Genomic DNA, 72,089 nt, shown 5'->3' with positions numbered 1-72,089 from the left:
GTTTCTATTTAATGGGGTTGTGTCATTCTTTTCCCCTCTGGAAACACCTACACCAAACTAATACTTGTAGCTGCTTTTTAAGCTTAGAAATTATTTCATTATTGTCTTTTTATAATAAATTACATATTATTTTTATTATCATGAAAAACACATTTCCAAAGTTTATCCAGTGCAAAATAAAATGACTTAGAAGTTAAGATCTAGAGTTTTAAGGTCAGAGCAATAGTACGGCAGTGTGGGCACTTGCCTTGCACACAGTCAAATCTGACCTGGTTCAATCCCTAACACCACATAGGGACTGCTGAGTCCCACCAGGAGTGACCCGTGAGTACAGAGTCAGGAGTAAACACTGAGCACCACTAGGTGCTCAAAAAACGAAACAAAATAGAAATCTAGAATTTGTATTTCATCATTTAGGAAAATTCTAAATGAATACCTTTCCAATAAGTATCTAGTAATGGATTGTGCATCATACTCCTGGCACCCAAACAAAAATTCTTGCCCAGAAAATCTGAATTTTATTAGCATGCTTCACAAGACATCCTGCAATAAGTTATTTATACACAATACACATCTTTTTAAATAAATACATGGCTACACCATCAAATGTAACTATAAGGGAGTGGGGAGAGGCCACAAAAGATTAGAGTACATGCCTGGCCCTGAGTTCAAATCTCCAAATCTTCATGGTCCCTGAGCACCACTAGGTGTAGCTCTGATGACCCAAGCACCATTGCAAGAAGATCCCACCCTACCTACCCCCACACCCCCCCCCAAAAAACCTTGTGTTCAAAATCTCATTTCATAGAAGCTTAGCTCTATTCTGTTCATTTTTTCCATTTGCATTTCATCACTTCTAAGAGACACATTGATCACTTTTCAATAACTCTGAAATTGGATGGGAACTTCCCAGAAATGTGACTTTTCAAAGTATTGTTTCATAGGCAGTCAGCATCATTTTAATCTCTTACAGGGGTAAATAAAATAATGGTGTGTCCAACATTGACAACATCTTAGTTTGACTAAAATAAACAACAGAAATTCCATTTTTAAATATTTTATAAAGTACTTCTGAATATTTACACATTTCCCCAAATTTCAGGTGAAAAACGTTGTTATGAGGTCTTCCAATACAATCAATACTCAAACTTTCAGTGATCAAATGAATGCAGAACTGTTAATAAATGAATGTTAAAACCAACAGCTGAGGGGGGCAGAATATGATTCAGAGCACATGCTTGGCAGATATAAGACTCTGCGTTTGCTTCTAGCACTGCACCTCACCTCCTCCCCAGGACTACCAAGCTTGGCCCAGATGAGCCCTAACACTTCCAGGTCCAAGAACTGCAGAATCAGGCCCAAGCTCAGAACCATCAGGTTCCCAGCTCCAAGCCAAAGATCCAGGGGAGTGCCCAGGGATAAAGTATGGTACGGTATTTCTGGGTAGGAATTTTTTTACAGTGGTTAGGAGGACTGGTCAATGGTAGAAACTAACCACAAAAGTGTATGTGGGGCTGAGGGTAGGTAAGATAGAGAAGAGACCAGTATGATAAAAATAGCTGGGAATTATCATGCTGGGCAAGATCTGAGGGTTAAAAGTAGGTAAGGGATATTTCTGATAACCTTTCAGTATCAATATTGCAAATTGCAAACCACAATGCCAGAGAGAGAGAGAGAGAGAGAGAGAGGGCTGGAAGTGGGAGGTGGGGGGGGTGGGAGGTAACCTAGGGGTACTGGTGCTGGGAAATGTACACTGGTGGAGGGATGGGTGTTGGAATACTTTATGACTGAAATCCAAACATGAATGGCTTTGTAATGCTCTAAAAAAATAAATTTAAAAAAAACTTTGCAATTGAAAAGTCTGACAAAAAAAATAAGTAAAATTTTTTTACCTTTTGAGTTTTTATTTTTTAATTTTTTCAAATAACCATTGAATATTAACCTTGTACCTCAGATTTAATACAAGGCATGAATATACATACATATATACATACATATACATACATATATACATATTATATACATTATATAAAACATGTGCATTTCTAAGAATTGTGTACTTAAAATATTTTTATATTTTAATATTTGAAGTCAATCAAAGATTTAAACATTCTAAGAAATTTAAAAATGAAGCTAGAAAATCTAAACTAGATAGGAGCTCTGAGAAGTTACAGGACAAACTCTGATAAAACCTCATGTGAGAGACAAAATTATCTATGAGATGAAAATGAAATGTTATAACAAAGACAGGCAAAGAGCACTATAGGGGTGGAATGATAAACAAAAGGAATAATACATCACTGGACTAATAAAAATGTGACACCCCAGGAAGCATAACCTATACTAACTGCATAATAAGTGGATCACTTTGAGCACTACAAAGTAAAATATAGGGTATCTGTTAAAGACCTCAAGTAAAATCAACAATTTTTTACTAATAACTACTGATACCCATGAGTCCTGTGAACATTATACTTATCCATTAGCTTTGTCATGTAGACCTTTTGCCATTTTCTTGCTCTTATCTATCTCCATATTGACTCATCAAGAAGTTAGAGCTAACATGGAGGCTGAGAGAAGGAAGAAGAAGGAACCGGGGGCGGGGGGGTGGGGGGGTATATGTCCCTTTAATTAATTGGCAACTAGTCTGGATCAATAAAACAGTGGTTAAGGCACTTGGCTTGCATGTAGCCAACCTTAGTTTGATTCACAGCAGTACATGTGTCCTGAGCACCACCAGAACTGAGCCCTGAGCACGAAGCCAGGAGTAAGCCCTGAGCATATCCAAGTGTGGCCCAGACACTACCTCATCCCCTAAAAAGTCAGTTCACTGATGTCTGCTTACATTTCCTCCCCCTTCCAACCTGGTATCCTGGCCTCCCAGATGACTTCACTGCAAAATTTTTGGGGTAGCCGCAGGGGTTACCTGATCTTCTTCCCACCACCTCACACTTTCTTATCTGTAGTCAGAAACCTCAAAATACTTGTACACTCTGTCCTCCCATCTGGGAACTCTTACTTTCTGTTTCTGCCTGCCCAAACCTCCAGCTCCCCTCCCCACTGACTCTAACTATCCCCCAATTCTTTGGCCTGTCAGAGAGAGAAGTATAATTTTATTTTTCTGATTTGTACTTTAGGAAGTGATTATAAAACTTGACAAGTTTCTATCACTATAAAATTAAAAGAAGTTCAGTTAAAACTATAGCGCACACTGAACCTAGAAGAGAAATTCTTGACTTTTATAATCAAATCTCTATATATCAAAACCTAAAAGAAAGGAAAAGGTAATGACAAAGAGGGGATATGTCTTTGCAATTATGCATTTATTGTTGATTATAATTATGCTGTTATTAACCATAACAATTTTTATGGACTTCCTGGTTCTGACTTTTTTTAAGCTTTCAAATATTACAATTTTATGAACTTTGTGGGGGAAGAGTTGAAAAGGACAAGATGAAAGGTGGATCAAATTTATTTAGATGACAGCAATACCACTTCTGGGAATTATACCTTGGGGCCGCAAAAACACATAGCAGAAATGCTATCTGCACTTTTATGTTCATTGCAGCACTATACACAATAGCCAGAATCTGGAAACTATCTGAGTTCCTGGTTAAAGAAATTATGGCACATCTACACAATGGAATGCTATGCAGCTCTTAGAGAAAATGCAATCATGAAATTTGTTATATATGGATGGACATATATAACATATAAAATTTGTTATATATGGAGAGTATCATGCTGAGTGAAATGAGTCAGAAGGAGAGGAACAGACATAGAATGATTGCACTCATGTGTGGAAGATAAAAACCATAGTATAGAGCCAGAGTGACAGTACAGTGGGTAGGGCATTTGCCTTGTACATGGTCAACCCGGGTTTGATTCCCGGCATCCCATATGGTCCCCCAAAATCCACCAGGAGTAATTCCTGAGTGTATGAACTGGGAGTAACCCCTGAGCATTGCTATAAAAGCAAAAAAAAAAAAGCAACAACAATAAAAAAATTGTATGACCCAAAAAGCAAAAAAAAAAAAAAAAATAGTATGAAACTAATACCCAAGAACAGTGAGTGATGGACCAGGATTGGTCCATGGTTGTAAGTTGCCTCAGGTGCTGGGGAGAAGACAGTTTGGATAGAGAAGGAACCACCATGGCAATAATAGTCGGAAGTGATCACTTTGGATAATAACTGCATGCTGAAAGTGGTAAAGGAATAAACATAATAGAGAGAGAGACAGAGAGAGAGGAGGGAGGAAGGAAGGAAGGAAGGAAGGAAGGAAGGAAGGAAGGAAGGAAGGAAGGAAGGAAGGAAGGAAAGAAGGAAGGAAGGAGTTGCAAAATGTCTCCCCAACCTGTACCATGCTGATTTCACCGGGTTACCTCAGAGGGGGGCAGGTATATCCCCCAAATGAACACCGGCAGCCACAAACCTCCAGAAGCCAATCGTCACCATGCTCATGGCCGACCTTCACAGGCTTGTCCCAAGCCCCCACGCATGAGAATGAATCATCTGAAAGACCCAAGCAACAGGCATCTACCATAAAAAGATACAAAGGAAAGCAACAGAGAAGGCTATGTGCTCTCCAACAGAAGGCCTCAGTAGACAGTCAGAAAGCAAGAAGTTGGGCCAGCCAACCAACCCCAAGAGGGCAACCCAATTTGACAGCAGCAAAACTCATTTCAATTTGCTCAGATAGATTGCCTCCAGACACTTCCTATGCCTCTCAGCCTCAGCCTACACTTGGACAATGAAGGATCCTTGAGCTCAATGAACCTTTGACAAGATCCAAATGTGAACAGATGCCAGGAGTCAAGAATCCATAGGAAAAAGAGATGGAAGTCTTTTGCACTTTGTAACTTCATTTTGTCTATTGACTTTCCACTAAAACATACTTCTATCAAAAATATATTTTTCTCAATTTGAAAAAAAGAAAGGAAGGATGAGGAAGGAAGGATGAGGAAGGAAGGAAGGAAGGAAGGAAGGAAGGAAGGAAGGAAGGAAGGAAGGAAGGAAGGAAGGAAGGGAGGGAGGGAGGGAGGGAGGGAGGGAGGGAGGATGGGAGGAAGGGAGGGAGGGAAGGAGGGAAGGAGGGAGGGAGGGAGAAAGAGTGAAAAAGAGAAAGAAAGAAAGAAAGAAAGAGAGAGAGAGAAAGAAAGAAAGAAAGAAAGAAAGAAAGAAAGAAAGAAAGAAAGAAAGAAAGAAAGAAAGAAAGAAAGAAAGAGAGAGATAGAGGCAGGCTGGGAGTGGGGGGGTTGGCAGGATGGAAACTGGGAACTGGGGTCATTGGTGGTAGGCAATGTACACTGGTAGAGAGACAGGTGTTGGAACATTGCATGACTGAATCCTGATCATGAACAGTTTTATAACTGTGTATTGCACGATGATGCAATTTTTAAAAATGCATTTAAATAAGTGTAATACTGACATTTGTGTGATCAGAAAAAGTATTTTTAAGAGGACACTGGTCAACTGTGCATTGGTACAGATTGCTTTTTTATACAAAGAATCTTCAAGAAAGTCTTCTGAAAATGCTTGTGACACAGGGGGTACAAGAAAGGATTGATAAGCGAATTAAACCACTGAAGCCAAAATGTTACTTCATACTCTACTGTTTTAGAGTGCTGATCTGAGTGGTAAATTGAACGAATAAATGTGAACAAAGAATAAGGAGCCCAGCATACAACAAAAACACCTAAGAGGATGGCCAGAGACCTGGCTAATTTCCGGGCTCTGAGAAGCTCAAGATGTTCCCTTTGGTGAAGAACTACAGAACATGAATGGCAGAGGGAACCCATTTTGGAGGTGACAGCACTGTTATTCATCTGAGTTCTTAAAGAAAAGAAGAAACTGCTCTTTCTTCCCTGCTTTTCGAGACAAAAGGATGGCACTGCTTCCTTCGGTCCAGAAGAAGCTGCTCTTATAAACCTACATGAGTGTCCACAGTTACTAGATGAGACAGACGAGAATCTGGTGTGACTTTGCCTCGCACTGAGATGACCACGCTTCAAGATGCTCAAGTAAATATACATGTTGAAATAAGCCACTGAGAAGACTGGAACCAGGAATTCCAAGAAGGATGTGATGACAAGAATATACCATTCTGAAAGAAATCCAGGTTCACAGTATGTTTTCCCATTCTTCCAAGACTCTGAAACAAGAATCACTGGCCCATGCACTAAGAAAGCCAGCACCCAGATGCCCATCATCATAACCACGGTCCTCAAGATTTTGGTGTGTTGGGCTCTGTAGGAGACCTAAAAGAGACCAAATAAATTAGTATTCAAGGTAAGAAGCACTTTGATTGTATATTGCATACTACAGGCCATGGGAGTTTTAGGATTGACCAAGAGATGGGGTCATTAACTAGACCTAAGTAACATGATGTAGGCCTGGGTATAAGCATTCAACTTCAGCAGAACATGGCTGCTGATGTAGAATTTCGTAGTGGTGTTTGTTCAAAGGGCAAGAATGTGAGGCCAGTCAGACATTACAGTGGGTAAGGCACCTGCCTTGCACATAGCTGACCTTGGTTCAATCCTTGGGGACTATATGGTCCCCAAGGAACTCCAGAAGTGATCCCCGAGCACAAAACCAGGAGTAAACCCTAAACACTGCTGGGTGGGGCCAAAAAAAAGCAAAGAAACCAAGGGTAGTCTCTAACCCTTGAAGCTGTACCTGTCATGACTTACAACACAGTGTCAATATCTAGAACAAGAAAGCAGTTTTCCCTAGTCCACAGATACTAATCTGTGCTGTTCAACTGTATCTAGATGAACCTTTTCACAGTGTTTAGCAATTAGAAGGTAGAGTCACAGTGAACATTCTCTCTCCTCTCTCTCCTCTCTCTCTCCTCCTCTTTCCTCTCTCCTCTCTCCTCTATCCTCTTTCTCTCCTCTCTCTCACCCTCTCTCTCCTCTCTCTCTCTCTTTTCTCTCTCCCTCTCTCTCATGAAACAGAACAGTCTGTGTTAGAATATGCACAGTATAAAAGTATAAATTGGTTAGCTAAATTTCTGCTTTGGGAATACAGATATACATAGAGTGATGGTAAATAAAGTGCATCTCTCACCAGAATCACAGTCAAAAGTAAATCTGAAAGTCACTAACTTTTTTGATTCTAACATACAGGAAGAACTTGCTCTGAACTTTAAGTGGAGACTTCTAGTGACAAGTGAAAGAGTAAGCACTCCTATATCCACTCTCAAGGAAATGAACAAAAAGAAAGAAGTCTATGTCTGTGGTTGGAAAACACTGCACAGTTACTGAGTATAGCTAAATTATTTCTTTCTCTAAGTGTTTGCCCTAATAAAAAACACCTCAACATGTCTCTGGCCACCTTGAGAGACAGGGCCATCAGGTGGTCACCATCTTCTCTAAGATGAAACTGTTCTAAGCCCATTCTAAGCCCAAATATTCAGGAGAAGTTTTATAAGGGAAATGAGGTTAAATGAAGAAGGACTGCTCTCAGATCACAGAACCCAGGTATTTGAGATATCTGAAATCTTCAAAAATATCTTCTAGGAGCTGGAGCAATAGCACAGCAGGTAGGGCGTTTGCCTTGCACGCAGCTGACCCAGGTTCGATTCCCAGCATCCCATATGGTTCTCTGAGCACCACCAGGAATAATTCCTGAGTGCAGAGCCAGAAGTAACCCCTGTGCAACACCAGGTGTGACCCAAAAAGCAAAAAAAAAAAAAACTTCTATAAGAAATACAGATATCCAAGGTCAATTACTCTCTAGCAGCAACATATTTTTTAGGGGGCCTGAAACAACTTCCAAGAATCTCTTTTACATCAGTAATCTTCCTTATAGTTCCAATGTTCATATTGCACTAATTTCCTTACTTCTGGAGATAGTAAATAATCTGAGACTAGAGAAGTAATTCAACCAGCTAGACCACATGCTTTGCTTGCAAGAGCCATAGGTTCAATCCCAGGAACACCATGGTCCCCCAAGCATGCCAGGAACCAACCTCAAGCAAAGAGATGGGAGTAGTTCTTCAACACTACTGAGCTTGCCCAAACAAAACAACAAAAATTATCAGTCATGGCCTCTTAGTTCCTGTATTGCAAACCATAACACCCAAGAAGAGAGAGAGAGAGAGAGTAAGAGGGAATGTACCTGCCACAGAGGCAGAGGTTGGGAAGGAGTGAGGGTGGTGGGAGGGACACCAGGAATATTGGTGGTGGAGAATGGGCATTAGTGGAGGGATGGGTGCTTGATCATTGTGTGACTGAAACGTAATCATGAAAATTTATAAGCCTGTAACTGTGTCACAGTGATTCAATTAAATAAATAAATAAATAAAATTAGCAGTCATAAAATGTTCCCTTCCATCATCATGTACTATTTTCTCTCTGGGTTTTTAGTCTTATTTTACAGGATTTTCTCTTTTTTATTAAAAAGATGCAACAATGTTACCTAAAACTGTCTTTCTTTGATGGATTATACATGTTTAAAAGTACCCATCAATTGGCTGAAAGAAAGAGAAAACTAGACTTAATTTTCTTCGAAAGCTGTTATTTTTAAAAAGCGCAGAAAAGTGGGTTTTTCAAATTGCTGGTATTTCTGAGGCTAAGCTAAAATGCATATGGTGCTGACCACAAACTCCCATATACAATATGCTTTTCGCCCTCTGCTTCTCATGCCACTAATTAATACATCTCTTGCACTAAATATAATGATTATGAATATAGTAACAATACCCAGATGGTCATAAAACTGCATTTAGTTTCTTAATTGCTCTGTTCAGACTTTACCATGATAAGATGCAATATGCTGGAAAGTGATCTCTTTTCTATTATGCATAAGGTCAAATGGGATAATGGACATCCAAGGGAATTGAGAGGATGCTACTTATCTCCTCATCTCTAGGTAACATTCTCCGTAGCTAGATAGCACAATCATTCTTGCTTTCAGAAGGCCTGGGTTGGAGTGGGGCCGGGAGTCTCCCTGAAATCAATCAGTAGCCCAGCACTCACTTAGAATATGCCCATTATTTAGGAGATTGTCTCTTTTCCTGCTTTCTTCCATACCCCAATAAGGTATCTAAACAATCTGTCAGTCCAATTTCTTTTGTGAAATAGAGATATACCCTAGACTACTTCTTTATAATGAGGTGGAATCACAGAGGCCTTTCTACAAGCTTGCCATGTCTTGAACTGTGTTCTCCCACGACAGGTATGTTTTGATATATACCTATCCATGGGTGAGCCTTAGCCCAATGTGGCAGCTGTCTTTAGAAGAAAAGACAGAGACATCCTAGAGAATACCACATGGAAATGGAGGCAAAGGTTAGAGTGGTGCATGTATTAGCTAAGAAACACCACGGTATGCAAAATATGGTCCAGGATGCCAGAAAATGTCCTGGGACAGACTCCCTGCAAAGGCCATAGAGAGAGAAGGACACTGGTTTCAGTTGTGTAATCTCTGAACTATAAGAGGATAAGATTCTGTAATTTTTATCCACTATCTTAGCCATCACAAAGCATTTATTATGATGCTTTGTGGCAGCAATCTAGGACTAGCCAGGCCTCTGGCAACAGTATTTTTCATTGTAGCACTGTAGCACTATCCTCCCGTTGTTCATCGATTTGTTCAAATGGGCCCAGTAACGTCTCCATTGTGAGATTTGTTGTTACTGTGTTTGGCATATCAAATACATCACGGGTAGCTTTCCAGGCTCTGCTGTGGGGGCGAGATACTCTCAGTAGCTTGCCAGGGGCGAAGGAATCAGACCCGGCTCGGCTGGGCCAGCTGTGAGTAAGGCAAATGCCCTACCACTGTGCTATAATTTTTCAGTACCTTCATTTAACTGTCGAGCTCCTTTCTTCATCTGAAAGTAGAGCAATATTTTCATCTTACTTTCTTCCTTCTGTCTCTATTTTAATTCCCATTGCCTCCAACTACTCTCTTTTACTCTCTCTTCCCCCCCCCCCCCCCAGAAATTAGATACCACTGTCAGATTGCTATTGCCAAGTCAGCACTCTGCTCTGCCCTGTTACACTGTCCCCTCTATTTTCAGGCACAATAAGAGCCCAGCTTCCCTTATAACCCATCTTAAAAGCTCCCATGGTCTTTGAAACTGTCTTCTGGTTCACAAAACTCATGGAAACTCAGTCAAGAGGGGCTGGAGCGATAGCACAGTGGGTAGGGCATTTGCCTTGCATGTGGCCAACCTGGGTTCAATTCCCAGCATCCCACATGGTCCCCCAAGCATCGCCAGGAGTGATTCCTGAGTGCAGAACCTGGAGTAACCCCTGAGCATTGCCGGTGTGACCCCACCCCACCAAAAAAGGCAAAAAAAAAAAAAAAGAAAGTTAAGAGAGGCATTGTCTTGGTGTGCTATGAAAGCTGACGTGCTCATAGGTGGAGCACTCTTTACCCTCATGGCACACACAGCCCTCACCAAGTTCACAACCTGCATTTCTAGCCAAGGAATTCTTCATGGAAAGACAAAGACAGAACCCACTCACTTCCCTCTGAGTATCACCCCTAATCTCTCTGTAACTTCTCAGCACTTCTTCCTACTGGGCAAGCTATCTACCATCTCACAAATTTGAAGTAAAACAAGAGCCTTCACATATGGTGAAAGAAGTTCTAGAAGCATCCAACAAAGATAAAAGATTAACTCGGAAATAAGGAATTATCAGCTTCAAGTGTTACATATTATGAAGTACAATTGTTCCAGCATTTTGACTATGATCTAAAGTAAGAAATATATTTTATATTATAAGCTAAAATATTTATAAAACAAGACTTGCCCTTATTACATACAAGAAACTGATATTTTATGCTATTTTGGTTCTAATTTTGGTTCTATGTTCTTCCTTTTGCATGGTTTTTTTTTTTTAATTAAAAAACAAGTGACTGGGATCCATAGTGGTGGAAAATGGGCACTGGTGGAGGGATGGGTATTTGATCATTGTATAATTGAAACCCAAGCACAAAAAATTGTAAGTCTACAACTATACCTCATGGTATTTCACTAATAAAAATTAATTAAAAAAAGTGATTGGTCACAACCCACTGAATTGATTTTGTGAATCATTAATGGAGCACATTCTGCAGCATGATAAACATGAGATTGTAGACATTTGAACTCTTAATACAAACTAATCTCCCTACAGTTTGTCCATGTCTGTGAAGTACTCAACAACAAGTGGTAGAGATACAAGTTATGCACCACATCTATTGTTTATAGGCTTCATGATGACTCATCTAGAGCCAGCATTTCCCAGCTTCCCTTTCAGCAAACTGGGAACACATGACTACGGTTTACCTGTAAGATGTGAGTGGAACATGCCTTTCTTGCACAAGGACTGAGCCCAAACCCAGCACATGTTCCCCTCTGGCACCATTGAATCAATACCACCTTTAAGTATTATTGGACTCAAGCTTTGCCACATGGCTCGATCTGAGCACTAAATTGTCCATTTCAGTTGGCCAGTCATCATGACTCTGACCCCTGAAATGGTTGAGCACTGCTTGTAACACACCAAAAAAATGTGTCTGGGAAATCCCAAATTTACAAGTCCATAGACTTGGCTTTTTGTTATTGTTTTTTGTTTGGGGCCACACCCAGTAGTGGTCAGGAATGACTCCTGCAGGCACTCCAGGGAACATATGTAATGCAAGGATTTGAATTGGGATCAGTCACAAGCACCACAAGTGCCTTAACCCCTGTATTATCTCCCCAGCCTTCTTTATGTTCTTTTTAAGGAAGACAGGTGATATTTTTACTTACAGCATTTGAGACTGACTGATATCTATCATAGCTGATGAGCACAATGTTATACACAGATGTTGTACACAGAAGATAGTCAATGATGAGCCAAAATGTACAGATTTTACTCCCAAAGTTCCAATTGAACATTATGTGAGGAATATACAAAGGAATAGAGATCATACCTGTAAAAGATAAAAATAAAGAGTGAAAACTACTTTATTTGGTACAAGGTACATAGGTAACACTGATTTTGAATTGGACAAAAAGGACCTCCACCAGCAAAATTATGATTCCCTGAAAGTTCAGATGATGATTCAAATTTTTAGCAATTACATATCTTTAACTTAAAATATGTACGTGGATTTTTTTCTACAAACTCTATTATTATTCAAAAGGCTCAAGCTCAGTTGGGTCCCACACCACCAAATATAAGTGCTCAGTGTCATCTGAAAGTTGTACAGTTCTATGAAGTATACACAAAGCAAAATATTCTCAAAGTTTACATAAACATATTTGTATATTTGTACATGTTTTGTGACCAAAAAAACTGGTCTCATTCACCTGACCCTGAAGGCTTCACCGACATGGCAGCACTGAGAAGGATGAGAAAGGAGAGGTCGACAAAATCTCAAGGCCGAACTAGGCTGCCACAACGAAGAAAGACAAAAATGATCATCTGTACTTTCAATGCACATACGCTAGCATCAGATGCATCCATCGAGGACCTGATGGTACAAGCGCGAATGATCAAGTACGACATCATTGGTCTGACCGAGACAAGAAGGCACAAATCTCACCATGCCGTTTTCGACACTGGAGAAGAATTGTTCCTCGGAACATGCGATAAAAGAGGTGTCGGAGGCATCCGTGTCCTTGTCAACAGAAACTTGGCCATGAGCATTGATTCATTTGAATGCCTAACAACCCGAATCGGACGTTTACATTTGAATAGATGTGGCTCACTGCCTGCAGTTTCTATCTTCGTTGTCTATGCACCAACATCTCATTATGATGAAAGAGAAATCGAGAAGTTCTACATGGAGCTGGAGAAGTTCTATAAAGAAGACCACACCTTCTACAAGATCATCGTGGGTGATTTTAATGCCAAGATAGGACCAAGAAGATCAGCTGAAGAACTTCACATCGGGACCCATGGCTTAGAATGGAACGGACAGGGAGAGAGACTGTCTGAGTTCATCATGTCGACCAGGACCATCCATGGTAACTCACAGTTCCAGAAGGCAGAATCTAAACATTGGACATGGGAGTCTCCCGGTGTTCGATTCCACAACGAAAAAGACCACATCATATTCAATCTACAGTTTTGCCTGACCGATGTCGCTGTTGTCCCAAAATTTCGAACAGGATCGGACCACCGTCTCCTTCGTGCAAAATTCTAATTCACAGAGCGGGGAGAAAGGGCTGCAAAGTTCAAAAAGAGAACTCCCAGAACGACCACCAACTGGGAACTCTTTGGTACTATTGCGGCAACATGGGAAGATGCCATTGTTGACAACATTGACGAGGAATACAATCGACTGGTTCAGCACCTCCATGAATGTGCGAGGAACGCCAAGAGAGAGATAGCCACAAAAAATCGCCTATCTTCAAAAACTCTTGAGCTAATTCGCCAGCGTGGTTTGGCGCATGCCTCAGGCAACCGCAACCTAAGTCCGAGCTCGCAAAGTAGTGCAGAGATGCGATCAAGGAAGACCTCAAAGAGAGAAGAGCAGAAGTACTGGTAGATGCGGCAGAAGCCGGGAAAAGTATTCGTAACGCCCACCTGTCCTTTGCCAACTATAAGACCAAGATGACTGCCCTCCGACGTCCTGATGGATCCATCACATCCTCCAGAACGGCAATGGAGAAGATTATCCATGACTTCTACTCAAATCTCTTCAATAGCCATGTCCACTTGCCGACATACCAAATTCCACAGGATGGATATGTCGTTCCCAACGTTCTCCCTTCCGAAATCTGACACGCCATTTCGTTGGTAAAGAAACAAACAGCACCCGGCCCAGACAAGGTCAGACCTGAACACCTGAAGAACCTACTGTCAGTACTCATCAATACACTGGCTCGGCTCTTCACTCGCTACCTGTCTGAATGCTAGGTTCCGTCCCAATGGAAAACCAGCAGGACCGTACTACTGTTCAAGAAGGGAGACATCCATGACATTGGCAACTATCGCCCGATCTGCCTATTGTCTGTCATCTACAAGTTGTTCACTTGAGTCATCCTAAATAGGATTGGCAGAACACTAGATGAAGGACAACCATGCGAGCAAGCCGGGTTCCGCAAAGGATTCAACACTATCGACCATATCCACATGATAACCAAGCTCATTGAGGTTTCTCGGGAGTTCAAGATGCCGCTCTGTTTAACGTTCATTTATTTAAAGAAGGCCTTTGATTCTGTTGAGACGGAAGCGGTCATTGAAGCCCTAGCCAATCAGGGCATTCAAGCCCAATTAATCAAGATCCTCCGTGAGCTGTATTGCGGATTCACTACCAGGATCTCACCATTCTACAAAGAAGTGATCGTTGATGTCAAGAGAGGGGTTCGGCAGGGTGATACCATTTCACCGAAACTCTTCAGTGCCACCCTCGAGAACATCATGCGACGACTAGAATGGGAAGGAATGGGAGTGAAGATAGATGGTCGGCAACTACACCACCTCCGCTTTGCTGATGACATTGTTTTAATAACACCAAACATCAGCCAAGCGGCACAAATGCTGGCCGACTTTGACCGTGAGTGTGGAAAGGTAGGACTACAGCTGAATCTTACGAAGACAATGTTTATGAGAAACAGCCTCGTTCCTGATGCCCCATTCGCTCTCAACAGAACGACCATCTCCGAATGCAACAGCTATATGTACCTAGGTCGAGAAGTCAACATGACAAATGACCTGGCACCCGAGCTGCGCAGGAGGAAGAGAGCGGCTTGGAACGCCTTCAAGAACGTTGAAGAAATAGCTAAGAGGACGAAGAACCTCTGGCTCTGGGCACATCCCTTTGATTCCACTGTTCTTCCTGCATTAACATATGCCTCAGAGACCTGGGCCCTATGCAAACAGGATGAGAATGCTATTCAGGTCTCCCAAAGAAGAATAGAAAGAGCTATGCTTGGAATATCACGTTTCACTCAAATGAGAGAAAGAATCCAGAGTTCCGACATCTGTCTACGATCAAGAATCAGGGACGCTGTCTCATTTGCCAAGGTGTCAAAAATCAGATGGGCTGGTCACGTAATGAGATTTAAAGATGACCGATGGACTAGAGCTGTTACTGACTGGATTCCACGGGATGTCAAAAGACCGCATGGCTGCCCACCTACCAGATGGTCAGACTTCTTCGTCAAGATCATGAACGATCGGTTTGAGGCTCTTCATGTTCCCAGAGCGAACAGATGCCATTGGGCTACACTAGCACGCGACAGGGAGAAATGGAGACGTTACTGGCGCCCGCTCGAGCAAATCGACGACTAACGGGAAGTTAAGTGATTAAGTACATGTTTTGTAAGCATAGGGACAATATAGAAGAAATAACATCAAGTAGTTGGTTTCTTGCAGAAGTAGAACTGAGGGGAGAAATGGGAAGATGCTGCATTTTTTAATACTTTTACATTGATTTGCAACCTTTCTCTGAAGCCCTGATGTGTTCATGTCATGACTCTTAAATCAACCTTCCAGCTAACCATTTCCCCCAGAATTTTTAATAATATGGCCTTGGAAGCCTAAGCTGCCCTCCCCAACTGCTCTCTGATTCTATTAAAAGTGCCACTTTCCATGTCCCCAGTACTAAATCTTTAATCATCTCCTGCGCCACTTTCAAAGCTCGGCCTCTGAATTTCCTTTCCACCAGCCCCAGGCTTAGAACCCTCCCCCAGGACTTCTTCCGAGATGCCCACAGGATCATCTATAAAACCAAGTCGCCTCTGTTTCTGCTTCACCCATCTCCTTCAACTCTTTCAACCACTTCATCACTCAGTGCTGTAAACATCTATAAATCTCCACTTTGCCTGCTGAATAAACTCTCATCCAAAGTCAGACCTGTATCCAGGTCTTTACTGATGTATCCAGGGCTTTCCTATAGACTCTGACTCCCTCCAACTTCATCCTCTTCTCCCAAGCAGTGATTTGCACACAAGTCAGTCTGGAGTTCACAATGGGGTGGGGGACACATAATGATTTTTAAACCATTATATCTTTGCTGATTCTTGTAATATACCTTGTCATTCCATCTCTTCTCTGGAAATTCTATCTAATCTTTGAAGCTTTTTTCCAATGCCACTATCCGTCAACCAAGGCTGCTTTCTCTGTCCTCTTAGTCTTGTTAGCACTAGGTGGATCTTCATAGTTTCTATTTACTTGATATTGTTATTGTCATGGGTCAACTCTCTTATTCAGTCTACTATATTGAAGCACAGGTGATAAAATTAGTTTGTTTAATTTTCTCTAGCTATCCTCAGTATCTAATCATAAGCACCTAAAATACTTACACCTCTCAGATATTCTACTAAAATGTATGGCATTGTTTTGAGTTGGTACGTATCTGCAGTGACATCAAAAGAAAAGGAGACTAGCATTTGTTGAGTAACCACTGTGTTACAAGCGATATGTATTCTTATCTTTGTTCCATTTTAACATAGTTATCAGTGTATTTTGCAGCAATAGAGAATATCAAATTATGCTAAACATGTTTATAAATCAGCATTATTAGCTGACATTTCTGTACACTTGCTTATTATTGTAAGCATAGTTTTAAATAATAATCTTTGGGGAGTAAAAATTATTTTTCCAAAACTTTACTTGTGTGATCTCTTACAGTTATGTAACACTGTGATACCATATTATATGCAATGTATTTTAGTGTTGGGTGTATTTTACAATATCTCATACCATATCATAAAACAATACTATTTGCCACACTATTTAATCATTCGGAATATCTCATTTTTTAAATATGCTAGCTGCCAGTATATACATTATTTCCTATGATTACATAACTGTCACACCTCGTGATAGTAAGAAAATCAAGAATACGTAAAGAATACACATACTTAAATACAGAAGCACTATATCTTCAGAAACATAATTTTTTAACCAAAAAAACTACTTTAGAACTGTTTTAGATTTATTTTCAGTCTATGAAAAGAAACGGCTTTCAAATGAAAAATCCCCCTAAAAAGCCCATTTAGCACATATAAACCATCATTTTAGTTGCTACTTAGCTTACCCTGAATGTCAATCATTAAATTTTTTTTGTTTTTAACCATCCCAGTTTTGTTATAAACAAAAGCTTATGTTAAGGTTTTATAAATAAATTATAAAATATTTTTAAATTATCTCAAATATATGTGTATATAAAACTTACCCACTAAGAAGTCAGAAATGGCCAAGTTGAGGAAAAAATAATTACTTCGATGTCTAAGGTTTTTATCCACCACGAAAGCTATGATGACCACAGCATTTCCTAGCATTATAGAAAATGCTAATAAACTCATTAAAAATGTTAGAACAATGCGATTGTTCGGTGAAAAAGTAGTTGTGTTATTATCTGACATCACATCAAGTAAAGGAAAAACTCAATACAACAAATTATTAATCCAGTAAGACAATTCTGACAAGTGTATTTTCCAAAGAACTATCTAAAATACATAATCTTCTACTGAAAACATCTTTTTAAAATCTAATACTGATCTCAGAACACTTCCTGACTCCTGATAAAACTAACTTGTGGTAACAGTTTCCCTTTAACTGACACTGACAAAGTATTTCCAGTGTCACTAAAACTGGGGATTTAAACATTCTAATGTTATGACCCATCTCCCTTAAATAAGCTAGTATTATATAACAGTAAATATCAAATTAATACTTTGTGATGGTAAGAAACTGGACTCAAATAAGATTCACTTAGAGGGGTGGGATGGTAGACACCACATCCAGCACTCTTTCAAGGCTACTCTTGGGTCCCAACTCAGGACTCACTCTTGGTGGTGCTCAGGAGAATTTGTGTGTTACTGGGAATCAAACTGGGGTTGATCAAATGAAAGTAAATCACCTTAACCCCTATACTATTTCTCTGGTCTCAAATGAGATTTATTTTAAAATGAACTTAGATCCATTCAAATATTCTCTTCTGACCTTGAGGAATGAAAACGGCTGAATCCACCATGGTATCTAAAACAAGTCAAAACCTGGACAAAATATTTGAGACAAGAGTTTTCTAAAGAACTGGATACCAGGACCAGAGCGATAGTACAGCTAGTAGGGCTTTTGCCTGGGTTCAATCCCCGGTTTCCCATATGGTCCCCCAAGCACTGCCAGGACTAATTCCTGCATACAGAGGCAAGAGTAACCTCTGAGCATCACTGGGTGTGACCCAAAAAGCAAAAAAAAGAAACTGGATACCAGGAAGTAAAGATTTTAGCTTCTAAAAGAAGAGCTTAAACTGAGTGAAATTTATAATTTCCCCCATGACTGAGATTTCCCCGACAGATAGCAAAGAGCGAACTTCCTGACAAAGCAGAATTTCCTTGAGAAGGGGAGGTGGAGCTGAGTAGCACCAGTAGCACACAAGACTCTGAGAGGCAGAGCTGCACCCAAAGAGAAACTGAGGGAGAGATTGAGAGAGACCTGCCAAAGAGCTCAAGAATTCATCAGAGTGTTGATTAGCATTGGTATGTTGGCAAGCAATTTTAGGCAGAGAAAAGGAGTACTTGGCAAGGTGAGTTGGAACAGCACTCACACAGGAGCGAGTATAGTGTTTATTCCCATCAGCCAGACTGACAAAAGTCAACATTCATGAGTCATTGGGTCGTTTGCTCAAGAGGGTCTTATCTCAAAAATAGGAAATAGTTTACCCTTTACTAAATACCACCTGGCTACTGTCTAACAAGTCTTAGAAGCAGTACCTGAAAAGACCAAACTGTTTCCAAGAAATTTAACTGCCGTCCAATAATATGTATAGAACATTAAAATACCCAATGTTCAACGAAAAAACATTTGCAGTGTCAAGAGCCCAATTAAAAATTATCAAGCATGCCAGGGATCAAGGAAGAAAACCCAATAAAATGAAACCACTCATCATGGACACAGATAATAGACAAGGCAAGAACATTAAGGGAATTATTATAGCTGTAGCCCATATTTTCAAAAGATGTGGAACGATAATAATATTTTTCAAAGTCTTACATCAAGTTTCTTGAAATGAAAAATAGAATATCTGAACTGAAAATACTAAGAAAGGAATTACTGACATATCAAGTAGTTCAGAAGAGTGAAACTTAAGCATATAAGAACATAAACTACCCCATGTGAAATAGATAAAAGGGAATTTTTTTAATTAATAGAATGTTACTCTGATTTAGGATAACTTCAGGTGACTTAATATATGTCTGAGAGAGTTTCTGAAAGAAAGGAGATAAAAGGATACAGAGATCAAATATTTGAAGAAAAAGACTTTTAAAATCTGAGAAAAACTATAAACCAAGAATCTCGATGAGCCCCAAATATAAGAAACTTGCAAGGTACATCAAATCAAACAGCTCGATACTTCTTTTTTAAAACAATCTAAGATGTTAAGAATAGCCAGAAAGGGGGGGAATTATATTAGAAAATAAGAAAGAAATTTTAGCAGCAGGTTTCTCATCAGAAGCAAAGTGAGCAGGATGGTAGTGAGCCACCATCTTTGAACACTGTTGACCTCAAATTTTTCCATACTTAATAAAAATATCTCTCACAAATGGCAAACTCTAGACATTGTAGAGTTATAAAAGAGAAAGAATTCATCACCAGCAAACTTCTATATGATAAATATTAATGAACAGTGGTTCAAACTCCAAATGGAAATACAAATAGGTAAAGGTAAAGGTAAAGGCCTTCCCGTTGATCGTCGATTTGCTCGAGCGGGCCCAGTAACGTCTCCATTGGAGACTTTGTTGTTACTGTGTCTGGCATATCGAATACTCTCGGTAGCTTGCCGGGCTCTCCGAGAGGGGCGGAGGAATCGAACTCGGGTCGGCCATGTTGGCCGCTTGTAAGGCGAATGCCCTACCCGCTGTGCTATCGCTCCAGCCCTAGGAAATACAAATACAAATTTAAAAATATAGAACTTTTTCTGCTTTTCTCTCCTAATAGATGGCAATCTTTAAATTTTTATTTCATTTTAAGTATGAGGCCCTTAGGCCCTCCTGTTGATCATGATTTGCTCGAGCGGGCCCAGTAACGTCTCCATTGGAGACTTTGTTGTTACTGTGTTTGGCATATTGAATACATCACGGGGGGCTTGCCAGGCTCTGCCGTGCAGGCTAGATACTCTCAGTAGCTTGCCGGGCTCTCCGAGAGGGGCAGAGGAATCGAACTCGGGTCGGCCATGTTGTCTGCGTGCAAGGCAAACGCCCTACCGCTATGCTAAGTATGAGACATAAAAGTTAAAATTTTATAAATGTATAATTACTTTTTTATTTTCAGGCCACACTCAGGGCTTACTCTTGGCTATGCACCCAGCTATCACTCCTGGCAGAGCTCAAGAGACCACATGAGGTGCCAGGAATAGAACAACGGTTGGCCACATGCAAGGCAAAATGCCCTGCCTGTTGCACTATCACTCCAGCCCATAACTGACTAATTCTTACAAATGTGTTTTAACTAACACACAATTTAAGCAATAATCACTTCAACCATTCTTTTACAGCACAACACATGCCTCAAATGCATGAGGCCTCGGTTCAATATCTAGCACCCAAAAAAAGTTCATTTTTTGGGGTGCAAACACCCATGAGTAAGCACTATCCAACATTTAGAATCATAGATTAACTGCCTATTATAGTATTTTATAAATAAAATTATATATTCAAAATTTATATCAAATTTCTCTATATGTTGGCAAATTGTTGTTTTAAAGAAAATCCTATGAAGTTTTTATATTCTAGTCTACTATAATTTACTAATTTTATTTGCAATTTTTTCAACAGATAAAATAGAAGCAAAGCATCAATTATTTACTATATAATCTGAGCTTGGAATTCCTTCTTGAATGATCCTAATTAACATGTATTCATTCGTTATCTACTTTAAAAAGCAAGAGTAAGATCTGGGTAAAAAGGCAAGGGGTGTGTGTGTGTGTGTGTGTGTGTGTGTGTGTGTGTGTATGTGTGTGTGTGTGTGTGTATGTGTGAAAACATTCCTAAGGGATTCATAAAATTCTCTTTTCTTTTCGCCTTGTCAAGTTGGAGTTGACTATGCTTATGTTGTCACCTTGTAGAAAGAACAACAATGTTTTTCTATATTGATCCATTTTGACCCCCTATGATAAGGAATGAGCTAAGGGGATCCCCAGATACCACATCTTGCCATTGCTCATATAGACTTGCCTAGTAATTTAATCAGAGAGACCTACTTTACACAGAAGTGTTTGTATTTAAATAAATGATTAATGAAAGAAAGGTGAATTGTTGCTAGCTAATAAATGGGAGGGTTGCTAGTTAATAAAGGGTGTCACAGGAGGAAAAATCTAATATAATTTGTGTGCCTTGGGAGAAATGTAGAACAAGAGAATAATATTATCTTTAATCTTAAATTCATACACCCCTTAGGGTAAAAAAATCCCATTTTCCAAAATCTTTTTTGAATAACCAAGAAGTAGGACAATAAACATGCAATGAATATACATGTACTTCCAAGAGTGGTCTACAGTGTGAAAGATCACAAGTATTTTTGTTTGTTCGTGTTTATTTGGGCTTGGTTTTGGGTCACAACTGGCAGCACTCAGGGATTTCTCAGCTCTACATCCAGGAATTACTCCCAGAGGTGCTCAGATGACCATATGGGATTGAACCTGGTCGGACATGTGCAAATCTACTTGATGTACTATCTCTCCGGCCCTTAGGTCCCAAAAGGTATGGAAGTACATTGATTAATTCTAACTTAAGAGCATGTATGAATATGCTTGAGTGGGGGAAGAGAGGCTAAAGACTAAACTCAATCTCCTGCATGCAAAGCATATACTCAGTCACTGAGCCTATATCACCCCTGTATTAGTTTATTTTTTAAGCGATCTTATTAAAGACCTAAGATAGAAATTAAAACATGGGGAAGCATGACAAATTGAATCTAAAGAATGTCTATTAATATTTACCTGAATAAACACTGCGTGGATGGAGGCTTAAAGAAGTATTGAGATATGATTGTAGAAATTTATCTTCTGAACCTCTCATGTGAAATATTTTTATTTATTTATTTATTTATTTGGAGTTTTGGGGGGTCACAACCGGCGATACTCAGGGGTTACTCCTGACTCTGCACTCAGAAATTACTCCTGGCGGTGCTCAGGGGACCATATGGGATACTGGGAATCGAACTCGGGTTGGCCGCGTGCAAGGCAAACGCCCTACCTGCTGTGCTATTGCTCCAGCCCCCAAATATTTTTTTCCCTTTATTTTATTTTATTTTTTTACAGTTGTAGATTTACAATTTTTTGTGCTTTGGTTTCAATTATACAATGGTCAGATACCCATCCCTCCACCAGTGCCCATTTTCCACCACCATGGATAATATCCCTCCCACCCCCATCCCCCCATACCCCCTGTCTCTGTGGCAGGGCAATCCCCTGTGTTCTCTCTCTCCTTTTGGGTGTTGTGGTCTGCAAAAGAGGCATTGAGTGGCAAACATGTTCAGTCCATAGTCTACTTTCAACCTGCATCTCCCCTCCTGGGAGGATCCTCCAAACACCCTTTATTTGGTGCTCCCTTCTCTATCTGAACTGCCCTTTCCTCTAGGATACCCGGCTGGCCTCTAAGTTATGGAGTAATCCTCCTGGTGCTGATCTCAGCTATTCTTGGGTATTAATCTCATACTTTGTTACTTTATATCCCCCAGATGAATCCAATCTTTCTATGTCTATCCCTCTCTTTCTGACTCATTTCGCTTAGCATGATACTTTCCATATTGTACCACTTGTATGTAAATTTCATGACTTCATCTTTTCTAAGAGCTACATAGTACTCCATTGTGTAGATGTACCAAAGTTTCTTTAACCAGTCATCTGTTCTTGGGCATTCAGGTTTCTTCCAGTTTCTCAGCCCCCAAATATTTTTATGTAAAAATAGTTTTTTGCTTTTTTTATTGTGAATGGAAAGCCATATAGAGATAGAGAAGTATTTGGAACATTGAAAACGGAAAATAACTTAGTCTGAGGGGGCCCATATTTCTGATTACAAAAAAACAAAAAATTTTATGGGCTTACCCAAACCAGGCTCCATCTGGCAGTAGTGGCTACTCTTAGGACCTCAGTTTAAGGGAATCCCCAAGTTTTTTTCTATTCCCAGGAAGTTAGTACTTGACATCAACAACAGATCTGGTATATGACACAGTTTTTAGTCTGCTTGAAATAAGAGCCTTAGAAAAATTACAAACAGGATGAGAAGTAATTGGTGAGGAGAAAGTCACTTTTACTAAGGAAAGGTATTTTGAAGAAAGCAGAGAGAGACTTCTGGTCCAAAAGAGAAGCCTCCAGGGAACACAACCATGGGAGAAAAGACTAGAATAATAACTGGGGTGGCAACATAGCCCTGGGGGAAAGGATCTTGGGATTAGAACCAGACACAAAACAAACAGACAAGACATACAAACAAATCTCAGACCCAAGCAACTTGCTGCAGAGATGGCTCTGGACTTTGCAAGAGGCCACTTTCCCTGGGACATTCCAGTTGGGGGAAGGTGCCGTCCCTCCGCCTGCGCCCTAGGAATCCCCGCAGCCACCATCTTCTAGAACTCAATGAAAGCTCTGGGAAGGGGTGGCGGTGGCGGTAAATGCCAGACCTCACAAGACAGGGGAGGAGTGGGCCCTTCTCCTTCCCCCCACCTGGATGGGACTCTGAGATGACATACACATACGGCCACGTCTACTTAAGCTCCCACATGGCCATGATCCAGAGACACACAAATGAATCTCAGACCCCAGCAACCTTGCTGCAGCTATCTCTCCAGACCCTAATTATTAAAATTTTAGAATTCCTAGGGCGGCTGTGTGACATTATATTTTATCCATAACAAGCAATACAAAACAAATTGTCTAACACTGCCTTTTTTGCAGGTATGAGTGATGGTGGGATTGGTCTCGAAATATTGAAGGTAACCAAAGTAGGGAGAGAGTATTGTGCAAATTGTCTGCCACACAGTCAGGGGAAGGTGAGGAATGGGGGGTTGGGCGGGGGAATACTGGGGGTTTTGGTGGTGAAAAAGGTGCACTGGTGAAGGGATGAGTGTTTGATGATTGTATGATCAAAGCTCAGACATGAAAGCTTTGTAACTGTACCTCATGGTGAATCAATAAAAAGGGAAAAATAAAAAAAAAAAAGACAAACAAAATGATGGAAACAAGTTTGCTGTTAATAGTGCTGATTTCTGACTACCAGAGAAATTTAAGACTGACCTCAGAGAGACACCCATAGTTGAATTATGCCAGGAAGGCCCACAGCTGAATTACTGCAGGAAGGCCCACCACGTGGCCAAGATCTCTGGATCCTAGGTAGAATGGGGGCAGATAGAATCCCTGCCCTGCAAAAGGCCCAGCGCTCCCCCCGCAGGCCCAGCTTTAGGACTGATCTCAGAGCCAGAGAGACATCTGCAGTTGATCTTCCCAACTCCAAAGCCCCTGAAGTGGCTGCACAACATCTTCAAACAGACTTAAGAGAAACAAGAAAATTATATGGGAAAGACTATACTTTCATGGAACATTTCTATACTTCATTACAGTTTCTCTGATCGTGTAGAAGCTAAGTGCAATGAGTGAAAACAATAATAGAGAAGGTCCAACTCACACAACTAACAGTTCAGTAAATCCTCAGTCCATGACTTTAACAACATCATTATGAGATGTATATTGTGATAAGCAATAAAAATTAATTAGTGCCTGCTAAGGTAGCAGGCATTAGGGTGGGTGGGAAACTAGGGATATTGGTGGAGGTAAGGCACGTTGGTGGTGGGACTGATAGGTTGGAATATTGAATATCTGAAACAATTGTTTGTATTATGAACAACTTTGTAAATCATGTATTTAAATAAAGTTAAAAATAATGCTTATTTCTTAGGTATCTGAATTCAAATGGAATATGCTCTGGGCCCAATGGCCAGGGACTTCTGTTGGACTTCTGTGCTACACAATCTATGGAAATTTGTAATTGGACAATAGGCAATCCTTCAACAACTTTAGCGCTGTGCTATAGTGTTAACTATTGCTTTCCTATCACATAACTTCTGGATACTGGAGGAACTTTAAACAGAACTTGAGGGTTCCTCATGTAAAACAGATAGATGTAGTTGAACGTTATGTCCAATGGGAACTTTGTTTAGAAATTGGCTCTAACCAAACAAAAAGGAATCTTGTGTGTATATACAAAAGATCTGGAATCCTGATATAGCAGACAAATTGTTTCTAACCTACATGCCTATGTGAAAAAGTAGGTAAATTGCTGAAGAAATTATTGGTATATAATTGTGTCTAATTTTGGTACCATGTTTCCATGATACTTTTGTTGTGCAATTACAAAAATAATATGCAGATTTAACATTGTAGAAGTTAACAAAATGTTTGATATTTTGCTAAAGGTAAAGGTAAAGGCCCTCCCGTTGATCGTCGATTTGCTCGAGCGGGCCCAGTAACGTCTCCATTGGAGACTTTGTTGTTACTGTGTCTGGCATATAGAATACTCTCGGTAGCTTGCCGGGCTCTCCGAGAGGGGCGGAGGAATCGAACTCGGGTCGGCCATGTTGGCCGCTTGTAAGGCGAACGCCCTACCCGCTGTGCTATCGCTCCAGCCCAAGGGAAGAAAAATGTATTGTGAGGCTGAATTACAATCTCCTGTGATATTATCCCTATGAAGAATTTTCCTTGCTGAATAAAATCAGTATTCCCATTCATTTAATAGATCTATACTTTAAAGAGCAGATAACTTAAGTCAAAGAGCACAGAATTATAAAGTTAGTCCAAACTATGAAAAAGTTAATGTTATTCTGTGCTTAATGTTATTGGATCATTCAGCTGTGTTTAAACTTATATCAACTCTTTACTGATAATGACATACATTTGAAGTTTGATGCATTTTAATCATTTATGTAATTTATGATGCTTTGTTGTAATAATTAAACAAAGGGTTATCATTAAGTCTGTAAAAAAGTACTGATCACAGATCAGAGAGCTAGACTTTCCTTTGAAGGGAAAATTCCAGAAAATCTGGAACTGACCTGAGTTGATTTGCTTAAAGTACCTGGAAAATAGTGATTTGGTTAAGACATGAAATGTGGTAGTTAAGTGTTGCTTTGTAATAGTGGATGTAAAGTGTTTCGGGCTAGTTTGTTCCAGCCTTTAGCATAGATTATTACTAATAGTTAGATTTAATGATTTGCACCTGATCACAAGTTTTCAAGGGCTGTGCTGTTGGGACCAATTATGTTGCAAATATAAACCTATGTAAATAGCAAAGTGGAAGAAACTCCGATCTTGGCTCTCTGGTTTCAGAGTGTTCATGTATCTTGTCAGTGGGTCCTGATTATAAAGAGAAAGCACAAGTGACCCTTAAGAAGACAGTGCAGGCCTGGCTTCTCCCGGGCCCCTGTTACAGAGCAGTGTTGGACTGTGATACATGTCTTATCTATAATGCTGATGTTACACTGAATCCTTTTCCTAAAGTCAATTTACAGATTTGTAAGCACCATCATTTTGGTTCCTGTGAGTCTTTCTTAGCAATAAAATGCTGTTTAATGTCCACCATTAGTACCATTCGCTTCCAGATACATTAGAAAAACAGTAGATTCCAGATACTTTATAAAAACGTTTTTTTAATCCCATCTCTTCTTAACCACACACACACACACACACGCACACGCGCACACACACACATGTGGGCGCATCCCACATACACACTGGTTTATTGCTTTTTGTTTTGGGACTACACCTAGCTATGTTCAGGGACTACTTCAAACTCTGGGCTTGAGGGTTCTTTTCTGAGTCTTGTTGCACACATCATTGACCTTAACTAATCTCTAGTACCTCCATATGTGAAATTGGTACCATATGGCACCAGAATGCAATCATGGATCACTCTTTAGTACAGCTTAGCTATCTGGCCATTGCTCTGCTCCACATAAACAAATAAACTTCAAGAGACAGACAACCCACAAGTTTAGAGGCTGCTATCCACAAGCTAGTCCACGACCAAATATTTCATTGAAAGATGGAGGGATTGGTTGATCTTCTGGTTAGTCCTTTACTATACAATTACCTTTGGTCATTCTTCAGAAATGGTTGGACAACAGCAGGGGACAAACTGCAGGAGTCAGCGTGAGGACAACACAGGCATTCAGGAGCAGCAGTAGTTGAAAGATGCGCAGTGGAAACTGTAACCAAAGGACATTATACTTCCAGGATAAAACAAAACTGCAAACAATAGTTGAAGTTGGGGGAGGGGCAGAGCGACAGCACAGCAGGGAGGGCATTTGCAGTGCACACAGCCAACCTGGATTCGATCCCTGGCATCCCATATGGTCCCCTGAGCACCACCAGCAGTCATTCCTGAGTGCAGAGCCAAAAGTAACCCCTGAGCAACCCCGGGTGTGACTCCTCCCCCCAAAAAGCCCCCCAAAATAGTTAAAGCTGTTGGTTAAATATCTAAAGAAAAAGATATTTTCAACCTGCTACTATAAAAGTCAAAGACAAAGTTCTTCAACCAGACGCCAGGGAGATTAAAGTGGTACAGCACATGCCCAGCATGTAAAAAGATCTTGAGTTGAGTTGATTCTTAACACCATATAGACCCATGAGCACTATTGGTGTGGGCTGAACTCTGCCAAGAAAAATTCATCTGAAGGAACCAACATAGTTCTACAAATAAGAACTATTTCTTACATAGAGATGGTGACAAATCTTGCATACTGAAACAAATCATTATTGATATGACACCAAGTGGATGGAACTGACATTCCACTGAAATTTGAAAATGTTCCATCATGTAAATAATTTCCATATATTTCTCTTACAAAACAAAAAGCGTTATCCAAACTAATGATATATGGTGTTGTACTATACTGATATGAACATTTTCAGATAAAAGTACAAAAATGACTAAGAAAAATAAAGAATTGGATTAAATTTTCTGTCTTTAGCAGACTAGTGTGACCAGGGACCCCAAACCTAATTGCATTGTTTAGGCTGTTATCAATACTTTTTTGTGCGGTACCTGGCATGGAATCCAGAACTTTACACATGCATAACATGCGCTCTACCACTAAAATCTACCCACAACCAAGAATAAGCACACCACATTTGATGGGGTGTAAAGTAGAAAGCAACCAATCTCGATTTATATTAGCACACAAAACTCAACCTGTAACAACATGTTAGTAATCTCTTATACAAGGGATAATGGCTCCAGGGTGGATACAGTAATCTTCAAACATTTTCCTCTAAGGAAACTTTTTTGCAAGAAATACACAATAAATTATTTAAGATCTACTTTCGGGGCAGACTTGGGTGATGGTGGGAAAATTAAAAATAATGGTGGTGGGAAGGAGTAATGGTGGTGAGATTGGTGTTGGAATATTGATTGTGATAAATTATTGTGAACAACTTTATAAAAAATAAATTTATTTAAAAAAATAAAAACATGTACCTGTTGAAATCAGGATGTAGACTTTATCACCTTCTGAGAGAGATTAAGGTGTCTCTGAATATTCATTTGATCACTTGATCACTTGATATCCCATTACTCATTGATTTGCTTGAGCGGGCACCAGTAACATCTCCATTTCGTGTGCAAGTGTAGCCCAATGGTGTTCTGCTCATTCTAGGAACACGAAGAGCCTCAAACCAATCGTTCAGGGTCTTGATGAAGAAGTCTGACCATCTCGTAGGTGGGCAGCCACTCGATCTTTTGACGTCCCGTGGAATCCAGTCAGTAATGGCTCTAGTCCAGCAGTCATCTCCAAATCTCATTACGTGTCCAGCCCAGCTGATTTTCGACACCTTGGCAAATGAGACAGCATCCCTGATTCTTGACTGTCAACAGAGGTCAGAACTCTGAATTCTTTCATTTGAGTGAAGCGTGATACTCCAAGCATAGCTCTTTAGATTCTTCTTTGCGAGACCCGAACAGCGTTCTCATCCTGTTTTCATAGGGCCCAGGTCTCTGAGGCATATGTTAATTCAGGGAGAATGGTAGAGTCAAAGAGATGTGCCTGGAGCCGGAGGTTCTTCGTCCTCTTAGCTATTTCTTTGACGCTCTTGAAGACATTCCATGCCGCTCTCTTCCTCCTGCGCAACTCAGGTGCCAGGTCATTCATCATGTTGACTTCTCGACCTAGGCACACGTAACTGTTAAGTTCAGAGATGTTCATTCTGTTGAGAGCGAATGGAACATCAATAACGAGACCATTTTTCATAAACATTATCTTTGTGAGATTCAGCTGTAGTCCAACCTTTCCACACTCATGGTCGAAGTTGGCCAGAATTTGTGCCAGTTGGCTAATGTTTGGTGTTATTAGAAAGATGTCATCAGCGAAGCAGAGGTGGTGTAGTTGCCCACTGTCTATTTTCACTCCCATTCCTTCCCATTCCAGTCATCGTGTGATGTTCTCAAGGGTGGCACTGAAGAGTTTTGGTGAAATGGTATCACCCTGCCAAACCCCTCTCTTGACATAGATGATCACTTCCTTTAGAATGGTGAGATCCTGGTAGTGAATCCTTAATACAGCTCACGGAGAAGCTGTATTACGGATATCTCTGGATATTAGCAAGAGAATTTTTAACTCAGTGTTCTTGCATGTCGTTTTTTACAATGACTGGATGAGGTAAGTTCCTGTACTCCAACACTGTCCAATACTGTCCTCCCGTTGTTCATCGATTTGCTCGAGCGGGCCCAGTAACGTCTCCATTTTGAGACTTGTTGTTACTGTGTTTGGCATGTTGAATACATCACACGTAGCTTGTCAGGCTTTGCCGTGCAGGCCAGATACACTTGGTAGCTTGCCGGGCTCTCTGAGAGGGGTGGAGGAATCGAACCTGGCTTGACCAGGCTGGCTGTGCACAAGGCAAATGCCCTACGGCTGTGCTGTCGCTCCAGCCCCAAGGTTCCTATACATACCTATGTAAGTATAATTAATGAATTAATTATGACATGGATGATCTAGGCTAGGAGTGTAGCTTAATGGTCAAGCACTCGTTTTGCATGTGTAAAGATCTGGATTCTATCCCACTCACCACCCTCCCCCCAAAAAGTATCGATAATAAGCTAAAAAATGCAGCTAGGTTTGGGGTCATAATCTGCTAAAGGCAAGTATTTTAATTAGTTATTACTAGTCAATTAATAAATGGTGAAGAAGAACCTCTAAATGTTTTGCAATCTCTATTAAAAGGAATTAATCAGGATTTGGGGGCGGGGGAATAGGACTTAGTTTGGAGGTTCACCCAGTGGATCTGGGGACCAGCAAGACTCTATACCCAGTAGTGCTTGTGAAATCACCTGTTTCTGGGGACCTATGCAACTCAGGTAGCACTCCAGTCCAGGGATCCATCTCCCGAACACTTCCTCAGGATCATCTTGAACATTAAAGCCCATAGTGATAAAACAGCCCCTGTGAATAGTTGTGTTATTCAGCAAGCTCACCTATGAAGATTACTCATAACAGACAATTGATGAGACATAGATTTTTATTCCCAAAATTTGTATTTTAAAGTATCATGAAAATTTTTAAAAAGTAAGAAATATATCAGGTGTGATAGAAAAGGAAGAAGCTTGCCTCCAAGCTCAAGGAGCACCTAGCAAGAAATTCAGACCTCTGCACCTAAGCGATCCTATCTTCTTACAGAGAAAATGAAAGGCAACCTGACCTGATTCTCTGTTACCTCTTTTCCTGAATGTCATCTACCTCACCACGCACAAAGACCACAGACAAGACCCCCGGCTCTCAGGAACTTTCTCTCTGCACAGGAAATTATTAAATAAAGTGCAAATTAGCACACAGAAGGTTCTGTTTGCCTTCTGGACGAACCCACTCGGTGCCCTGTCAGGATCTATGCTGCTTACCATCATGCTTTGTACTTTTGTACCCTAACTTATACTACCAAGTGGGCAACGTATTCATCATTAGCTTTGGTTCATTTCCCCTTCAACACAAATGCTCTCCAGAGTCTCCAGTTTAGAAACTGGAATTAAGAAACTACATAAACAAGTACTGCATTGTTTTTTGAATAGCAAGGCTGTGAAATGTGACTGAGCAAAAATATTGACTATTTTTGAAAGAGGCGTTGTAATTAAGGACAAATGTAACAGTTCTCAGTAACTCTTATTAGTAGTTTAATAATAAATGAGTGCAAAGAAGAATAAAGACTGAAGAACATCAAAAGTAGGAGGAAATCATTATGAATTTTTTAAAAAACCATTAGCATTAATAATAAGATCATGCCAAGAATGGGAAAAGAATTAAACCCATTCTAAGTTAAGTCATATCTGTGATACAATTTGACAGTAGAGCCATAACATCCTCTCATATTGTAAACTGGTCTGTATCTTTACTCCCCTGCAATAATTTATAAATGTGCATGCTTTTTGTTTTCAAAACACATGGGAATAATTCTCAGAGTAATTTTTTTTTCACTAGTGTGTGTGTGGGGGGGGGAGGGGGCTCTCAAGCAGTGCTCAAGGTCTCCAAGGCAGTGCCAAGCAGTGCTCAAGGAGGTCCCAGGATATCAGGCATCAAGCTGGAGTCATGAGCCCCTGAGCCCCGTGCTATCTCTACAGCCCCTAAGAATCACTGTCACTGTCCTCCCGTTGTTCATCAATTTTCTCGAGCGGGCCCAGTAACGTCTCCATTGTGAGACTTTGTTGTTACTATGTTGGGCATATCGAATAAGTCACGGGTAGCTTGCCACGCTTTGCCAGGCGGGCAAGATGCTCTCGGTAGCTTGCCGGGCTCTCCGAGAGAGGTGGAGGAATCGAACTCGTGTCGGCCATGTTGGCTGCGTGCAAGGCAAATGCCCTACCCGCTGTGCTATCGCTCCAGCCCAAGAATATTTAGAAAAATTAATTCTTGGGAGGCTGGAGCAATAGTAGGGCAGTAGGGAACTTGCCTTGCATGCAGCGAACCCGGGTTTGGTCGCTGGCATCCCATGTGGTCCCCCGAGCCCATTAGGAGTGATCCCTGATCATAGAACCAGAAAGCCTAAACATTGCCCCATTTATGGCCCCAAAATAAGTAAATAAATTCTTGAGCTCAGGGAGACAGCTCAAAGGGGTGAAGTGTATGTTTAATCTCTGGCACCTGTAGCTCCAAAGTACCACCGGGTGGGGCCCTGGTGGCCGCTCAGACCCAGCCACTGTCTGAGCACCAAATCACCCAGCCCATACAGGAGTAGCACTGTAACCCAAGCAACCAGGTGCCCCTACTTAAAATTGGAAAGCCCTATTTGAAAACCTTTTCTTTTTGTTTTGGGGCCACACCTGGTGGTGCACAGGGTTTACTACTGCCTGAGTTACAGAAACACTCCTAGCAGGGCTCAGGGGACAATATGGGATGTCAGAGATTGAACCCAGGTCACTGCGTGTAAGGCAAGTACCCTTTACTATCACTCCAGCCTCCTAAGAATATTTTTTATAAAATTTTATTGTGATGTAAATTTAGTCATTTTCCCTCATTTATGAAATTATAAAATATAACCTAAATGTTGAATCATTTGAAAAACTTTTAGAAATTAAAATCTCAAATGTATATAATTAACATTCTTTAATATGTTCTGGTTATTGGTTTCTTATTTAATTGAAAACATATTTTAGAGACTATGGTCTACAGATAACTATTTGGAACCTATAACACCAGAAATTCCTATTTATGCTCTATAAGACTCCAGTCCATAATGGTGACAATCACACAAATGTCTTTAAACTTTTGGTAAAGATATCATTCAAATACCATGAAATTCACTCTTTTGTAGAGTATGTTTCAGTGACTTTGTAGTATATTCACCAAGTTATATAATTGAATTCCTGAATATTTCACTCCCCCAAAATAATCCATATTCATTAGCAGCTACCCCACATTTCCTCACACCAATCCCCTTCTCTTATCTCCAGGTAACCACAAATTTGCTGTCTCTGGTGGAGTTTTGTCAATTCTGGACATTTTATACAAGTACACTAATTTAGTGTGTTGTCTTATGAACGGGTTCTTCTGTGGCAGGACTCTTTCACAGACAATCAAGGCCAGGGCCAGCAGTTTTCAGAATGCACCTGCACTTCATCCCCTTTGAGAACTAAATTATATTCTGCTACATGGCTGTACCATATTTGTTTATCCATTCATTTAGTGAGGGGCATTTGGACTGATTCCCATTTGAGGCTATTACAAATAATATTGCTGTAATATCTACAAATGTTTTGAGGTTAAAAAAATTCTCAAGTATATACCTAAAAGTAGAATTGCTAAATTATATAGTATTGACTTTATACCTGACTTTTGGAAGAAAGGTCACACTGTTTTCCACAGTAACTTCACCATCAACAATGTATAAGGATTTTCATTTCCCCATTTTCTTCCCAATATCAGTAATTTTCCATTAAAATAAAAAATATATTCTCATCCTAGGGGGTTTAAGTGATTCTTTACTATAGTTTTTACATTTCCCTAATAAATGGTTGTGTAGCATAGATATTCATGCAATTCTTGGTTATTTGCATATTTTCTTTGGGAAAAAAATGTCTATTTAATTAAGTTCTTCGCCTACTCTTCTATTTTGGTTGAATAGTATTGTTTGTTTAGACATCTTCCAGAGGCAGTTACTCCGTGTTTTCCTAGACACTAGGCAGTAACTGTTCCTAAGTTGCAGCAGGCAGCTTCTAAACAAGTCTAAACTGACAGCTTCAACTTTGACACGCAGGATCTTTTGAAGTCAGTCTCCAGAAGGCCTCTGTCCTCTGAACAGTAATTCTCTAAAGCACACAGGCAGCTTCGCTGGAGGGACACTAGGAGGCGAACCATTTTCACTTAGACTCCAGGTGGTACCCAGTTCAGCAGTCCCTTTGTTCTCTTGTTCCATGAAACATGACAGAAAATTCCATTTCTAAAAGGTTTGGGTTGGTTTTTCAGGCTTTTTGTTGTTATTGGTCATTCAACAAGAAAAAGAAATTTGACACACATGGGAGAATTTATAGTCAGCAGCCTCATCAGTCACCGTTAGATCCCGCAGCTAGAGCTCAGTATTATTCACCGGAAAGGTAGCGCGGCATTAGACTCTCAGTGAAGCCAAAAAAGGAACGAAAGGCATTTACACAGGGCCAAGATCCCCGAACCGGCTCTCAGCAGAATTTCCACACTTCCTCCAACTGCATGGCCTCCTTCCAGCCCTGGTTCCTTCCTGTGGCCCTATAGGACCAGTTGGCCCTCATCTCCTGCTGTGGCCCCCACTTATGCTATTTTTACCTGTGGTCCTTTAGAATATCATGAGGGCTACTTCCAGATCTTAGCTATTGTGAGTAGTGCTGAAATAAACATAGGAGCATAAATTGTTCTGGGTTGGTTTTTTTTTTTTTTTGGAATAAGCAAATGTCTTTTTTAAATTGTGCTTTGGGGTCCTCGGGTTAGATGCCAAGAAAAGGGATTGCTGATCATACCGAGGTTCAGTTCTTAGTATTTTAAGAAGACTCCATACTATTTCCATGGAATTCAAGGTTGAACCAGTCAAGTCCCACAGCAGTGGATAAGGATTCTATCCTTTCCCCCACATCCACCCCAGTACTGGATGTTTGTTCTTTTGTGTATGCCAATCTCACTATTATGACTTACATTATCTTTATGAGTGATGGGAGCATTTTTCATATACCATATTGGTCACCTGAGTGTCTTCTTAAAGGAAGTGTATCTTCTTCCTCCATTTCTTGAGGGGCTTTTTTTTTTGGTTATGTGTGTTTTGCATATCTTGGATAGTAACCCCCTGTCAGATGAATGGTGAGCAAATATTTTCTCCCAGTCTCTTTTCACCATCAAAACCATGTAACATCCCAGACAAGGAGGGATCACAATCTATTTTTACAAATTAGGAAAGGAAAAGAAAAAAAATGAAGCCCAATTGATATGGGGGGACGGAGGGGCGGGGTAGAACAAGACTCAAGTGAAATTTACTGACTCGATGCTCCTATATGCACAATTTTTAACGTATTTTACTATATCTCAGCAAACTTGTTAATATTTCCAGTCCTGGAAAAGGGGAATGGGTGTCATGTGACAAGATCATAAAATTACATCATAAAATGCAGTTATAAAATGCAGCAACCAAGTGCTGATTTGATTAGTCATCAGGGAAATGCAAACCAAAGGTGCATCACTATACATCTCCAGGCATGATTAAAATAAGAGGAGGGGTATACCAAGCGTAGATGTGCAACTGCATCAACTCTCACTGACTACACGTAGGAGTGTAAGCTGGTTTGACCATTATTGGAAAACTACTTGGTAGTGATGGAGCTCACAAGAAACAATTGTTCAATTTTCAGGAATTTTATAAGGCAGATGGTTTCACATTGGTAGCCTGAAATTGGACAGAATTGGAGTAGAAACATTACAGGAGCTGGCAAACATTATAAAAATATGTTTTGACATAGTAAGAGACTAAGAGGACGGTAAAAACCAGGACCAGGAGGAATGGTCCATGGTTGGAAGCTTGTCACAAGTGGTGGTGAGGGGAGGGCAGCTAAGACAGAGAAAGGACAACTATGACAAACATAGTTGGAAAAGATAGTTCTTCTCTGGACAAGAACTGAGTGCTAAAGTAGGTAAAAGAAAAAACATGATAACTTTTCAGTACCTGTATGCCCAAAAGGAGAGAGAGAGAGAGAGAGAGAGAGAGAGAGAGAGAGAGAGAGAGAGAGAGAGGAGAGAGAGGAGAGAAGAGAGAAGGAAAGTGCCTAGTGCCTGCCACAGAGGCATGAGAGGGTATGGGAGGGAAACTGGGGACATTGATGGTGGGAAATGTACACTAGTGAAGGAACTGATGATGCAACATTGTGTGACTGAACAACTCTGTAACTGTGTATCTCATGGTGATTCAATTTAAAAAATATGACTTTCATTTATTTTTTTGTAATTAAAATTAGTTCCCACAAAAAAGCAAGTTGTGTGGAGTTCATGTCCAATTCAATCAGCCTAATCAGTGGCTGAATAAACAGCAGTACTACTACATAAAAAAATAATGCAAGTTGCAGGGGGCTAGAGTGATAATACAGCAGATATGGTGTTTGCCTTGCAAGTGACAATCAGGTTAAACCCTTGGCATAGACACATGGCCCCCCTGAGCACTGCCAGGAGTAATTTCTGAGTGCAGAGCCAGGAGTAACCCCAGAGCATCACCAGGTGTGATACCTCCACCCCATAAAAAATTAAAAAAGCAAGTTGTTAAAAAATATATGACCATATCACTGGGCAGTAAACACTAAAGTTCCACATATATGTATGCAGTGGCCCAGCTAATACATTTCCAGATAAATATACTTTAGAGACTATAAAATCCAGATCCCGGACGAGAACAGTGCAGTCTTCTGCCCCCGTGCCTGGGTGTTCCTTCCCGGAGCCCCTTGGAGGGGAGCGGGTTGAGCTTTCCTCCCCGCCCCGACCAGGGCTACGGCAGCCGAAGACCTCCAGGACCAGCCACCACCATGCTGAGACCACTCTCCGCACACATGAAGGTACTGGCAGAGGGACAAAGCCACGCGGGTTCCGGGGCCGAGACCTCCAAGCCTACTCGAATTGGAGTCGAGCATCTTCCACCCAGATCCTCCAAATTCCAGTAGGCGGGGGTCACACCCACCACCTGGCCCCCTGGCGCCGTGTAATCCCATCAGCGGCCAAGACTCAGAGACTATAAAATCCAGATCCCGGAACCGCGACATCTTATCAGAACTTTTTTTTTTTTAATGACATCTTATTGTCTCTTTCCTACTTTGGACAAACTTGCAGGTTATCGAATGTAGCCTGCCCACAGGGCAGAGTCTGGCAAACTCCCCGTGGCGTACCAAATATGCCAAATACCAGTAACAATGATGGGTCTCATTCTCCTAAATAGCCTTGAATATAATCTCAGGGCTACGATGAAAGAGACGTTACTGGGGCCTGCTCGAGGCAATCGACGAATAACAGAAATATATACATATGTTCATCAAATGCTATGAACAAGAATGTTCATAGCAGCACTAAATGTAAAAGTGTCAAATTGGAAACCCAAATATCCATACATAAATCTATTATCTATAGATTTTTTTGTAAATATATTATTTCAAAACAATAGTGTTTTACCTATCAGATTAGCTACTTTTCTGTGTACTTTGACCAATACTCTGAATATATACTATATAACACAGTGTTAAGAGGCACAGAACCAATAATATTTTCTTAGAGAGCAAAAAGGCTAAACCAAACTATTAGGCTTCAATCTGAGAAAGAATGGTTTTTAGAACTATGTAAAAAAAAACTTATGATAATGTAGTTTTCACAGCTGTTTTGTCTAAAAAAATGGGAAAACTTAAAAATTGAAAATAAGTCAGGATTGGTTGTTGTAACACACCCAGAAGACAAATTATGAGTTAGTCATAAGAAATGAAGTCATAGAAGAATATTTATTGACATGGGAAAAGGTTAACAATATACTTCTATATGAAATATGCAGATACAAAACAGTATATACAGTTTAATACCATTTTTTATGGAAAGAAAAATAGCCATATATACAAAGTCATGCATAGGAAAAAAATAGAAGAATGTACATAGCAAATGTTAATAATGACTACCTCTACATAATAGAATTTGAGGCAATTATACCATTTTCCAATAAATTTTATCTGTCTTCCAGTCAGTAATTGCTTCATATTTTTCTTTATTGGCTATGATTACTTTGATACAATTCTCTTCAAAAAGTTTATGTTTCATGATATAAACCTTCAGATCAAACAGCCATTTTAAAAGTAGATGCTACTTGTTCTTACATCTGGCACGTGGGGAATATTTTTAATACAATAGACTATAAAATACGCCACAAAATACATCTGGCTATAGAAAAGTATTATTTGGACAATTTTAAAATCCTCTAAACAAGAGAAATATTCAAAAGAAAAGGGGGTACTATCATTATTGAGGGAGGTCCTTAATGGTAAAGTGTGAAGTAATTCCAGAATTAGAGAATTTTGGACCTTTCCCTCTTATAAAGGTGATTAGGTTTTCTGGTGAGAAAACGGAGTAATTTTGCAGAAAGAAGAATAGTTAAGAATTTTTTTAATAACGGAAAATGAGATCACAGAAGGTGTTTTTGTTTTCTGTGATGACCCAAATAAATGTTCAGGTAGAACAGCAAGGAATTCAAATTTGGTGCTGAAGAAAAATAAAAATCCTTCATTTTTCTATAGCATCAAATTCTTACTGTTTATGTGTTCTTTCAATGGCTTGACATGCCAAAATGTGGAAATATTTGAAAGGTGTTAATTTTTCTAACTTTATCCATCACTCATTAACTTGTTTTTGGCTTGAGGGCCCACCTGGCTGTGTTCTACCACTTTCAGATGGTTGCTCAGAAGAGCATGCGGTGCTAGAAACTGAACCTGGGGCACCGGCATGCAGTGAATGCACTTGAGCCTTCTCAACTTCCACCCAGTCCCTGTACAGTTTTTTAAACAATTACTACACAGGACATATTTAACTTTCCATGGAATCTGAAAGAAGTATTCTAAATACATACCAGTCATCCTATGATGACTCTTGACAACATTTAAACACACACCAAATACAGGTTTAGCTCTCAGAATCCATCCTAATCCATAGCTATTTGCTACATGCTTATTAAAAACACTGAGCTAAACATGTGGGATCTTTTCAAAGTAAAACACTAGAGAACAGAATAAAGTAATTTTCTGCGCCCACCTTTTTAGATACTTTTTCCATGATCCAGTACCAGCCCAAACTGCCCCACTTAGAAGGCAATACGTTCCTTCCCCCTAAAAGGTGATCTCAGGTCAATTTATAATCAGTTAGTTGGGGCAATTGTCCTCAATCATATTTTAAAGGGAATGATTAAGACTCATTGTTAGATATCTCAAAGGTAAATTTATTAACTAGATGTCTAATAGGAAATTGATGAAAGGAATAATACAAAATACCAATAAAAAGGAAGATTTAATAAGAATGAGGGGGAAAAAAGGGATTTTTCTTGTTTTTCAATTCAATTCCTTCTCTTGTTCCTTCTCTTCACAAAGTCATAAAATTGAGAAAGAGAGCCAAGTGCAGGTGAAAATGTGTGTCACATATGTACAGCACACTCTTAACCTACCCCAGTGCTGCTCTGCCCTCTTCATCCCATTCTATAACTGTTCCGGTAGCCATAACAAAGCTTCTAATTGGTTATACTTCCTCAGTGAGAATCACAAGCCAGGTACTTATCAGCTGTTAAAAGAAACCCAAATGTTATTATGTAAACATATTTTGTTCTGTTTGGGGTCACACCTGACAATGCTCAATGGTTACTCCTGGCTCTGCAATTAGAAGTTTCTCCTGGCTGTGCTTAGAGAACTTCATGACATGCTGGGGATCGACCCCGGGTCAGCCTTGGGCAAACAAGTGCCTTTCCCATTGTACTATCTCTCCGCCCGACACCAATACATTTTAGGAAGGAAAGCTTTACAGAGTCTCCATTACTGATTACATTACAAGAACAAATCATAACAGTAGAAACAAGAAAATCATTTTATGAAATTTCACAATCACCAATTTACAACAGAAACTGAGTCATAATGCTAACAAATATATTGCACAAGTTATCACCTCAGCACATAACTGCAGATGAATATACCTGGATTTTCACTTAATTCATTACTCGGTGACTTTTATAAAATAAAAGGTGACATAGTTATGAACTAAAATCACAAGAACTCTCCAAGATCTATCCTCAATAAGCTCCTATTCCATTAATCCATAAAGAGCAGTAAAAGGCAAGATTCATTTAACAAATGAGAGCTCCACGATGAGAAATCAGGGATTTCTAATCCTCTAGAGACATTTCTTCCCCCACATAACAAAGGCACTTGACATGTAGTGAAATGGACAGTTAATTCAGATACTGTCCTCAGCAACTATTACCTTCCTAAAATTAGATGAAGTGGTGACTAGTTCAAATTAATTCTTCTGAATCAACCTGAAACACGAATCAATATTTCCTAAGTTTTCTACTTTTAGCAGATGATCTAACTCAAGAAGAAAAGATAATGTTGGTGTCCACAATGAACTGGCTGACTAAGCAGTCATGGACCCTTTCTCAGCACAATGAATTTCTTGATGACTATGGAACTGCATGTAATTAGAGAAAAATTAATCTTTCATATAGTTTTAATGTTCACTCCTCTTCTTATCTTTTTTTACTTTTTTGTTCTTTCCCAAAGCCTTAGATGATTCCTCCTGAAAAAGAAACAAATCAATGTAATAAAGATACTGGCTTAGATATTTAAATGTAATCATATATTGTGAAAGTATATGTACTTTGTTTTAGTTTTATAGGATTATTTTCACTTATCTATTTTACTATTTCCACCAAGATATTCAAGTATAATAATAAAAATATTAATCAATAGAGTAGGTTATGCGGTTAATAATTCCCATATGATTTAATCTAGTGTCTTCTTTCCGAAGTAGGATATAAGAGTTTACATAAGGGGCTGGAGCAATAGCACAGCAGGTAGGGCGCTTGCCTTGCCTTGCCGGATTCAATTCCCAGCATCCCATATGGTCCCCTCAGTACTACCAGGAGTAATTCCTGAATGCAGAGCCAGGAGTAACCCCTGTGTATCGCCAGATGTGACCAAAAAGAAAAGAAAAAAAATTCACATAAAATAGATATGAACATACTGAGAAAAATAAATAAATCTCAACATACATAAATAGGTATTCATATTTACCTATGAGAAAGGAGGATGCTTTGACACTAAGAGAATGCTAGAACTTGAATTAAAGAACATCCTAAAAAACAAAAGGTGTGGAGGCCAGGGGGGGAAAGAAAGAAAAGCAAGAATAGAAAGGGGAGGGGAGGGGAGGGGAGGGGAGTGGAGGGGAAGGGAGGGGAAGGAGGGAGGGAGGGAGGGAGGGAGGAAGGAAGGGAGGGAGGGAGGGAGGGAGGGAGGGAGGGAGGAAGGAAGGAAGGAAGGAAGGAAGGAAGGAAGGAAGGAAGGAAGGAAGGAAGGAAGGAAGGAAGGACATCCAGTCCAATATACATCTAACTTTTCTAAGCTTCAGGTTTTACAAAGCGAAAAATATGGGCCAGAGCGATAGCTCCACAGGTCATGTGAATACTTTGGATGCAAGGCTCCTGGGTCTCACACCAAAATATCACAAAACATAAAGCCTATGCAGTTCCTGATCACCCTCAAGAGTGGAATCTCCTGCCCCGCAAAAAAAAAGAAAAAGTGGAAATTAAGTGATCTTCAAAGATTCTGTCAATTATAAAAGTATGAATCTATCAAATTTAGGCTCTAAGATATAAAATAGTCTTATCCAGCCAAGGTTACATAACCGGCATACTACATTGCTATGATGAGAACTAAGGCTCAAATATCCTAGTCCAAGGATTTTTCTACTTCACCATGTATAGTCTGCTTCACTCAATTCTTTTTTGAGGGTTTATGTGTTGGGGCTATACCCATAGGTGAACAGGGCTAACCCCTGGCTCTCTGCTCAGGGATCACTGTCAACAGGGTTCAGGGGATCATCTGCAGTGCTGAGGATCAAACTGGGGTCAATCACATACAAGGCAAGTACTTTAAACACTGGCACCTCCTAATTTTTTTGTCTTTTGTATTTTATTTTGGGCTGGAGCGATAGCACAGCTGTAGGGTGTTTGCCTTACAAGCGGCCAACATGGCCGATTCGAGTTCGATTCCTCCGCCCCTCTCGGAGAGCCTGGCAAGCTACAGAGAGTATCTTGCCCGCACGGCAGAGCCTGGCAAGCTACCCGTGATGTATTCAATATGCCAAACACAGTAACAACAAGTCTCATGATAAAGACGTTACTGGGCCTGTTCGAGCAAATCGATGAACAATGGGAGGACCATGACCGTGACCGTATTTTATTTCATGGGCAGCAATTTCTCACAGGTTAGAAACTAGATATAATATCGATAGACACTTACTGGAGAACTTGTGTAGTTCTTTTCTACTAGTATGTTTCTGGCACAGTTGTTGATATGCTTAAAGCGATCTGGCCCCAGAAGAATCCCACCGTACCAGCGTGAGACCACCACCATGACATTCCTCACGTTCAAAATCTGTAATTTTCAGAAGCATAAGTAGATACACAGAGGCATGTTAAAATCTGAGTTTTAAAAGAGAACAAAGTAACCCATATATAAAAATGCACATAAAATTTCCCCGTGAATTAATGACAGAACTACAAGAATAAGCAGTAAGATTACTAGCAATTTAGGGGTTGGAATGTTAGAACCAGAAGAGAATTTGGAAAACAAGCACTGTGCTTCACAGTGTCCTTGAATTCCAAACTTTGGGGCAACCAAGCAGAGTGAAGGGGTGATCATGCAGACAGGGTTCCAGTTCTTGGTGATTCCAAACCAAAATAACTTAGCCTGTCACCTCTAGATCAAACAACACAAAACCTGCTTCTGACAAACTACGACATAAAACCAGGGCTGCATGAGTAATTGCTAGTGCCTACCAGGATGGTCTTCCTCGGTTTGACATTTGTCAAATGCTGCCCTTACGATGAAGCCCATCAGTCTACAGGCCTGACCCACATACAGAGTTCCTAGCAAGGGAATGGCCTGGTTAGAAAACAAAACCTCCAATATAAAAAACAAAGAAACTATAGCAGCTACCTTAAAAAAAAAACAATCCATTCTTAAAATTAATGGACAATCAATGATCACCAGACAGATGAAAATCCAGCAGCATGAAAGAGAAAGGACAAGATAAACAAACTAAAATGGATCAGGAGATATTTAAGGGAGAGAATATCTTAAAAAGGAAAACTAATAAGTATACTCAGAGAAATTTTAGAAGATATTATATCCATAAAATCAAAACAGTACACTATGAAAAGGAAAAGCAGAGAACCACACAGTAGAGAACTCCTGAAAATTAACTTCTAATTGGCTCCTAATTTATCTTTAATAGAAATTTTGGGATGCAAGAAAGTACTTCAGAACATAACACAATGAGATGGACAACTTAATTTAAGAAGAAAACATTCTGGATCTATAAGAAGATCTAATATCTAATTAATATAAATTAGAAAGAAAATAGAATAAAACTGCCCACCACGCCCCCCCAAAAAAAATAAGTAGTTTTTCCAGATTTGGATAAAGGTCTCTGGTTAATGCTTGAAAGGGCTGGAGAGTGCAGTCACTGTGGTTACTACAGTGCTTCCTGCCCCACATCCAGTGGTGACAATTTTCCCTCGGTGTTTAAATGAACTACTAATTAAGCCAACATATCCTATGTTAACACAGCTTAACTGGTTGATTGATTCGTCAGAGGAGCTCTGCTCTGGTGAGAACCTTTAGGGCCCCTAGAACAGGATGCAGAGGGTCTAAGCAACACTTACCTCCATGAGATGGAGAAGGCGCCCACCCGCTGCTGTCTCTCCGTCATCCTCGCAGTCCTGGAGGAAGGTCTGCTTATCCTCACAATATATCCTGGAAATGCACAGAACGGTGTGAACCAAAATGAAGTAAAGGTTATTCTTTCATACCTGTTAGTGATCTACTTGGTTATTTCCAAAGTCAGCACATATGTTTTTTAAGAATCCCTTCTTGAAGTATGTATTTAGGTATGCTTTCCCTAATGACTTGCTTAATAATAGGCATCACTTTTAATATTTTATAAAGTTAAGAGTTACAGTACCTACTTGAAATCAGAATTCTATTATGGAATGGTGGGAAATATATCAGACATTTTCCCCATCTCACTTAACCTTGACCTATAAGGATATAGAATATTCACTAAAAAATATTTTTGAAGAATATACTATAGAAATATATTATGTATATTCTAGTACAGAAGTATATTATGTATTTTCTGTTATGTGTATTCTTATATTATTATGTATATAAGAATACACATAATAGAAACTCTGAAATGATATAATTATCCCTGAAATCAAAGACCCTAGTATCTAGTTAAACAAATAAATGTTATACTAAAAAATAAAGGTAATACCAGAATATTAATGTCTTAATATTATTATTTATATTAATTATTAAATAAGTTATGCTTTCTTCATATATACTCTAGCCAGCAAGCATTTCTATATCTTTCCCATTCTGGGTAAGAATTATAGATTTTTTTTTCTCTGTAATTTTCTCACAAATAGTTACCAACAGTGATAAGTCATGGCCTTTTTACCCATTTAAATTATCTAGAAAGATAACATTTGGAATAATGATATATGGGTACACTGTGGCAGAATAAGCTAGCAAGAATAAGGGAAATATCTCAGAGAGCAAGAAGCATATATGGAAATATGGGGGGAAACCTGTATGAGTGAAAGCATGCCCATCAGCAGATATCTTGGGCCTCTACACAGGGGACCATCTGTAAAAATGATATTTTTCAGCTGAGGTTATGAAAAGCCAAATAGCAATTTATCTATATGGCAAAATAATTGTCTATATGGCAAAATAATTTATCTATATGGCAAAATAATATATCTATATGGCAAAATAATTGTCACATTGGAGCAATCATAGTTCATTCATCCTTACATCCCCTCAACAAATGTTTACTGCCACCTCCTAGAGCCAGGCCGTATTGTTATTCAGAGTTAACCTTGATGAGGAAACTTAGTACTGTGAAAAAAAAATTCTGTATAGCAAATTTTAGGCAAAAAGGAATCAGGGATTGTTTTATATTAGGCGCTTAATTATAACACCATAATCGTAAGACAATCTGACCACATGATTCATTACTGTGAGATTCTTTTAAGCAATGAAACCAAACAGTTTCACTACCTTTTCTCACAGACCAGAAAGATAAGATAAAGCATCCAATCATTGTGTGTATAGGTAGCCTGGAGTGAGGCATCACCCCCAACCCCACCCCACCTCAATTCCAAAGTGAGGACACTGCCCGAGAATCTGGGAAGTAGACTTAAAATGATGCTAAGCATTCAAAATACACAACACTAAGTCCATGCAAGCACAAAAATTTGTAAGTCTACAACTGTACTCATGGTGTTTCACTAATAAAAATTAAAAAATGAAAAAAAATTTCAGAAAAAGACCATGTATCAAATAAAGGTCATTTATTTCACTCCAAATGGGGTTCTTCAATCCTTCACTTTGTGCTTTTCTATTTTCAACTGACATATTTCTGACAAAGTTAATCAGTTATTTGTGAGAAATGATACCTACTAATAATCTGAACCACAAAAATACTCACATGAATTTTAAAAATAAAAATTCTGAATTCTAAAACAGACTGTTTAACTTATTGCTTGACTTTCTGAAAACTGAAGACCAACATTATATTGAGGGGTTAATGAAGGTGTATTCATAGTCATAAAGGAATAAACATGTAAGAGAAATTAGATCAAATTTAGCAATTATGTGATTTTTTTTTACCATGACATAACTGGAAAACAATTAACTTTTATAAAGTGTCAGCACAGAGTAGGCACTCAATAAGCGTGGGGTAGATGAATGGTACCTATTAATCTTTTATGGCATAAGCTAATCACTGGGAGGAAACACAGTCCCATCCCTCATTTTCATATTTATAATCCTGGGTCCATTAAGAAAACATCAAAATTCTGTCCAGTAATAGTCTAGATGGCAGAAAATTATATTACAAATAGTCTTTTGTAGTTTTGACACAAAGGGATATGATTTAGCAGCACAAAAAAAAATCCACCTATCCAAAGTGATGGAGTTGGTGTTTTATTTTTCATTTTGAGTTTCAGATTGCCTAGATTATGTATTCTCAACCACTTTTTGAAGTGTACCAAATTTCAGCCTGCATCTTGATCTCAGTACTAAGCTACATTCTTTTCAGTCTCTAATTTGAGCAACAGCACAGAGGTAGAGAGTTTGCACAATTCTTCTGCCCCTGTCGGAGAGCCCAGCAAGCTACCAAGAGTATCTCGTCAGCATGGCAAAGCCTGGCAAGCTCCCCATGATGTATTCAATATGCCAAACACAGTAACAAGTCTCAAAATGGAGACGGTACTGGGCCTGCACGAGCAAATCGATGAACAATGGGAGGACAGTGCTACAGTGCTACAGTGCTCCCCTTCTCTTTAGTAACAAATCAGCAAAGATTTGTATAAAACTTTAGTTTTCAAAAGTAAAAGCCATGCATTTTTTAATGCATGCTTAATTCATTGCTAATGAAAGTATAACTTGTCTTTAACATGGCTTGCTTATATTTTTTCCTGTATGGGGGCAGTTTCCAAGCAATGTTTCCCCAGTACTCCAATCCCAGAGATACTTGGCCAGCTCTGTGGGTAGGATGGGACAGACCAAAGCTCAGGCAGGGAAAGCAATGCTGCTTGGCCCAGGAGGGGCTGGTGGCTACCAGGCCTAGCAGGTAGTGCTGGGGGAAGGGACGGGTCATCAGAGCTACACCTAGCAGTGCTGGCAAAAAACACTTCTGAAAGAAGTTTGGAATATGAATCAAGAGTTTCAAAAATGTTCATGCCTTTCATAATGCTACCTATAGGAAATCATTCTTTTTGACTTTTTAATTCTACCCATTTTGTTCCAGAAAAAAATATGAAGGAACCCAAACCAATCCTAAGAAAATAACCTAAGAAGTCCACAGAGATATTCACAGGGCTATTCTTCATAAAAGTGAAAAATGTGGGGGTCAGGGGGGAGGTTAAATAAACCATGGTATGGAGCATAATTATACGACCATAAACATTAAATTTAGAAGGTAATTATAACAACCACAGAACCTCTTTTTGTTAATTTTTTAAAGGGATATTGGGTAAAGAATTGAAATGATAAACTTTGCACAGAAAAGGCAGAGAGTAAACATATGCAAATATTGCCATTTTCATTAGTAGGAAAAATGGCTCACTCTTCCTTCACTGTTTTTAACCATGTTTTGAATCAACGCCTCCACTTTTCAAACTGTACATTCCCCACACTGTGGAGGTTACTTACCTGTATGCATAGATGTTGTGGGTGGCACTAGCTATTTTCTTATTCTCATACAATTTGGAAAGAACCATTTTCACCTTAAAAACAGTAGTAATAGAAATTAATATACCATTTTTATTTTCTCTGTTCATAAATGCTGTAAACATATATTAAAACACGGTATATCACGGTCCTCCCGTTGTTCATCGATTTGCTCGAGTGGGCCCAGTAACGTTTCCATCATGAGACTTGTTGTTACTGTGTTTGGCATATCGAGTACGTCACGGGGAGCTTGCCAGGCTCTGTCGTGCGGGTGAGATACTCTCGGTAGCTTGTCGGGCTCTCCGAGAGGGGCGGAGGAATCGAACTCGGGTCGGCCATGTTGGCTGCGTGCAAGGCAAACGCCCTACCACTGTGCTATAGCTCCAAACAGAGACATTTTTTAAAAGGTGTACCTAAAATTTTTTTCTAAGAGTTACTATATTGGAAATCATATTTTCAAAGTTTTCCCCTCATTTTGTGGACAGAAATTGGTGCACTCAATTGGTGTGATATTTCGGGCACCAATCTATCAGCCAACATTTGAACCATTACCAATTTAGTGATACCTCTATATGAAAAAAATTTCCTCTTTTTAAAAAAAGTCTGTTAATCTTTTTAATTGTATAGCAATTCAATAATAAATTATTGTACAGCTATTTAAAATTCTTTCGTACTTTAAGCCTTACCAAAGTTAAATAATAAAATGTATTACACAGAACACATTTAAAACCCTTAACTATTCTCCCTCTATTTTATGGTTACTCTTCTACAGGCTTGCAGGCACATGATAATTAACACTGATGACTTTAACTATTAAATGACATATAAAAAGCAAAGATTTTATATTAACAGCAAAGATTTCCTTTTTTAAAAATTTCCTCTCTAAGAAAAAAGACATGAATATTTTAAATATAAACAAGAATTTCTAAACATAAGATCTGCAAATTTACAAAACTTACATGTCCAATGTGACAATAACACAATAGTGGTATACTCCGAATGTTACAAAACCAAACTCCCTCTGGGAGTCAAGTAAGCTTCCTAAGTTGGGTCTTGAAAGGCTAACGGTCTACTCTTCTACATCAACAGAGAAGAGGGTTAAGGCGGAAGGAGCTATTTCACTCAGCAGAAAACTGAATGTGCAACAGAGTACAAGACGTAAGAAGTAAATAAAGGCTACCCAATAAAACTGGAGTCACAGATAAACAATTTTTACAGAAAATTAATGACTTAAAAAAAGGATATATTTGCAAAACCATTACTTAAATGATCAAAACTGAGCTGGACACAATAACTTTACCTGCTGGGGACAAACTACTGGAGCCAGGTGGGCCTGGAAAGTACTTCTTCGGTCTGTGATAGGAACACCATGATCAATCGGAGGCAATTCTTCTATTTCTAGAAAGTTAAAGAATTGAATTACTTTTATTTTTATATATTCTTATATCAATACTGGAGAGTTGACAATGGCATGGAGTTAAATGTAATTATGTGATAAGTCAACCCAAATAACCATTAATAATTGTATTTTAAAATTTATTCAAATTATGTTTTACTGAAAAATGTCCAGATACATTTTGTATTTGGACATGAAACTAGATGACTTAAAAATGATTTTTCCCACCAAAAGCATCCTGTGGAAGTGGTGAATCAGAACTTAAATCTGGTCTATGGAGGAGTCTAAGGTAAGGTAAGGTAAAGGCCCTCCCGTTGATCATCGATTTGCTCGAGCGGGCCCAGTAACGTCTCCATTGGAGACTTTGTTGTTACTGTGTCTGGCATATCGAATACTCTCAGTAGCTTGCCGGGCTCTCCGAGAGGGATGGAGGAATCGAACTCAGGTCGGCCATGTTGGCCGCTTGTAAGGCGAACGCCCTACCCGCTGTGCTATCGCTCCAGCCCTAAGTTGGTACAATACTTCATTTGATTCTTAATTTGATACTTAATTTCCAAAAAACTATCAGTTGCTACTATACCATAATTTATTGTCTACTCTAGTTCTACGATTACCAAACTCTGAGCTGGGATGACTAAATAAACATAATTTTATTTAGTATAGCTGTAATGTAATATTTTCTATTAATAAAATAATTCCTAGGGGTTGAAGAGATGGTACAGCAGGTAGGGTGCTTGCCTTCATGAGATCAACATAGGTTCAAGCCCTGGGATCCCATATGGTACCCCAAGTACTTCCAGGAGGAAATCCTAAATGCAGAGCAGGAGTTACCCCTGGGTATTGCCAGGCATGACCCAAAAAAATAAAACAATTCAATTTATCATATCCACTTATTCATAATTTAACTAGTACTGACTGTGGAACAATTTGCTTAAGCAAAAGTTTCAATCTTAGGCTTGCTTTTCAATCCCGAGCTCTCTGCTAAACACGCACCTTTCTTGCTACTCTCTGTTTCTTTACTTGCTTGTTTCCATTCTGGAGAGGCCTGTGTTCTCTCTTGAACACATTTCCCTTCTCATTCAATCAAAATTACCTTGCTTCATTAAAACATTACATCTTAAAAGTATTTGATTATCTGTACAGTGACTACTTTCACTTATTAGATTTATAAGCACAGACTAAACTTTTACTGACAAGTGAGGATTTCAAAATAAAAATACAAGATATGCCTTGAAATACTTGTTTTAAATTTCTTCCATCATTAATTAAAAACTCCAGAAAATAGGAGCCATAGAGATAGTTACCTTGCACACAGTCAACCCAGATTTGATTCCCAGCACCCTATGAGGTCCCCCTGAGCCCTCTAGGAAAGAACCCTGAGTACAGAAACAACAGTAAACCAGGTATGATCCATTCTGTTGTTCGTCGATTGCCTCGAGCAGGCCCCAGTTAACGTCTCCTTCGTCCTAGCCCTGAGATTTTTTTAAAAAGTGCCATATTCAAGGCCCTTTCAGGGTTAGGAGAATGAGACCCATCACTGTTACTGGTATTTGGCATATTGGGTACGTCACGGCGAGTTTGCCAGACTCGCCGTGTGGGCAGGTTACATTCCGTAGCCTACCAGATTGTCCAAAGTAAGAATGAGGTAATAAGATGTCGCTTCCGGGAACTGGGTTATACAGTCTCTGGGTCTTGGCCATTGATGGGATTACACGGCGCCAGGGGGCCAGTTGGTGGGTGTGACCCCTGCCTACTGGAATATGGAGGATCTGGGTGGGGGATGCTGAGATCTCCAAGCCTGCTTGGATCGGGGCTGAGCATCCTCCACCCAGGTATGATCCAATAAACAAAAATAAATAAATAATAAAAACTCCAGAAAATAAAATGGTCCCAGTAAGCATCAGAAGATCATCATCAAGAGAAAATAACTCAATGCTCTGCAAATCGATAACTACTTCCTAACACATAAGTCTTAAATAGTTTTCCTTAGCACTCTAAGTATATACATAACACTATCACCCCACTGTCCTCAAGAGTGACTTATTAGTAACATACCTGTGCGATTTTTACTGATATCAAAATCTAATGCTTTTACTGGATTTGCTGGTCGACATGCTAAAATCACATCTTCTTCAGTGTCAACATCTTCCTCTTCTGTTTTATTCTTTATGTCTGGACCTATGCAAACATAAAACATTATGAGTGATCCATAGAAACAGTGAGAAATTAAAAATATCATAGAAAGTATCTGAGGTTTAAGTGAAAGTGACTGACTCCAGAGTTGGAATCAAGAAAATACAAGAGGCATCTTGTTAGTGCAGAAATCAAGGAAATGCTCAAAATAAATCAAAATGTCGGGGTCAACAAGGCTTGTGACTTGCAACTGTACAGTCCTAAATTCAAATCCCAGCTGTCCCACACATGCCTAAGCACTGTCCCTGGTAGCTCGGCTGTTTGACCCTGACAGTACAAACAGTTCCCAGCCACACAACAGGCAGGTGCATATAAGTGCCACCAAAAGGAGTGCACCCTCAGCAAGCACCCCATGTTGAAGGAGCAAGACATCAGGCAGAGACTCCCCATTAAGCAGCACAGCCAGAACCCGGGTTCCCAAACTACGAGGGCGACTGTCAGCAGCAAGCTCGTGTCCAAGCCCCGCAACTAAAGGAGCGCAAATCTCGGCGGGCATGCAGCTGAGTGCGCAAGCGCAGGACCCAAGATGCCCCCTCCAGGCAGCCCCACCACCAGGTGTGTGTGTGCACAATCCTGCTCATCGCATTAGCAGCATCAGTGACAAAAGTGAAAGTGGGAGCCCAGGAAAGAACTTCATTATTTTTTAAGATTAAAAATTTACTGAAAAAAAAAAAGTTTTTCTTAAATTTACTAAAAGAACACAGGAAGCTCTTAATGCCAAACCCTGAACAATATGAGCAACAAAATAACAATAGTATGAAAGTCTGTTCTCTGGACTAAACTAATATACATGAGTTCATGTTGATACAAGTAAAATAAATAAATAAATAAATAGGGAGAAGACTTATCTTTTGCTCATAATAGATGTCAAACAAAGAGAAAGAATCATAGATTCACCATTAGGCAAATACCACAGGTAATATTGTTGACGCCTTCAAGAGTATCGAAGAAATACCTAAGAGGACGAAGAACCTCTGGCTCCGGGCACATCTCTTTGATTCCACTGTTCTTCCTGTATTAACATATGCCTCAGAGACCTGGGCCCTACGCAAACAGGATGAGAACACTATTCGGGTCTCCCAAAGAACAATAGAAAGAGCTATGCTTGGAATATCACGTTTCACTCAAATGAGAGAAAGAATCCGGAGTTCCAACCTCTGTGGACAATCAAGAATCAGGGACGTTGTCTCATTTGCCAAGGTGTCAAAAATCAGATGGGCTGGTCACGTAATGAGATTTAAAGACAACCGCTGGACTAGAGCTGTTACCAACTGGATTCCACGGGATGTCAAAAGACTGCGTGGCCGCCCACCTACCAGACGGTCAGACTTCTTCATCAAGATCATGAACGATTGGTTTGAGGCTCTTCATGTTCCTAGAGCGAACAGATGCCATTGGGCTACACTAGCACGCGACAGGGAGAAATGGAGACGTTACTGGCGCCCGCTCGAGCAAACTGACAATTAACGGGAAGTCAAGTGATCAAGTGATCAAGTGAATATTGTTGACTAGATCCACTAATAGATACTGAAGTTAGGAGTAGCTGATCATCCAAGAAGGAAAAAGATAGCAGCATAGCCCCAGACAACCTTCCCAAGATATTCAGCAACTAAGAAAGGAAACGTAGTAACTGTGGTGATTTAACTTTATGTCATCTTGGCAATACCACATTGGTCATACACTATTCTATATGCTTCACTGAAGGTATTTTTTGGATAGAATTTACATGTAAATTAGCCAGCTTTAAGTAGGGACTGGCCTAATACATTATGTGTGAGCCTTATCCACTTAAAGCTTAATAGAAAAAAAGATTTGATTTTCCCAGAGGAAGAGGGAATCCTATAAGCCCACAAACTTCAGACAAACTGAAGAGGTTGGGTTTGTCAACCTTGACAGTTGTAAGAGCCAAGAGGTTTTTTTTTTAATTACTCTCTAGGGCGTTCGCCTTACAAGCGGCCAATGTGGCCGACCCGAGTTCGATTCCTCTGCCCCTCTCGGAGAGCCCGGCAAGCGACCGAGAGTATTCGATATGCCACAGTATTCGATATGACACAGTAACAACAAAGTCTCCAACGGAGACGTTACTGGGCCCGCTCGAGCAAATCGACGATCAACGGGAGGGCCTTTACCTTTACTCTCTTCTCTATATATACACATACACATAAACACAGCTGTAAGTAACACACACAATTCATTGGTTCTGTTTCTCTGGAAAACCTTGACTAATATCGTAACTATACAGTGGAGACATCAGGCAGATACTAAAGAATCTAAATCTAAAGACATCAGGCAGATACTAAAGGACTGCCTCCGCACCTGGCTGTCCTCACCCGGGCCCCTTGGAGGAGGGCGGGTTGAGTTTCCTTTCCCACCCTGAGCAGAGCCCCGGCAGCTCAAGACCTCTGGTTCTAGCCACCGCCATGCTTAAGACCACTCTCCACACGTTCGGAGAAGCCTCACGCATGAAGGAACCGGCAGAGGAACCCAGGTGTGCGGGACCCGGGGCTTACATTTCCAAGCCTGCTCGGATCAGGACTGGGCCTCCTCCACCCAGATCCCCCATCTTCCAGTATGTAGGCATTACACCCCCCAACTGGCCCCGGCGCCATGTAATCCCATCAACAGCCAAGACCCAGAGACTATAAAACCCAGCTCCCGGAGTGACATTTTATTATCTAGTTTTTACTCTGGAGAACCTGGCAGGCTACCGAAAGTATCCTGCCCACACGGCAGAGTCTGGCAAACTCCCGATGGTGTATTCAATTGCCAAAAAACAGTAACAATGATAGGTCTCATTCTCCTAACCCTGAAGGAGCCTCGAATGTGGCACTTTCTAAAATCTCAGGGCAAGGATGAAGGAGACATTACTGGGGCCTGCTCAAGGAAATCAATGAACAACAGGATGACAGTGATATACAGTGATACTAAAGAATCAAGGTTCACATTACCAGTTAGAAGCTTATTGAGACTGTGAGCTCTTTGATGTAATGCAATGTGAAGGACACAATCATTTTTTTAAATTTTTTATTTATTGAATCACTATGAGAACAGTCACAAAGCCTTTCAGTTTAAGTCTCAGTCGGTCATACAATGATCAAACTACCCATCCCTTCACCAGTGCACATTTTCCACCACCAAGGACCCCAGTATACCCCCTTCCCACCCCTCCCCCTGCCTGTGTGGCAGATTTCCACTTTACTCTGTCTCTCTCTACGTTGATCACATTCAGTATTATGACAAAAGACCCAACATTGTTATTTGGAATTTTCCCCAACAATAAAATCTGCCAAAAAGGCATCATTAGATAATTTGTTTTTTATTGCTGATTATGAAGAGCATATGATGTTGCACAGCCACTATTGCGGCCACGTGATTTTGGATTTCTGATATTCTAGTAATAAGTCTGGAGGGATTACTGCCAAAAGCCACTTGGTTCTGAGATTGGTTTGTGTGCCTCTGGGATCATGGTCGTTCAGGAGCCAGAGGAGGCATTCATGGTGGCAACTTGGGGCCTTGTCAGGGCAGGGGGCAGGACTGGTTAGTACACAATCATTTTTGCAGTATTCTCCCAAATGCTAAGATACTCCAATCATGAGAAAACAATGAACAGATTCAGGGACAGTCTAGGAAGCCATTGGTTACTACCCTTTTAAAGTACCCCTGACCAGGGCTGGAGAGACAGCAACAGCAGTTAGGGCTTTTGCCTTGCATGCGGCCGACCCAGATTTGATTCCCAGCATCCCATATGGTCCCCTGAGCACCGCCAGGAGTAATTCCTGAGTACAGAGCTAGGAGTAACCCCTATGCATCGCCAGGTGTGACCAAAAAAGCAAAAATAAATAAATAAATAAAATAAAAATAAAAGAACCTCTGACGGGGGCTGAAGCAATAGTACAGTGGGTAGGGTACTTGTCTTGCATGTAGCCAACTGGGTTAGATCTCAGCATCCCACACAGCCCCCCAAATATTTCCAGGAGTGATTCCCGAGTGCTGTCAGGAGTAACCCTTGAGAATCACCGGGGATGGCCCAAAAACCATAAACTTGAAAAAAAAAATAATAGAAGTACGCAGGTCACAACACTCAAGGAAGGCCTGAGGGAAGATTTAAAATTTTAAAAGAGAATAACTAAATGCAACATTGAATCTGAACTGTATCTTATAATAGCAAAAAAGGATGCTAATAGAAAAAAATTAGTGAAATTTAAATAAGATTTTAAGTCCAGCTAATGTACTAAATGTAAGCTTCCTGTTATTAGCAATATACTATGGTTTTGTAAATTGTTAATAGAAATAATAAGAACTCTTTATTTATGTAACTTCTCTGTAAGTCTAAAATTAGTTCTGAATTTTAAAAATTGTAAATAGTTGCATGTAATTATAAAATGCAATGCTTTACGGCAGAAAAGTAAATGTGAAATAATAAATTTGAACTACATATTAACATTGAAAATAATAGCAATAATTTGCTTGTCAAGTGGGTGCCCTAAAAAGGAAAATTCCCAACAGATACCCTGATATGAGCTTGTGGCTTTCTAAATAAGCCCTTATTCATATTAGTTGTTTATAATTGTTATTCGTTTCACTTTTATATGAGTTTTTAAAATTTTCTGAAAATATTTTGATAAAAAAATCATTCCAAGCAAAATTTCTAAAATGTATAAATTATACAACTCAGATCTCAACAACTTAAATTTGAAGAGTAGTCAGTGGGAAATGAGAAATACCATTATTAAGATCAACAATTTATAAACTATTTTAAGAGTGTCCAAACCGGGCAGGAGAAATAATAAAACTTAGAACAGAAATTAATGACATAGAAACCCAAAAAACAATCCAAAAGATCAATGAAACCAAGAGCTGTTTCTTTAAAAAAATAAACAAGATTGATAAACCACTAGCAAGACTCACAAAGAGAGAACCTTAATAAACCAAATCAGAAATGAAAAGGGGGACATCACAACAGAAACCAAAGAAATTCAAAAGATCATCAGAGACTACTTTGAAAGTCAGTATGCCACAAAACAAGAGAACTGAGAAGAAATGGATAAATTCCTGAATTCCTATAACCTCCCAAGGCTGAGCCAAGAAGATTTAGAAAACTGAACAGACCTATTACTATTAAGGAAATTGAAACTGTGATCAAAACTCTTCCAAAAAACAAAAGCCCATTTCCAGATGAATTCACTAGCAATTTCTTCCAAACATTTAAAGCAGACCTACTGCCAGTTCTTTTCAAGCTTTTCCAGAAAATTGAAGAAACAGAAACTCTTTTATGAGTTTTATGAGGCACATATCACCCTAATACCAAAAGCAAACAGAGATACCACTAAAAAAAAGAAAATTACATGCCAACATCCCTGATGAACACAGAAGCAAAGATCCTCAATGAAATATTAGCAAACAGAATGCAACAACTCATCAAAAAGATCATATACCATGACGAAGTGGGATTCATCCTGGGGATGCAAGGATAGTTTAACATTCGGAAATCAATCAACATCATCCATCATATCAATAAAAGAAAAGATAATAAAACAATATGATCATACCATTAGATGCAGAGGAAGCATTTGACAAGATCAAACACATGTTTATGATGAAAACTCTCACCCAAGTGGGAATTGAAGGAACTTTCCTTAACAGATTCAAAGCCATCTACCATAAGCATTAACTTCAATGGGGAAATACCAAAATCCATCCCTCTAAGATCAGGGACAAGATAAGGATGCCCTCTCTCACCACTTCTAGTCAATATAGTACTGGAAGTACTTGCCATAGCAGTTAGGCAAGAAAAAGATATTAAGGGCATCCAGATAGGAATTATTTGAAGATATGATACGATATTTACAAACCCTATAGCTTCTATCAAGAAGCTCTTAGAAATAATAGTTGTAGGCTTTAAAATCAATATGCAAAAATCCAAGGCTTTCCTATATGCAAATAATGAGAGAGAAGAAAGTAATATGAAAAAAAACAATCCCATTCACAATCATGCCTCAGAAAATCAAGTATCTCGGAATCAGCTTAACTAAGGACTTAAAGAATTTATACAAAGACTGTCACTGTCACTGTCCTCCCGTTGTTCATTGATTTGCTTGAGCGGGCCCAGTAATGTCTCCATTGTGACAATTGTTACTGTGTTTGGCATATCGAATACCTCACAAGTAGCTTGCCTGGCTTTGCCATGCGGGCGAGATACTCTCAGTAGCTTGCCAGGTTCTCCGAGAGGGGCAGAGGAATCAAACTCGGGTTGGCCATGTTGGCTGCTTGCAAGGCAAATGCCCTACTGCTGTGCTGTTGCTCCAGACCCCCTTAAATATTTCCATCATTTAAGACCAAAGAGGTACTGAGTTTCTTAAGAACACAAGGCACTCATAACTCTAATAAGAGTGCTTGGTACCTGATCCAGTAAGACTTCTTGAAGCACAAAAGCAACAGAAATACTGGGGGCGAAATTTCCACCATTGTTGGGTAACATTGCTTTGTCCTTCAACAAGAAGCTTAGGTTTATCTGGTTACACCCATCAATCTGGTTACACCCATCACAGTGCTCCTGAAGCACTTCCACTTCCATTGTGTTTATCTGTAAATAGTCTTCCCTATGCTCTCCTTCCCACCCAGTTAATCAGCTTTCCCCTTAATCAGACTGTTAATTTGTAAGATCAGTTTCCCAGAAATCTATATTACCTTTCTCCTCTCCTTATGCCTTATGAATAGTTTACCTTAAAGTAATATCCTTTTTGTATAGATACAGGAAGACCGTTAACATGCTTTGTAATTTAGGATTTGATTGGCCTTGAATATTATTCACTCCCAGGCATCTGCTTTCTCGACTTAAGCCTCATTGCCCTTAGTTCCTAACACCCCAAAGCAGGGTCCTGACGAGGGACTGAATGGACCCAGGGCAAGTGGTGAGCTACCCTGGCAACGAAATGGGCCAGGCCAAAGTGCCACGATTCTTAACTATAAGAGTTTGATCATAGACAAATGCTGTCATGATCCAAAGGTAACGACAAGACTAGGATCCTGCTAGGGGTGGGAAAGACTATCTGGCCTGAGCACCGTAGTCTGAGATCGAGATGGCCCTAGGAGAGCAATTCTATAAGTTTAAGATATTTCTTACTGTATCCATACAAAATGATTTATATTATATTCTTATATGCTTGTCGGACAAGGAGAGGAGAGGCATGCCCATGGGATTATGCTCTAGGGTGGGTCCTCCTGCTGAGGAAGGATCTGTCCTAGGAGCGGTCTTCCCTGAGGCTAAGATTTCTACCCCTATTGATTTCTACCCCTATTGATTGTGACCGCACCTATGTGTAATTGTTCCCCCAATTCCTCATGGAGAGAGGATTTAACTGTACTGTAGGAGTGGGCTGGGGGCAGAAGGAAGAAGCAGAGTTCAGAGAGGATGAGAAGGAAGAGGAGGATGAAGGGGGATGGAGAAGGAGAATGAAGTAGCTGGGGGGGGAAAATGGGGCAGGGACAGAGGGAGCAGAGACAGATGAAGAGAGAATCAGAATAAACTACGACTAATACCAACCAGCCTGGCCCTCATTCCTTCCTCCGCCTGACCATCGCCATCGACCTCTCCGGGATGGGAGAAGGGTGAGACTACCGAGAACGCGGGCGGCAGGAGAGATAAAGCCACCACTGCTGTGTGGGTGCCGTGCCCCCTTTTGTGTGAGTTTACACACACCATTACTATATAATCACCAGAACCAGTTCCATAATATGCAGTAGTAGTAGTCTTCAAAAGACTAACTCAATTCAATTGTGTTGTCTGGCAATTTCTTTAGAGGAAAATAAAAACCACAGAAAGAAAAGAAAGGACTTTACTTATGACTTAAAATTCATAAGGAATTTAAAATGAAACATCTCAATTTTAATGCTTACATCTTAATGTTTTGCTAGAACTCCACAAACTGCTAAGAAGTGTTATTCATGTAAAATTTATTTGCACTCTGAACATACTTATTTTTTTTTACAATTAGCAGGATACATGTGATTAGAAATACAGAACTCAAATGAACTTTAAGGGTTGTTTTTTTTTTTATGTGTCCCAATGCAAGACAAACAACAGCGTTACAACTATACTTTAAACAAATTCTGCAAAATACGGGCTGGGGAGATAGTATGAGCAGCATCAAATTCTCAGGCCCTACTAGCATTAGGCCCAGTTGACCAAAGATCTGGAGTGCTCCTCCAACCCCACCCCCGGACCACCTAAGCACTGCTTGGGAAGCTGGTCCCCCTGCTCCCAAAAAAAGGTCCACAAAATAACTGAACTGAATTTGTCCACCCTCTGGCCTATTTCTCCCCACTATTCCATTCAATTTTCAAGGGTCTGGAGCGATAGCACAGCGGGTAGGGCATTCGCCTTACAAGCGGCCAACATGGCCGACCCGAGTTCGATTCCTCCGCCCCTCTCGGAGAGCCCGGCAAGCTACCGAGAGTATTGGATATGCCAGACACAGTAACAACAAAGTCTCCAATGGAGACGTTACTGGGCCCGCTCGAGCTAATCGACGATCAACGGGAGGGCCTTTACTTTACTTACTTTATTCCATTCAAAAGATTTTTAAGGAGCATGTACTGTAACAATAGTTCATTTTAAGGTCCACAGGTGTTTTAGAAAAGAGCAAAAACGTTTAGTCATTTCTCCTATTACAATTTGCAATGAGTTTACTTTCCTGCTAACATTTTTTGCCACCTCAGCTACATGCTGTTAGTTTTCAGAATGGCTGAACAGCTCACTTTCTACAAGCATAATACAACTACTACTACACATGTGTTTGGACCATGGAGCAGTGAAATAACAAAACGAAGAACACTCCGCACTTCTTCTGTGCTAGGTATACGAAAGTGCAAATCCACAATCCACAAAACAACAAGCCAAAGGATGTTGGCATCCCTCAATTCACCAAGGAAGAAACTTGAGTTTGCACACTGCAGGGAAACAACGCTGATACAAGCAGCTGCCTTGGTATACTCGCCTCCCCTCAACAATTCCTTTTTAGACACCATCCTTTAGGAAAAATCACAGTGAGTCATTCAAGATCACCCGAGGGGTGCAGGGGGGGGCAGGGGGTGTGGAGAGCAGGGAAAGATTGTAAAAGCCCCGAGGAGTCCCAGCTCTGGCTCTTGTCTCCTTCCTGCAGCTTGCACTCCAGGGCAGTGGGGTTCGCAGTTCCAAAAGCCCACCCTGCGCCTCCCCGGGGTACAAGCACAACCAGAGACTCAAAGATGGTCACCTTGTGCTCCGCATAGCTGTACGGCCGGCTCGGATTCAGAGACAGCGGATGCGGGAGTCCGCACAGCCCGGGAGTTGTGGCCACGGTAGCCCTTAATCTGTAGGTCTATGCAAAGAAAACTACAGAATGTTGCTTCAAGAAATAAAAGAGGACACGAGGAAATGGAAACACATCCCCTGCTCATGGATTGGGAGAATTATGTATTGGGAGAATTAACATTGTCAAAATGGCAATACTCCCCAAAGCATTATACAGATTCAATGCGATTCCCATAAGGGCCCCATGATATTCTTCAAAGAAATTGATCAAACACTCCTGAAATTCATATGGAACAACAAGCGCCCATGAATAGCTAAAGCAATTCTTGGGGGGAAAAAAAGATGGGAGACATCACCTTCCCCAATCTCAAACTATATTACTGTAGCACTGCAGCACTGTCCTCCCGTTATTCATCAATTTGCTCAAGCAGGCACCAGTAACATCTCCATTGTGAGACTTGTTTTTACTGTGTTTGGCATATTGAATATGTCATGGGGAGCTTGCCAGGCTCTGCCCTGCGGGCAGGATACTCTCAGTAGTTCATCGGGCTCTCCAAGAGGGGCAGAGGAATCAAACCCGGGTCGGCCGTGTGCAAGGCAAATGCCCTACCCACTGTGTTATCGCTCTAGCCCAAACTATACTAGGAAGTGGTAATAATTAAAACATCATGATATTGGAGCTAAGACAGATCCACAGGCCAATGGAATAGGGTTGAATATCCTTACATACAACCTCAAATATATGATCATCTAATCCTTGATAGGGAAGCAAGAAATATAAAATGGAGCAAGGAAAGCCTCTTTTACAAATGGTGCTGGCAAAACTGGACAGCTACATGCAAAAAAATGGGTTCAGAGCTTTACCTAACACCATGCATAAAAGTCAGATCAAAATGGACTAAAGATCTCGATATCAGACCAGAATCCATAAGATACACTGAAGAAAAGGTTGGCAAAACCCTCCATGACATTGAAGTTAAAGATATCTTCAAAGAAAAAATGCCACTGACCAAACAAATGGAAACAGTGATAAACAAATGGGACTATCTTAAACCAAGAAGCCTCTGCACCTCAAAAGAAACAATGACCAGAATACAAAGACAGTTTACAGAATGAGAATACAAAGACAGTCTGCGGAATGAGAAAGGATATTCACCCAATACCTTTCTGATAAGGTGTTAGTACCAAGGATACACAAGGCACTGGTTGAACTCTACAAGAAGAGAACACCCAATCCCATCAGAAAATGGAGAGATGAAATGGATGGAAATTTTCTCAAAGAAGAAATCCAAATGGCCAAAAGGCACATGAAAAAATGCTCTCCACCACTAATCATTAGGGAAATGCAGATCAAAACAACAATGAGATACCACCTCACACCACAGAGATTGGCACACATCCAGAAGAACAAAAGCAACAGGTGTTGTTGTGGATGTGGGGAGAAGGGGACTCTCCTTCACTGCTGGTGGGAATGCCAACTGGTTCAGCCCTTTTGGAAAACAATATGATGTTTTTTTAAAAAACTTGCTTGAGCTTGAGCAGGCCCAGTAACGTCTCCATTGGAGACTTTGCTGTTACTGTGTCTGGCATATCGAATACTCTCGGTAGCTTGCCGGGCTCTCCGAGAGGGGCGGAGGAATCGAACTCGGGTCGGCCATGTTGGCTGCGTGCAAGGCAGACGCCCTACGCGCTGTGCTATCGCTTGGCTGGAGCGGTAGCACAGCGGGTAGGGCGTCTGCCTTGCACGCAGCCAACATGGCCGACCCGAGTTCGATTCCTCCGCCCCTCTCGGAGAGCCCGGCAAGCTACCGAGAGTATTCGATATGCCAGACACAGTAACAGCAAAGTCTCCAATGGAGACGTTACTGGGCCCGCTCGAGCAAATCAACGATCAACGGGAGGGCCTTTACCTTTACCTTTACCTTTAAAAAACTAGAAATTGAGTTCCCATTTGACCCAGCAATACCACTTCTGGGAATATATCCCAGAGAGGAAAAAAAAATACAGTAGAAATGACATTTGTATGTTTATTACAGCACTATTTACACTAGCCAGAATCTGGAAAAAAAAAATGAGTGCCCAAGAACAGATGACTGGTTAAAGAAACTTTGGTACATCTATACAATGAAACACTATGCAGCTGTTAGAAAAGATGAAATTATGAAATTTGCATATAAGTGGATCAACATGGAGAGTATCACACTAAGTGTAATGAGTCAGAGAGAGAGGGACAGACAAAGAATGACTGCACTCATTTGTAAAATATAAAGTAACAGAATGGGAGACTAACACCCAAGGATAGTAGAGATAAACCAGGAGGATTGCTCCACGACTTGGAAGATGGCCTCACATGTTGGGGAAAAAGGCAGCTGGGATAGAGAAGGGAATGATGCTTGGAGGGCTTGCTTGGGATGGGAGATGAGTGCTGAAATTAGACTATAGACCAAACATGATGGTCGATTACTGCCTATATTGCAAACCATAACACCCAAAAGGAGAGAAAGAGTAAAAGGGAATGTGCCTGCCACAGAGGTGGGAGGGGGAGGGGGAGAATAAAGTGGGAGTGGTGGGAGGGATACTGTGAACATTGGTGGTAGTAAATGGGCACTGGTGGAGGGATGAGTATTCTATTATTGTATGACTGAAACATAATCACGGAAGTTTGCAAGTCTGCAACTGTATCACATGGTGATTCATTAAGAAATATTTTTAATTAATTAATTAATTAATTCAAAAAAAACTATTCTAAGAGTGGTGATCCCAAATGTTCTTAAGTCCTCATTTTTTGCTAGTGATATATTTCATTTTTGCAACTGACCCAGACTTTTAAAATGGCAGATTGGCAAAATAATTTTGTACAGTTTCCTTTGGGCAGTGAGGGGGTGGTACGGAGGTAAAGCCCTCACTCAACAGGAACTCACATGCTACTCCTAACTAAGTGCTCTGAGATTGCTCCTAACAGTACTAGCAGACCATGTGGTGTCCAGGAGTGAACCCAGGCCCCCTGCATGCAAAACCTATTACGATATATCTCCAATTCCCTAAATAAAAATTTTGTTTGGTTTTGGTTTGGGGGTCACACCCAGTAGTACTCAGGGCTTACTCCTGGCTCTTTGCTCAGGGATCACTTTTCAGCAAAGCCCAGGGCACCATACAGAGGATGTTGTGGATCAAACCCTGGCCACCTGCATCCAAGACAAGCACCCTAGCTGTTGATAACAAGTGTTATCACTCTGGCCCCCCAAAATCATTATTTTAAATAGGGGCAAAAAATCAAAAATTTTAATAGGGCTCACTGCAACAGTGTTGGGAGTTTGGGGGCTACTCCCAGACAAAGGGGCCAGGTCTGATGGATTGGTGATCAGCACAAGAATTGCAGTGCTCAGAACTCTGGTGGCTGTAAAGGTGTCCATGCCATACAACTGGAACTGGGAGAGCAGTGGTTGCTATTGAAAAACAATAAACTACTCTGGGAAAAGTGTATAATACTACCAACTTTGTATGGATGCTTATTTGGCTAAGTCTCTGAAACAAATGACTCCCTATAAATACCCTTCTAAAGAATTAGAAAATAGGGGGGCGGGACAAATATCACAGTGGGTAAGGCATTTGCCTTGCACACGGCCAACCCGAGTTTGATTCCCAGAATCCCCTATGGTCCCCTGAGCACCACTAGGAATAATTCCTGAGTGCAGAGCCAGGAGTAACCCCTGTGCATCACCGGGTATGACCCAAAAAGAAAAAAAAAATAATTAGAAAATAAAGTGTTCACTTTTTTTAAATTCTTCTTTTTTCCCAAATTGAAAATGGCCTTATTAGGAATTTCAGGCATACGATTTAAAGATTTGCATATAATGTAAAATGATCATTATAATAATGCTGGTTAACATTTTTTCCTTGTGATAAGAACTTTTAAGATTTATTCTTAGAAACCTTCAATATGTAACACAGTATAGTTAATTATAGTCACTATCCTGTACATTCTATCCTTGGAGGTTATTTATTTTATAGCTAGGCAGTTGAATATTTCACACCCTCTCTTCCCTGCCTTTGGCATTTACCAATCTGCTCTCTGTATCCATGAGTTCAGTTTTTTCCTTGTTTACCTGTTTTTTTTAATTTCCTAAAACAGATTTCTGATACAAGTTCTTTAGCCATAAAATTCTAGTTCACGAGAGTATGAAATCTTAATCTTACAGAATTGTAATTACAGAAGTAAATAAACCTTTCAAAGAATTTTGTATTTTATCATATAAAAGAGGACACAGATAATCATTAAAAATTACAATCAGAATAGCAACATAAAAATTAATGACTATAAGTTAAGAGAAAAATGATATATTTTTTATTCCTACCTGGTTCTGTCATCTGAGATTTCTGTATTAGAACTTCTCTTATTTTCTCTACCCACAGGTAAAGAATACTTTCACCAATATTCTGTCTAAAGAAAATTCAGGGAGAAGTTCTTGTTATTTAAAAATATTTCCTTCTCATATTCAAGAATATACAGGTATATCTGCAATCAAATAAATTATATGCTATGTAGTCATATCCTTTAATAAATAAAGCATAAAAACATGATTTACTAGATAGCACAGCGGGTAGGGCGTTCGCCTTACAAGCGGCCAACATGGCCGACCCGAGTTTGATTCCTCCGCCCCTCTCGGAGAGCCCGGCAAGCTACCGAGAGTATTCGATATGCCAGACACAGTAACAACAAAGTCTCCAATGGAGACGTTACTGGGCCCGCTCGAGCAAATCGACGATCAACGGGAGGGCCTTTACCTTACCTTTTACTAGCATTAGGAAGTCTTTCACATAGATCATTTACACAAACATTGAAAGTTCAATTGTTCAAGCCTGGGGGATGACTCAGTGGCACCCAGTGCTTGTCTTGCAAGCACAGGGCTGTAAATCTAATCCCTGCCACTTCCTGCCTGGGTCCCGCAGCTTCCTGTTTGGGACAGCTGGGCCACAACCATCGGCAATCCCACAGAATTATCCCTGCAAGCACCCAACTACAGAGTGCGGGTACCACAGCAGTGTGCGGCCCCAGGCAAGCCCACGTGTGATCACTACAGCAGCCCCCACCAGCACTACAACCAGAATCTGCGTTGTTTTATCTTATATGCTTCATTTTCAAAGATCAATATTTTTCACTGCTGCCCTCTGCTGGAATTATATGGAAACATGATTAAAAATTGTCACAGTGTGTAATTGTTAAAAAATTTTATTTTACTTTATGTATCTTGGTTACAATAGTGTTAACATTATGATTGTTACATTAGTTATATAGCATACTACCCCCATGCAGAATGTGTATTTCTAATTAGACCGTAAGAGTGAGAATAATAAGACTGGGGTTATTCAAGCATTATTACTATACAAGAGAGCTTCACCTATATTCTATGTTTAGAAATGCTTTGTAATTTCTGCTCCTCCATAATTCTCAAATAGGTCAACTGAACACGTAAAGGAGAGCAGCAACTTGTCAGGAGGGAAAGTCAGTGGGTAAGAAAAGGAAAGACTTCATAGATACAGAGAAGGCAGTTTAGAAGCCTTTGGGGGGGGGCAACACATTGTGCAGAAGCAGCAGAAAAATCTACTAGGGGCTGGAGTGATAGCACAGCAGCTAGGGCGTTTGCCTTGCATGCAGTTGACCCAGGTTCGATTCCCAGCATCCCATATGGTCCCCGGAGCACCACCAGGAGTAATCCCTGAGTGCAAAGCCAGGAAAACCCCTGTGCATAGTCAGGTATAAACCCCCCCCTCAAAAAAATATACTAATGAATCTGATTAACAAGATGGAAGCCAAGTATGGGGAATTTGTTTAGAACTAATTAATTAATTGGATTAAAAGGTTCAATCACTGGCACTGCGTCATCCCAAGTATTATTACATGAAGCCACCCCAGAGTCCTACCACATGTGACCCATAACCCTCCCCCAAAAAAACATGACATATAGGACTCTGTATAATTTCCCTGCCTCCTTATTAGATGCTTTTTCCCTATCACTCTCCCTTTCCCCCTTCTCTCCCCTCTTCATACCACCATCACTTTATATTCTAAAGTGTGCCCAGTTCCTTGAGACATGAACTGGCGCCTTCAACTGACATTCACGTCACCTAAGTAAATCAGCCTGCAACAAAAAAAATCACCCCTGACGTCCTAGACAAGAATTGTCTTGTTTAAATCCAATTATATCTTATTTTCATAGAAACCGTAGCTACAGTTTTACATTCAATCTATGATACTATGAATAATATCTCTTACCAGTAAGTCGTAAATATCATGTAATTTTTGCTAACAAGATTATAGAATATAATTCCAGTCATACAGAACTTAATGAATGAATATAAAATATAGTATATTAACTCTCACCTATGACCTAAACCAAGTTAGTAACCAACAAAAGACTAAAGTAGTTTTATAAATAATATTTGGCACTCAGTTTTATTCAATGCAGACAATGAAAATATCAAAGCAAAATCAAAGTTCTGAATTTACTTTCCAAAGCTGGGTATTTTTGTTGCTAACAGTTAAATTACCATACTTGTATATCTGAGTAGAAGTCATATCAAATGTATGCATAAAATTATATAACCAACCTTTTGAGAACTCTTCAAATGCATCTTTCATATTAATAGAAAATCAGAAAAAAATTCTTGACATCACATATTTAACGAAAGTTCACAAAAGAATCATAAAAATTGTGTTAATCACTTACATGTATATTTCCTCAAGGCTATTTGATAAATCCGTACGTTCTTGCCCTTTGAGCCATGGAGCACTAAAATTAAACAACACACAATAAAGATTGAGAACTGTGTTTCTAACTCAAATGGAAATCACTGATTAAATCACAGATTTATTGAACTTATAAAAATTATATCTTCTCATTAAAACATTATCTAATATTTGTTAAATCTATAATTTCAGAATTATTTCACTCACAATAACTCATTTAGTCCTCCCAAGAAATCATAATGAGGCCAATACCTATATTATTAATATTATTAATTAAAGTGAAATAGTTTAAAAACTTAAGGTGAGAGGAGAGGGTATCATAAACCTGCCCAATTTTACATAATGACAGAAGTTCTAAAACTTAACTTTCCAGATTTATAGTATTTACCACCCTAACAGGAGTTTCCGACTTTTTCTAACTGGTGTTTCAAAAACAACTCTAACTGGGGTCTGAGCGATATAACACAGCGGGTAGGGCATTTGTCATGCACGCTGCCAACCCGGATTCGATTCCAGCATCCCATATGGTCCCCCAAGCACCGCCAGGAGTAATTCCTCAGTGCGTGAGCCAGGAGGAGTAGCCACTGTGTATTGTCGGGTGTGACCCAAAAAGAAAAAAGAAAAAAGAAAAAAAAAACCTCTAACAAGCAAATTAAGCGATTATTTTTTTAAATTTCTGGGGCCAGAGAACAGTACAGTGGCCTTTCCAAAACTGTTTCTGTAATCCTCTGAGCCTTTCAGGAGCAATCCCTGAGCACAGAGCCAGGAATAAGCCCTGAGCACCAGTGGATGTGGCCCAAAAAAACAGAAAAATAAATTAAATTTAAAACATATATATAAATTCAACTTCTTCTTTAAGAGGACATTCACATGAACCAGAGAAATACTTGAGCAGGTTAAAGTGCTTGCCTTTCAAGAGGCTGACCCAGGTTTAATCTCTGGCACCCTATGTGGTCTCCTCAGCTCACCAGGAGTGATCTCTGAGCACAAAGCCAGGAGTAATCCTTAGCACTGCTGGGTGTGGCCCAAAAAATCAGAAAATATTAAAAACTTTAAAAGGACTTTTCTAGGTATCCTAGAGCTGTCATTTACCAAATAAATAAATTGCAAACTCATTTTTAATAGCAAATTTTACCATGATTTTAAAACACTCGTGAAAAATAACAATAGTTGGCAAAAAATTTTTAGGAATTGAGATTATTATCCGATTCTGTTCCCTTGGATCTTAGTAGGTTAAGTGGGAATGATTGATCAAAGGCCACCTGCAATCAGCTGGTCATCATAACTCATTTAGATCAAGTTTGGCAGTTGAGAAGCTGGTTCTTCAACAGCAAGAGGCAGAGAAGCAGCAGAGGCATCCTGGGTAATTCTGGACAGAAGGCCCAAGAACCATGGCTACGTCAGCAGCACCAAGTTAGGAGACAAATGTGGCCAGTGCTTCTAAATTACTAAAAGCCAAAAGAGGAAGGAATCCTTTCACAGCACTATAGACAATTCTTATTAGTTATTTCACCACAGAATTGAATGAAACCCAGGATTCTCTTTTATACTAACCGGCATACTTCAATATGCTCTTATATCATTTCATTTTTAATTTAAATGTTCTATTCCAAATCCAAAATGTGTTTTTAATCACTGAATACATCTTGCCAAGAAAAGCACTTTGTATAAATACAATGCACAGCGTAGAAACAATGTTTGAAAAGTATAATCTCTTTTTTTAAGACAGAAATACCCAAACAGAGCTTACTTTAGTTGATAAACAGGTGGAGCAGTACCAGGATACTCATTAGGTAACATCACCTGCAAAGCAGTTCAAAAAATAAGTTTTATGCTTGATGCTTGGGCTAAAATGTTTTTGTATTTGAATTTATAAAGTAAGTCATTAGACAAACTTACAACTTGTGAAATAAAAGCAAATCATTGTTTTGTTTAATCTTCACAAAGAATTCCCTCCTCATACTGATGCTTCTTAGATTTATTGCTAGTGATGATGCTGATATTTTCAAAAGGAGTTATTAATTTGCAAGGAAAGCATGAAATGAGTGTAAGTTAAAAACCAGGAGTTGGAAAAATAATTTAAAAAAGGAAAAGAAACTGAAGAGGGGTAGAACAGCATTATAACATGTTTCAGGTGTTTATCCAAGGGGGAGGGGGAAATTACATAACATGAAATACATTAAATTTCTAACACGGACAACTGCACACATTTCTTTTCAAATCCAGCATCACAAAAATCTAAGAAAAATATACATTTATCATCTTTCATCTGGAAAGCATAGACATTGATCAAATAAACATTACAAGCTATAGATGATCTTTTATTTCTCCTGCAGCAGTTTATTCTTTATTGATTCTCAAAAACTAAATATTTTCTGTAGGAACAATTTATTAACTTGTTCTTCTTAGATGTTTGCCATTTCCCCAGATTTTCCCAGATTCAAACTATCTTCTATTAAATGGGCAGGTTAATGAGTGAAACTCTAATCAGTTCATTTAGAAATAATGAAACAAAAAGAACTGAATAAGAAAGATTGAGACTATTAATTAAAGAATAATTCAAGAGTGATCTGATATTTAATTTCCCATGTTTAGAGAATTACCAACAAAAGACAATTTAGAACATATCACAAAAGAATCACCAGAAGAGAATGCAAACAGTAGTCAATTGTACAGAAACAATGTTGCAAATGGAAAAAAAACTAGAAACACAAAGGGGAGAGCGAGGGAAATACCTGCAAGCAAAGTGTCCATTTGGGGTCATCTATATCGTCGCTAATTCTAATACAAAATATTTTGGCACAGTCATCAATGACACACCATTCCTCGCCATATATTGCTGCCATCGCTTCGATTTCCTCATTCTGAAAGATGAGGGTGGGGAGGGGGAATGGAAATCAATGAATACACATCCCCCCAAACCCTGTGTTCCTTATTCCTCGGTACTTCCAGTGGCCAGAATCCCCGCAAACGTTACAGGTTCTAAATTCTGGGTGACGAATGCAGTCAGCCTGGCCACCACAATAACTGTGCTTCTGGCGTTACTGAAGCCAGAATTCCTTCCTCTTAAAGAGTTACTCAAGCCTAACCATCTGTGATCTTTTTTATCCAGGAATCTGCCCCCATGCTCACTCCTCGGCCTCATCTCATATAGGCTATTTTCACATTTAGCTGGGTTTTGTTTTTGATTGGGAAGCGGTGCGAAGTGGCTGTTTTGTTTGGGGGGGGGGGGGGGGGAGGCAGTGATCAAACCTTCAAATTATTTCAGAAATGATTCATTTGGCTTGGGGTGGGGAAAAAAAATAACTGACGTCAAGATGAAAACGGCAAGAAAAAGGATGCATTGGACTTTGGTTGTCATCTGGTTTTGTCCTCGAGGCTCAGCAGAAAAGAAGCCCACTCGAGTGTCAAAAGGGGGAAGGACGGGTGGGCGGGGTGGGGGGTGGGGGGGTGGGAGGGCTAAGGGGTGGACAGTCCCGGGTCTGCAGGGTCTGGGTCATCGCGGCGCATCTGCAAAGGCAGGAGCCAGGGTTCTGCTGGGCCATCGCGGCCCATCTACGAGGGCAGAAACCCGGGTTCTGCTGGGTCATAGTGGCCCATCTGCGAAGGCTGGAACCCGAATTCTGCAGGGCCATCGCGACCCATCTGCCAAGGTAGAGAAGCCCGGGTGCTGCTGGGCCATCGCAGCCCATCTGCCAAGCAAGAGCCGGAGTTCTGCAGGGCCATCAGGGCCCATATGCAAAGGCAGGAGCCCGGATTCTGCAGCGCCATCGCTGACCATCTGTCAAGGCAGGAGCCCGGGTTCTGCTGGGCCAACGCGGCCCATCTGCCAAGGCAGGAGGCCTGGGCCACGGTGACCAGCGGGCAGAACCCCGCTCCGGGCCGCGCTCGTGCTCAGTCGCGTGCTGCAGGTGCACGATGCCCGCGCGGGCCTGGCCGAGCCCGCGATGCCCGGGCCGAGAGCGCACGCCGGGGCGATGCAGGCTGGACGCGGGGCGCCCCGGGCGGCGGGCCCCTCGGCGGAGGAGGCCCGGGGCGGCGAGGCCGAGCTGGGCGTGTAGGTCGGCGCCTCGCCGGGGCCTCACCTGCCTCTGGTCGCTCCCTGAGTCCCCCTCCGCCATGTGGCCCCGGGAGCGGCCCCCCGGGCCGCCGCCTGCCCAGGTCCGGAGCGCGGGGGCGGGGCGCGGCGCCGGCGAGCTGAGCGCAGGGCTGCAGCCGCCCGACCCGGAACCGAAACCCGGGCCCCGCCGCGCCGCCCGCCTCTGCTTCCGGGTGGCGGCCCAGGTGGCCAGAGGGGCTCCCGGTCCCCCCGCGCCCCGCGCCCGGCCCGCTTCCGCCCTGCGGCCCGGCGCCCCCGGAAGCCGTGCAGCCCGCGGGGCGGCTCTGCCTTCTGCACGCTCGGCCGAGCCCAGCTCGAGTCCGCCCTCCCCTCCCGGGCCTCGAGCCCTCCAAGGACTCCCAGGAGATGTGGGGGAGCCCGGACCAGAGGGGCTGGCTTCTTCATTGGGAGTGTTTTCAGAGGACTGATTTGGCACGGATGGGTTTTTGGTTTTAGTATTTTGTGTGTGTGTGTATTATAGATTAGATGGCCGCAGCAGTGCTACAAGTATTGCTATGCAAGCGTTTTGCACTTCACCACCCCTGGCATGCCCAGGACCCTCCACCGCTGCTTGTATCAGTACTGTCTTTGTTCAGTGCTGTCATTGTTCAATACTGTCATTGTTCAGTACTCTGTTCTCTTTTGACTCTAGAGTTCACGGATGAGTGAGATCATCCCATGTTTGTCCTCCCTCTGACTTAGCGTCACATGATACCCTCTAATTGCAGGAGCACTGCATGGTTTTATCTTTTTACAGTTGTATAGTATTCTGTTGTGTCTGTTTGTCACCACTTTCTTACCCAGTCATCTGTAACTGAAACTTCGGGTTGTTTCCATTTCCTGGCTGTTGTACTAAGTGCTGTAATGGACATGAGTGTGCGGTAATCTTTCAGATTGTTTTTGTGTTGAGGAAAGTGGGGGTGGGGGGGTGGGGCGGGGGGAAAGATGCCAAGAATTGAAACCCCTAGGTTATATGGACGTTCTCTTGTTAAATTTTTGAGAAATCTTCATACTGCTTTTCACAGAGGTAGAGTTTGATGAACCCAATCCAGGAGAAGCAAGCTATTATTTTGAAAACATGGGAAAGCACTCACTGCTCACCATTACAGCATGTCTGGTTTTTTGGTGGTTTTGAGGTTTGGGGTTAGTGGGAAATAAATTGTGTGTTGTTTTGTTTTGACTGAGCCAGTACTCGAACCCAGACTTCACACAAGCAAAGCAAGTGTTGTATCTTGCCTGAGTGGAACCACATCCCCAACCCTGGAGCAAACTTGTGTGTTCAGGCAGTTATGCCGGTCAATAAAAAAAGTATTGCTTCAATAGCCAAAAAGTTTGTGCCAATCCTCCTATTCCACCTCCAACACAAACTCTGCTTTTGAATTACACTGATCAGCTTATTCAAGACAGGACAACCAAAC

At 40.5% G+C, this 72,089-nt stretch overlaps 2 protein-coding genes across 3 annotated transcripts; both read right to left on the bottom strand.

The window, feature by feature from the left end:
• Positions 1-5,469: 5,469 nt before the first annotated feature.
• HRH4 (histamine receptor H4) lies at positions 5,470-17,303 on the bottom strand. 2 transcript variants are annotated; one of them, XM_056138361.1, is made up of 3 exons: positions 17,114-17,303; positions 11,751-11,914; positions 5,470-6,258 (listed from the first exon to the last, which is right to left on the bottom strand). In XM_056138361.1, exons 1-3 carry the CDS (start codon positions 17,301-17,303, stop codon positions 5,470-5,472), a joined length of 1,143 nt encoding a protein of 380 aa, XP_055994336.1. The 2 variants fall into 2 exon arrangements, with proteins under 2 accessions (XP_055994336.1, XP_055994337.1); XM_056138362.1 differs by lacking the exon at positions 11,751-11,914 and having other exon boundaries at positions 5,470-6,167.
• Positions 17,304-37,365: 20,062 nt separating this feature from the next.
• IMPACT (impact RWD domain protein) lies at positions 37,366-70,836 on the bottom strand. The gene is made up of 11 exons (XM_056137986.1): positions 70,658-70,836; positions 69,308-69,436; positions 68,323-68,375; positions 66,553-66,615; positions 64,180-64,265; positions 50,395-50,517; positions 48,244-48,341; positions 46,926-46,999; positions 43,364-43,454; positions 41,937-42,071; positions 37,366-40,212 (listed from the first exon to the last, which is right to left on the bottom strand). The coding sequence occupies exons 1-11, from the start codon at positions 70,691-70,693 to the stop codon at positions 40,144-40,146; spliced, it is 957 nt and encodes a 318-aa protein (XP_055993961.1). The 5' UTR covers positions 70,694-70,836; the 3' UTR covers positions 37,366-40,143.
• Between the last annotated feature and the right edge of the window lie 1,253 nt (positions 70,837-72,089).

This window comes from Sorex fumeus, unplaced genomic scaffold, assembly GCF_029834395.1.
Source record: "Sorex fumeus unplaced genomic scaffold, SorFum_2.1 ptg000128l, whole genome shotgun sequence".
Taxonomy (NCBI): Eukaryota; Metazoa; Chordata; class Mammalia; order Eulipotyphla; family Soricidae; genus Sorex; species Sorex fumeus.
The sequence above is the reverse complement of the archived record's forward strand: the minus strand, read 5'-3'. Positions and strand labels throughout refer to the sequence as shown.

Excerpts from the sequence above, each read along its gene's own strand:
- HRH4 (XM_056138361.1), bottom strand. The coding sequence starts at position 17,303 with ATGTCAGATAATAACACAACTACTTTTTCACCGAACAATCGCATTGTT. Across the intron at positions 11,915-17,113 it reads CATTTCTGACTTCTTAGTGG|GTATGATCTCTATTCCTTTG; the intron begins GTAAGTTTTATA and ends TATCTTTTACAG. Across the intron at positions 6,259-11,750 it reads ATCAGTCAGTCTCAAATGCT|GTCTCCTACAGAGCCCAACA; the intron begins GTAAGTAAAAAT and ends GGTCTCTTTTAG.
- IMPACT (XM_056137986.1), bottom strand. The coding sequence starts at position 70,693 with ATGGCGGAGGGGGACTCAGGGAGCGACCAGAGGCAG. Across the intron at positions 48,342-50,394 it reads TATCAGTAAAAATCGCACAG|AAATAGAAGAATTGCCTCCG; the intron begins GTATGTTACTAA and ends TTAACTTTCTAG. Across the intron at positions 42,072-43,363 it reads GCCTTCTCCATCTCATGGAG|ATTTTGAACGTGAGGAATGT; the intron begins GTAAGTGTTGCT and ends TGAAAATTACAG.